Source organism: Phaseolus vulgaris, chromosome 1 (genome assembly GCF_051622355.1).
Source record: "Phaseolus vulgaris cultivar YP4 chromosome 1, ASM5162235v1, whole genome shotgun sequence".
Classification (NCBI taxonomy): domain Eukaryota; kingdom Viridiplantae; phylum Streptophyta; class Magnoliopsida; order Fabales; family Fabaceae; genus Phaseolus; species Phaseolus vulgaris.
The window spans coordinates 10031855-10103943 of record NC_143498.1 but is presented as its reverse complement, the minus strand read 5'-3'; the positions used below and the strand labels follow the sequence as shown (position 1 = coordinate 10103943).

The 72089-nt window shown below is 32.4% G+C and overlaps 2 protein-coding genes and 1 non-coding gene across 3 annotated transcripts; 1 reads left to right on the top strand and 2 right to left on the bottom strand.

Moving 5' to 3' along the window:
- Positions 1-6271: 6271 nt before the first annotated feature.
- LOC137813492 (uncharacterized) lies at positions 6272-10065 on the bottom strand. Its single transcript, XR_016519416.1, has 3 exons — positions 9276-10065; positions 8265-8306; positions 6272-6453 (listed from the first exon to the last, which is right to left on the bottom strand). It is a non-coding gene; the product is annotated as an uncharacterized LOC137813492 (transcript).
- Positions 10066-38872: 28807 nt separating this feature from the next.
- LOC137813489 (rust resistance kinase Lr10) lies at positions 38873-63040 on the bottom strand. The gene is made up of 5 exons (XM_090300061.1): positions 62267-63040; positions 61563-61595; positions 52173-52217; positions 47262-47285; positions 38873-40244 (listed from the first exon to the last, which is right to left on the bottom strand). Exons 1-5 carry the CDS (start codon positions 63018-63020, stop codon positions 39007-39009), a joined length of 2094 nt encoding a protein of 697 aa, XP_090156187.1. The 5' UTR covers positions 63021-63040; the 3' UTR covers positions 38873-39006.
- A 3445-nt stretch (positions 63041-66485) lies between these two features.
- LOC137813488 (rust resistance kinase Lr10) lies at positions 66486-68783 on the top strand. The gene is made up of 2 exons (XM_068615779.2): positions 66486-67367; positions 67561-68783. The coding sequence occupies exons 1-2, from the start codon at positions 66620-66622 to the stop codon at positions 68649-68651; spliced, it is 1839 nt and encodes a 612-aa protein (XP_068471880.1). The 5' UTR covers positions 66486-66619; the 3' UTR covers positions 68652-68783.
- The last annotated feature ends 3306 nt before the right edge of the window (positions 68784-72089 follow it).

The following is a 72089-nucleotide window of genomic DNA, read 5'->3' as shown; positions in this document are numbered from 1 at the left end:
CTTGAGGAAATACATGATTTCCTGTTTATCTTTGGTACTGTCAAGAGTTATACAATATGAGCATGACACAGAGAAATAATAGATATTCCAACTATGTTTACTATAGAAAACTTTGAAGAAAGGATGGACAATCATTTAGAGGAGATGATACATGATGTTGGCGAACAACAGTTGTAAAGAGAAAATGTATATGATTGTTTGAAGTTTGATTTGGAGAAACAATTATACCATAATGCAATAACTTTACAAGAGTGTCAGTAAAACTTTAAGACTATTCAGTTTAAAAGAAAGAAATGGATGAACCGATAAGAGTTTCATTATTGAAGGATATGTTTTGAGAAGGTCACATGTTACTTAATAGTAATTATAGAGAGAGGGATATATTGTGTTCGATGGGTGTGGAGTATAAGAAGATACGTGCATGCCCTGATGAATATATATTATGCATAAATGAGTTTGCTACCTTGAGGGTATTTTCGACATGTTGGTTATCACAGTTTAAAAAGAAACCTGATGCAAGTAGTGGTGAGGAAGATACCTAGGGTTATGTACTAGCCAATAATACCTAGGGTTAAAAGATTTTTTGCCAACAAAAAGGATGCAAAAAACTTGACATGACATGAAAATGGTTGAAAATGTGATAACTTTTTTTTTAAATCCAACTGATTCTACACAATAGAATAGGATTGATGAAACATTTAGAATTTGGTGTGAAGTTAATAAACCTCAGACTTGGACTAGCTATAGATGGTATGAATATTTATGTGAACTTAAGTATTAAACACAGTTCATGGCCAATTTTATTGGTCATTTACAATGTGCCTCCTTGGTTGTGCATGGAGAGAAAATATATTATGTTGTTTATGATTATTTCATGACATAATAGACTAGGAAATTACATATATGTGTATCTTAGGCCCTTGATTTATGATTTGAATATGTTGTGGAAAACAAGAGTGGATGTCTTTGATGCATATTGTGAAGATAATTTTAGGTTGAGTGCAATGTTTAAGAGTCATAAGCTCCCTGTTTAAGAGTCTTAAATATTTTACACATTTCCAGCTAACAAGTATTCTACACCTCTTTAGGTACATAAGTATTCTCCACCTCTTCAAGTATACAAGTATTCTACACCTCTTCAGGTACACAAGTATTCAATACCTCTCTAGGCAACAAATCTTAATCTCCCCTTGAGACTAAGACCTCTCAACAAGTGAGAAAAACACTCTTGACAAGAGAACAAATAATGAAAGTTCAGAGTAAACTTCACATAGTGAATGATTTACAATACAAGGTTCACTCCCAAACTGTAAGTGCTCTAAATAGCATATGTGAAATATACTCTCAGAACATTAATACAAGGAAACCTAAATAGTATGCAATGATCTTTGTATGCTCGTATGCTTCATTTTTGTGTTCTTCATCTTCAAGGTCTTTATATAGTGTTTCAGATTGTGACAGTTGAAGCTTTAGTTAATCTCTTTGTTCACATAGTCGTTAGACGCTGGATTAGAAAATCACTGCTCTTGATTTATTCAACTATGTCTTGTTCTTCAATTGTATTTGAAAAGTTTCTTCATTTAGTCCCAATGTAAATGTTGATTCATTAATGAGGTGAGCTTAGGGTTTCTTTAATTTCGCGCATTGTTCATCATTGGATGCTAAATATGACAACTTATGCTTAGATTATATTCTTTGTGTCTTTAATGATTAGAAACAATTTGAATTGATTCCTTTATGATATTATTATGTGAACATTAATCCTTTAAATCTTGTGACTTGAATCTTCAATCATATCTTTTTTACAGATGCTTTCACAGTAATTTCTTTCAACGCTGAGTATAGAAGTATTTGCTTTGCGTCTCAAGTTTTTACAATTTCTTTCTCTTTTGGGAACATTGATCTAATTTATCTTATGTTTCTTGAATCTCGTTCTCCATAGCATAAATTACGCTCTTCACTTAGTCACGTACTTGTTCTTCGCAAATCTTCTTAAATGAGCTCTTTCTTGAATGTTGTGATGACTCTTGAACATATCAGATGCTGAATAATGAAAGTTATGGCTTGCATATTTAATGCTCATTCTCACTTGTTGTCTTCTCAATTTAATCTCTTTCGAGATTCTCTTTCTCCTTTTATGAGCAACAACTTGAATAATTGTATTCCACAAATCTCGCTATGCAATAACTTTGTTGTATCCATTGGATGCTTGAAAAGGAAACTTGTTCTCATTCTCCTCTGCGTCTTGAAGATTCTTAAAATCATATTAGGAAACCTTTGTGATTATCAGTGATTTAATATTTGCAATATCTTAGAGCAAATATGTCACAAAATAAAAATTTCTTAATATCTTGGAATATCAGATGAATTATCAATACATTCCATTCTTAGATATTAATTCAAAACACATAATCAATATATTGAAGTTAATCATCCAGATTAAATTTCTTTCATTATCAACCATAATTTCTCTTGAATATATTCCACAAAACCTTTTCAAACACAAATTTAAATCTCAATTAAGTAACTTTGTGTTTTTAAAAAATATATTTTGTATAGATACATCAATTAAGCTTATAATTTTTTCAATATATTGGACAAATTAGTCACAAGATATATTCGTTGAAACTCATTTGAAAACATTCTAGGGTTTTAATTAAAACATTGCGTTCTGACTAAATATGATTTGTATAACTTAATATAATCAAAACATATTTAGAACATTTGAAGAGCTCATGTAAAAGTGAAAGGATTAAGTATGGAAACTTCCTTAAAACTTGTTCATCTAGCACATGATCTTCTTTTCCTATGTTCATTTGATCAACGTCTGGTCTTTGTAACACTTATGTTTTCTTGCGTGTAGCATAACGCGTTTAGCAACATCATCTTATGCATTTATCTTTAAGCTCTATGGTGTTCGAACTTCGTCTAACACGTTGTATATGACTCTTGGTCGATTGAGTTCTTTGTAGACTTCGCCTACTACTTTTTGTAGAGTCCTTTATTCTGTTTGTCTTGCTAACCATGAATAATTCTTTCTATGCTCATTTTATAGTACACTTTTGTACTATCATTATTTTATGCTCTTAGTTTTATCTTGTAATCTCATGAGCACATTATTCGTTTAATGACTTCGTCTTGACGTTTCCAATTGATGTTGTAGTTATTCTTGTGCTTGTATGATAAGGTCTTTCTCATCCTTCTAGATTATCATATAATGCGAGCTTTTGAAGTGTTCTTTTAACACTCATTTAGTTTGACATTTGTGTTTATAACTCCATCTTCTAGTGTGTCTCTATATCTATGTATTTCCTGCAATGTTTCATCTCATGTATGGTTTGATGTATTGTTTCTTTTATGTTGTACATGAGTGAGCTTGGTTAAACATATAACACACCTTAAAGTGTATTGTGATCATCAAAACTCTAAGACTCTCATTCTAATGGGTGATAGATCGCCTGATACTTTACATTTGTCAATAGGCTATGCAATATGAACTTTCTACTTTGTATAAGATTGCTCTTAGTGTTTCTCATAATCCAAAAGTGATGTGTAAGTTAAGAAAGGATTTTTATGGTCTCAAACAAGCTCCTACACTAAGTTTAAGAAGTTCTTCATAGTTATTACACTACAAGAAAAACACGAATTATATACGGAATATTACATACGGATTTCCGTATGTAAAACATTACATACGGATTTTTCCGTATGTAACTTTTGGCGCCAAAATATAAAATTTGCTGTGAATGGGATTCAAAGTTAGGTTCTTTCAGATAACTCAGAAAATTTAACCACTACCCAAGCAAATGCTTTAGTATTATTATGATTTTTATTATATTTATTGTTATTAACAATATTAATATTAATAATATGAATATAATATTAATAATATGAATATTAATACTAATAATATTATTAATATTTATAATAATATTAATAATATTTATACCTATATATAAAGGGGATTCCCCTCTTAACTGCTCTTAATTTTTTTTCTTATTTTATTCTTATATTAATATTTAATTTTATTATTGTATTATGGTCATTGTGTCATTTCTTATTCCCCTCTTAATTGCTCTTAATTTTTTTCCATTTTATCCTTACTTAATAATTTATTGTATTAATTTATTTTGGTTATTTGGACATTTTATAATTTCAAAAATTAATAAAATAATTTTTTAATTTTAAAATTTATTTTATTTGTTATTATTTAAGTGGAGAGTGGAGAGAGTGATTAGTTACTTTTCTGTTTTAAAGATCTTCTTCTCTATTAAATAAAAAATTAAAGATATTTGTAATATTTTGTGCACGAGCAGAGAGTGGTACCTACTTCCCACTTTCTCTCTCCACTACACATAACACATTCTTTTTTTACCATACTTCTCACTTTCTTTTCTCTTTCCTTTTCACTTTGATGTAAAATCATACTTCATTTCTTTGATTAATCTTTGTGGAACCCTAATTTGACATTTGTTTCATGAAATTGTAATTGAAGTTTGTGACTAGAGGAACGAAAAGAAAGTTGCGCACTTCATCACAACAATAGGTAATTCTCTTTATATTCATTTCAATTTGTAAAACACTAATTTGTCTTCTGAAATTATGATTGAAACATGTGACTAGCGGGATAAGAAGGACTCAACAAGAGGAGGCAATAAGACCCTTTTTGGTAACAATTTTATGGATTTAAATGAAATCATACAGATCATTAACTAAACTATATTCTCATTTCCTCATATTTTACGGAAAAGTTACTTCTAATTTGATTTTTAAGTTTTCTATCATCACCATTTTTTTTATCTTTGCTCTTCCTCTATATTTTCTTCTTTTAGGTTTTGATTTTTGAAATTATCTTAACTTTTCATAAAGTTATGATTTTAGAGACCACCTTCAAAATATGTTTGCTCAACATAGAGCATTATGCAGAGAAGGTATGTCATTGTGTTCTTAAATCTATGTTTTACATGTTATACTAATATTTTGTTTGTTTTTTATTTGTTAATTGTAGAGAGTTAATATTCATAGCAAAATAGAGGAATCAGAGAAGCAAAAAGGAAAAACTGAGTTTCGTTGTCGCGCTCACTCTCCCAATCGTAAGATTCTAACACGAAGGAACATTAGATTTGGGTGCGAAAGATGGGAACAATTTAAATGAGTCTCTATACAGGTCCAAGGGTCTAAGGTGAAGAAAAGAGAAGCAAATTTCATTGCATTTTCTTCTTTTGTATATAATATTTTTCAAACAATTGAGGATGAATTTTTTGTTTATTGTTTGTTTAATGGTGTCATATGTATTGTAATAATTGTCATATATTATTGGTTGTTTATAGACCTAATGAAAAATATTGGTTTAATTCCTACAATTGATAAAATATTAAAAAGTTATTAAAAAAAATATGAAACTCAAATTCTATTTAATTATTTTTTCGGTTGAGTTTGTAGTTTTAAATAAATTTTAACTATTACCAAATACATATATTTTTACCCATAATTAATAAAATATTAAAAATTATAAAAAAATGTGAAACTCAAATTCTATTTAATTATTTTCTATCTTGAGAGACGGTTTTGAATTCAAATAGCAATTTTGAATTTTAAATTTTGAAAATTCATTCATTCTCTTTACCGTATGTAACTTTTAATTACCGCTCTCCACTATTTTATTAACCTACTCTTTAACTGTATACTCTTTAACTTCTCATTTTAATGTTATTAAGAGAAATTGATGCGGATACACACTACTCTTTAACTGTATACTCTTTAACTTCTCATTTTAATGTTATTAAGAGAAATTATTTTTGAAAAATAAAAAAAATTGATAATAATATTAATAATATTTATAATAATAAGTATAGTAAAAATGATCAAAGAACTTGTCTGGTCTAGTGGTTAACTCTTCTCCTTCCTGGAAGGACTTGGGTTCGAGTCCTGGCAATATTGATTTGGGGCTTGGGTTTGAGTTCTTTCATGTTTTCATCTATATATATATATAATACATATATTAGTTAAGAATAATTTAATTTTTATGCTATTTTCATAATTATATATTTATGAATTCATATTAGAAACTCTACTACTCTTTCTTTCATATGTCTTATTTTTTGTTTTATTGTCAATTATCATTCTTAAAATCTTTCACAAGTAATATTTTTTAACTATAATAGCAGTTAAATTTTTTTATTAGAAAGCATTAAAATTCATATTTTATAAATAGTTAGAAAACACAATATGACTCACATCAATTAAGTATTTGACAGTACACTGACCAACATAAAAAAAAATCAAATTTAAATTAAGATATTAAAACTATATTTAAACATGAAAAAATGTACATTAGGTAACATGACAGTTATGTAGAATCAAAATTAGTTTTTGGTTACCAATTCAAACATAGGCAATCCAAAGAGGTAGAATTCTTACCCAAAAATTTCATCAGCCACCTCGGAGGTCTCCCTATTCATCAGAAAAGGAATAAAGCACCAATATCAGAGGTTATTTGCATAATTTCACAAATGTTATCTTCATAATCTGTCTAAATGATTTTATTTCTTTTTGAAACCAGAAAATATTTTACATGAGTTAATGCATAATGCAGGTAAAATATAAAAAAGAACTGATAATTAATTTTTGTTTTAAAAAATATTTAATTAATAGAGTGATACTTTATCGATAATATGGAATGGAAATTTATGACAATAAGTGTACACTTTTGAAACTTAGTTTTACAAAATGTCAAAATATAGTTTTTAGCAGTCCAATTATGTTTTAATAGATAAAAGATGGTTTCACTCATAATCAGTCAATATCTAATTTATATATGGAGTTAATTGAATAAATATTGATATTTATTAAAGAAGTCAATGGAGATAAATAAAAGTCCCCTTTAGTCAGTGATTAATTGAAGAAAAATATCAATTTCTTTCAAGATAAAATACACAATTAATTAGAAAGACACTCGTTGATACAAAAATTATGGATTGGGAAAAGATTATTGTTATAAAGTTTGAAATTTTGAATCCAAACGAGTGAAATGACCATGACTATATCAATAAATATATAGCATTATTGACATGTTAAAAGGAATTTAATAAATCATTTAAATATTGCTAAAGATCAGTTACTATAACTATCCAAAACACTTACCATAACCTTAACCAGAATAAAAAAAATAGTTATCAAAACGTTATTATAACATAGATAAAATTGTATATACCAAAATCTATTACAAAAATTTGATACGGTATGTACATTTCTTACTATATAAACACTTACGTAATTAAAAATTTAGTTAGAATTTCTAGAAGTTTTTGTATTTCTAGGAGATTCTCTTATTGTTTTCGAAAAACAATAAATAAGATACTTTTTCTCGTTCATCTACTATCGTGTCTTGGCTTTAGTCACCCACCAGTGATGTAATTTGATTGCCTTGGCTTCTCTTTGACATATATGTTTCTTTTTCTACATCAACTCATATATTGTAACAATATATATTATTTTATTCAAAATTCTTTGTAATTTAACCTTTATTCAGTGCATAAAATATATTGAAATTAATTCTCATTTTACTCGTTATCAACTTTAACATGAAACTATTATGTTGCCTTTCATCTGTTCGTTTATGCCTATTGTTGATTTATTTACAAAACCACACTTTGTTAAACGTTTTCTTATTTTACTGATAAACTTTTAATGTTTCGTACCAATGCATCATAAATTTTAAAAAATGCTAAATAATATATATATATATATATATATATATATTATTAAGAATAATTTAGTCTTGATGTTATTTTCATATTTATATATTTTTGTCTCTTTCTGACTTGAATCTTTAGACTTCATAATGTGACCAATATTAGAAACATTATTACTCTTTCTTTTCATATATTTTTATCTTTTGTTTAATTCTTCTCAATTACTACTGTTAAAACCCTTCACAAATAATTTTTTTTTTTAACTATAATACGATTTTAATTTTTTATTAAAATTCATATTTTATAAGTAGTTAGAAAACATAACATTAATCACATCAGTATTTAACGGTGTACATAGAGAGATTAAAAAATTCATTTTCAAAATGGAGGAGAAAATAATTTTAATTTAGAAAACCAACATAAAAAATTCAAATTTAAATTAAGAGATTAAAACTATATTTGAACATGAAAAAATGAAAAAAAATTATAATAAGTACGTAGAATCGAAATTAGCTTTTGGTAGTACACACTACTTCAAACATAGGCAATCCAAAGAGATAGAATTCTTACTAAAAATATACAGGTTGAGGTTGGATGAATGTCCCCTCCTCTCTGTTCACCCAAAGAAGAAACAGAGTATCAATACCAGAGGAGCACAACGCAACAAGGAAGACTATCTAGTTAAATTTGCTAGGGTATGTACATTTCTTATAATATAATAAAAACTTACACATTTAAAAATTTAGTTATTATAATAATTAATAATAAAGAATAGTTTCCCAAACATTAAGGTAAGATTTATAATAAAATATATAAAAATGTACAAAATAATCATTTATTAATCATTAAAGATTATATCATTACTATTTTTATTATTATAATAGATAATTATAGAAATTATTTAATAATTAAACGGTTTTAGAGGGTTTTGAAATTTTTTATGGAAATAGATGGATTGAAACCAAACTATTTTTATAAAATGATTTAGTTTGGTTTGATTTTTTAAAATATCTAGATACATTTATCTATAATTTATAAAATTATTTAATAAGAATTTATGATTTTGTATATACAATTTTTTTCTATTTTATCTTTAATAATATTTTTAAATTACAATACAAATTTACAAAAATAAAAAATACAGTGGAAAAAAACTAATTGTGAAAAAATAACTATTTGCATTTTACATGTAATTAAATTATAAATACTTAAAATATTTTATTCTTTATAATTTTTTTATTATAATATAAATTCAATATAATAAATTATATATTTTATTATTTTATTTTCATAAAAGAAAAAGCTCGCATAAAATAAAAAATAATATATATGTATTTATAAAAATTTTATAAGAGAATATAATAACAAAATCGTATCCATAGAGTGTTTAGCCAGTAAATATAAAAAGTAATAAAAAAATATTATTATATTATTATAAATTGGTTTTCAAATGTAATTATGTGGTTTTCTTTTTGAGTGTGAAATAAACATTTTTGTCAAAGAAACACAAATTTAACAGAACAAGTAGGTTTAGTTTTTCTTGAAAAAAAAAAACATTAAAGAAAGCCTTCACTGCCCTACTTTCGTTGTAGCATTGAAGCGTGTGGCTGGAAGAACTGAAATAGCAGTCAATATCTGAACAACGATCCTCACAGGCGAGAGGAATCCATGAAAGCTCAAATCCATAGAGTAGCGCTGTGTGCATCATGTCATAGGAATATGTATTTGTGTCCAAACCCCTCCAAGATGTGGGAGAAACCAGCTTCACTTCACAACCAACTTCAATGTCCTCTGCAATTAGGTCACCAGCCACAGCGTATATGTAGCCTTTCCACTTCCAGTTCAGGCATCCACGGGTATCCACATACTTAGGGTTCCCAGTCACTGGATGGCTACAATTCCAAAACACTATATGCTCGTCAACAAGCCGCTCGGGATAATTCCACACAGAAGAACCATGTTTGGGGTGAATATATAGGGGATACGGAATCATTGTTAGATAAGAATGAGTGAAATTGGATGGAGAGAAGAAATAGCGAGGAAGAGAAGAGCAGTTTGATTGTTGAAGTCCAGGATCCACCACTCGGATTGTAAAATTATTGTAGTTGATGGCCTGCACATGAAATGTTCCCAAGTACAAAGAGACCAGCGCGTTATATTGTTTTCACAAGATAGCTCATACATGGTGAGACCGCATCCTTGTGGATCTCCTTTCAATCGGAATGGATAAGATATGTTGCTGATTTTCCCACAGGAAGAGGGGGGGCAAGCATCTTCTCCATGAATTTGGAAGAGCAGAAACAGCAAGACTATCAAACCTCTCTCTCTCCACATGCTCACGCCCAAATTCTTTTCTGTTTAAACTTCTACTGCCAACTGAATCCAAGCTTATATTTAAAGGCAAATTTCACATACACAAGAACAGTAAGTAAACCAGTACAAAAATATCCAAATTTGAGATATAATTCTTTTTTTGCAACAACTATCGAATAAGTTTTTTTACTAGAATCAACTGGTACTGATTCATGACTGCTTGTAGTAAATCCAGCAAATTGTCAATTATAAAATAAATAAATAAACAAGTTTTATTATATAAAACATTTATATATTTAATTTAAAATTATATTTTATATAATTATAATTTTAAACCTTTAAAAAGTCATTAATTTTTTATTACAAAATTTATCATTTGTATTTATTTTTAAAAATTAGATATGTTTTTTATTTTACTTAGACAAGTCATTTTATTTAAGCTAGTTGATTAATTAGATTTAATTTTTATTTTTTTTATTTCTCAATTTCAACTAGGGTTATATCTATTTCTTTTACAATTTTTATTATGGGTAATAAAATATTAACTATGTTCAATTAATTATGTAATAAAATATGAGTTATTTCATGTTGAATATTTTTTCTTTAATTTGAACTACATAACAAATGAAAAAGTAACTCAATAAATAATAAAAATAAAAATAGTATAATGATTAGAATAATATTTGATACATCAAAGTTCATATCCTTTAAATGTATTTTTTATTTGTAGTTTATTAGTATTAATTTTTTACATACGCGCATTTTTTGGTTATCTAGTTTGTCTTATTGAATATATACAACTATGCATGCTTCATTTAAACCAAGACACAATGGCTTTGGTTGTACACTTCCCTATGATAATTTCTTATTTAGACAAATAAAGTTGATACAAAGTGTAAGCATTCATAGTACACATCAAAAACTTATAAATGACTATAATTTGTGTGCAAAGAATGTTTGTTTATTTATTTCTGGAAAGAGGATTTTTTTTTAAAGTGTTAAAATCAAATCTCTTAAAGAATATGCTTAAAGCTACTCCATACAAACAATTTTTTTGAAAAAATTGAATGACAGTCTTGTGAAGTTAGTAATTTGTCTCAGGTTCTATGCATTACGCGGCCAAAAACGGACACTTATGTACTGTAGTGGGCAAGACTCAAACTCAAGTCCTCTCAATGACAAAGAAGTTTTAACTACTACACCGACAAGTTTTTTTGTGATATAATGATTTTTATTATACTTATTATTAATATTTTTAATGTGGGGCACCTGAAAATTTTCTTAAATATGTACATTAAATATAATTTAATAAAAATTATATTAAAACTTTCAAAAATTCAATTCATTTTATTTTAAATTTATACAACAAATAAATAAATTTAATGTATAAAAAACTGTATATAATTTATAAAAAAAATTCTTTAATTAATACAAAACAATTAAATTCAATTTATACAACAAAAATAATTCATTTCATTTATACAACAAAATTTATTTTAAAATATATAACAAATAATAATCTATATTGTTTAATTTATATATGACAATATAGAAATAAAATAAATTTAAAATAAATAATCTTTAAAATAATAAAATATTTTATATAACATTTAAATAATTTAAATACATCTTTTCTTTTACTCAATTAATTTTAAATCAAACACTTAATTAATTTAATAATTTAATTTAACTAATTTATATTAAAAATTGATAAATTAAATAATTTATTATAATATTAAAGAAATAATTTTAAAATAAATACAATAAAGAATTAAATATTAAAATATTTCTTATAATGTTATACATTAAATAAATTTAAATAAATAATTTTAAAATCTTAAAATATAAACATGAGTGGGCCGTGGCCGACGCAAGCCGACACGCAAGCCGACGCATATGCGTGGGCCGCAACTGCAAACTGGATTTTTTAAAAAAAATAAAAATTAAATCCATAAGTGCATCCATTTTGTGTCATGCTATTTTGTGTGGGTTTTGCGCCATTTTGTCCGACGATATTAGCGTCCGTTGTTGGCCCACGCAAGTATTTGGAAGCTAATAACTTGTTTTCTTGTAGTGGACGAACATTATTTATGTTTATAACAATCTAGAAAAGAGTACTCAATCTTGTATTCGTCCTAAGACGCTATTCTCTTTTGATTTGCGAATATCTGCGATCGTTTAAATTACAAACTTTTTTTTATCGAAGTGTTTTAGTCAGAAGTGGTTGGGTCCAAACACTATTCATACTTAGCTAGAAGTAATTGTGTTTAAAAAATACTTGTGTTTTTTTAACTAGAAGTGGTTGTGTCCAAACTATATTTGTAGTTTAACAAAAAATGACTAGGTTTAAATAATAAGTACCTTGTATTTTTGTAGTGATAATTTACATTAGTGGAACATGTTGATTAAGAAGTGGGTGTAGTCTAGATATTTCAAATGAAGTAGTATAAAGTAGTTTTGACAAACTATTTAAAAGATATTTGATTTTGACATTTCTCGAGAGATCCCTTAGTGGCCAAACAAGAGAACATTATAAATTTAACATAAAATATGGTTTAAGTTAACAAAATCAACAAGTTACCTTAAAATGTAACCAATACTGCTCCTTATGAGATTTAAGTATCATTTCCATGTTGTTAAAGGTTTAAGAAATTGTAGCTTAATTGATAGCATTTTCATGAAGTTCTTCTTGAATCAAAGTAGAGCAAAGGGGCGGAAGCAATGGATGAGGTGAGCAAGATCCTCCTAAGAGTGGTGTTGATCTTGTAGGTGCATGTTAAGTGTGGGTATTGGGTGGTTCGGCCAGCCCAAGGGAAAAGATGAAGGAATTGAAGTTTAGAGCCTAGGATTCTAGGGAGAAGCAAAGCTTGGCACAAAATGGCAGCATAACTTTACTCACAATAAACTTGCCAAATACAAGGTGTAGGCTCCTCCTTTTATAGGCTAAGGAGGACCATAATGCAACCCTAATGCTAGCCAAATGAAATGTAAATGTGAAGCACATGGGTGCACATGGCACATGGGTGCACAAATGAGCACATGGGGAGGGGTGTGTCTAGTTTTTATGCTCACCCCCTCCATGGTCTTTCTAGAATGTTCACACAAATATGCTTTCTACACTACTCTAATTACTAAGCACCCCTAATGGGCCTTTATGTAACAATTACAAAGGTCTTCTCTTCCCAAAAACGTAGCTTTGACCCATGTGTATGTGAAGCTAGACGGTCTAGAAGGAATCCTCATCATGGCCTAGACGCTCCTTATGTAGCCGCTCCTCATCATGGCCTAGACGCTCCTCTTCATGGGCTAGACGCTCCTTTTTGAGTCTAGACGCTCCCCATCATAGGCTAGACCGTCTAGTCTTTGAGGCTTGGCTTTCATCGTGTGGTGAGCTTGGGCCCTCCTCCATCATCCCCTCCCTCTTGAAAAGGATTTGTCCTCAAATCCAAAGCTTTTGCTTTTGAGGGGGCTTGTTGTGGCTGGATGGTGTCCATCATCTCCTCCTTCGGGAAAAGATCTATCCTCAGATTTGCTAACTTGATCTCGGATAGCAGCCTCTTGCTTCGTCAAGGTGTGTCCCCCGGATCAAATATCAACCTATGAGAATCTTGAAACAAAGCAAAGGAGTTAGAGTGAGTATTTGGAGAACAATTAATTGTGTGAAGTTGCCATCTTTGTTTTTCTCTTGTTTTGGTCAACTTCTCACAATGCTTCCCTTTTGATGGTTGTAGGTGCCTTCTAATCCTCTTATGTTTTCTAAAATTTCCAAAAGTAGTTACTTTTTCCTTAGGCATAATCCCTTTAGGAAATGGTGACAACTTTAAAAAGGCAAGAGGACTATGTTCACATACAACTTCAAATGGAGAGATATGAGTAATCTTGTGGACTACTCCATTGTATGCATGCATAAAAGGAAAAGGATTCTTATCCCAAGAATTGTGGGTGTCCCTCATGATTTCGTGAAGCATAGAAGGGAGAGCTATGTTTTCAAATTTTGGAGCTCTATCCCTTATTTTTGAAAATAAATCATGGAGGCTTGTCACTTTTCTTAAGAAGAGTTTATCCACTTCCATGAAGAAAGAATCAAGACCTTTTGTCGTCCTAGGAAGCTCTAATTTGAAATGTGTGTCTTCCCATGGATCTTTTACAAAAGGTGAAGGAGTATAGAGTTCTTGGGACGTTGCCTTAGGTGTAGTTTGAAAACAAGAGTTATACCTAAAGTAATGTCTTTGAACTTCTTTTCTCATGGGTGACAAAAGTTTTCCTCTTAAAAGCTCTAGAGTTTTATCAACTCTAATTTGACCCATGAGTTCTCCTTCATGAAGAATTTCTCTTTTATGTGTGAAGGTAGTCTCGTTGATACAACTTTTGTTCATGGAAATTTCAATTCTTTGCAAAGGTTGTCTCATAAGACATGACAAGTTTCTTTAGGCACTACTTCACATAAAAAATTGTCTTTGTAGATGCCTATAGATGACTTGACCTTCACTTGGTGATATCTTGGCATGTATGTAAAATAATCTACTATATTTTTATCTATGCAAACCTTTTTTAAGGATTCTTCTTTTTTTTTCTAGGCTTGCAAGTGTTCCTTTACAAAAGGTAAGGCTAGGTTGTTCAACAAGAGGTATATTTTCAAATGTATTTTCAACTTTTCCTTCTTGTTGAATGACCGTGTGGGAAGGAACACTTTTCTCCCACGCCTTTTGTTTCCCAAGGTTTTTCTCTTGCTTTTCTATTTTTACATTTTCTTCACTCTCACTAGCTTCTTTTTCTTGGCTACTATTCTCATCTTTGTCCCTTAAGATCATAGATCTTTCATTGAAACATTGAGATGCTAATTGATCATTGCCAAGGTATTCTAAACATGGAATTTCTCTAGCTGGAGTGTGAGAGATATGCTTGGTTAGGTTTTCTTGTCTCTCTTTCCTAGCTCTCCTAGGGAATTGTTGATGATATTCATTTTTCCGAAGACTTTCTTCCCCAAGATAATCATGATGTTTAGAGCTAGATGCATGAGAATGTAATTTTTTTGAAAATTGAGACTTCTCATTCTTTGCTTTAGTCAAAACATTAAGTTTAGTCTCACTCTCCAATTGTCTATAAGCAATTGATTGCACAGTTTGTGAAACTTCTTTCAAAAGAGTTTTTAAAGATTTTAATTCACTTCCAATAGACTTTGTAGAATGAGAAGAAGAAGGCATGGCTAAAGCTTTGTGTATACAAGTATTTTACCTTGAGAAAACTTAGGAAAGTCAAAGAAGGTAGTTTTCCAGGTAAGGGAGGTGAGTCACAAAGGACTACTTAAATACCAAGCCTTTGCCTTAGCCAAAAACTATCCCTCAATGTCTTCACACAAAACTTTCTCTTAGTAAACCACTTAGAACACAATTAAGTTGAGAAATCAAATTTTCAATGAAAGAAAACAATGCAAGCTACTAATCAACAAAGCTAGTCGGTTTAACACAAACTTAACAAAATAACCATGCAAAGCGTCACTAACTAAGCAAAAGAAAAGGCAATTACAAACAATTAACAATTACTAATCAAGAATGCTATACTATTCGGCCCTAGGTGAGGCTTCTTGGACACTTGGAGCCCTTGAAGACACACTCACCGTCTAAAACGTAATTAAAAAGGTAATTAACAATAAACCAAGTTGCAAAGAAAATAAGAGAACTCCCTTTGTTGATCCTCTTTTTGGTTAGTGCACTTCCTTGTTGTCTTTGCTTGTTGATCTTCCAAGTGTTTGTAGAGTTTTCCAAGAATGCTTGTTTCGGCTTTGGCCTTGTCTTCTCCTTAGAATGATGGTCTTTAATCCTCCAATTTCCAGCACCTAGCAAAGGGCTAAACCTTAACCAAATCAAGTTCCCATTCACATAAGCACCAAAGAAGGATTAAATTCCAGCACCCAATTTAGAGGTCAAAGAACAAAAGCAATAAACAAATTTAATTGAATAAAACAGTACCACCAAAAGGATTTAGATTGTGACAACTAGAAAGAGAGTCAAGTAAGTAAAGAAAACAAATAAAGGTACTCAATTAAAGGTTGGCACACAAAAGAATTCCTAAAGAAAAGCACTAGATTAGATGACCAAATAAAAAAAAAACAGCACCACTGGAAAATGTTGTGGGCCAGAAAACGTGTTTGTTCCCCGATTTATTCTGAGCTGTATTTTTAGAATTTGGCTCTGAAATTTGTTATGCAAGATACTCAGGATCTTATCTAAAATCTGGCTTTGGATTCACTCAAAACGGATGCACCATTTTTTTTTAATAAATTTTGCAAATTTGGTGTTCGGTTAGGCCAGCTGGAGCGCTTCAGATTTGCACTCTGATTTTAAAAGATTTATCATTTTTTTTCTGTTGCTTCTTTTGACCTAATTCTTTTTTTGTCCTTTCTATAACACTTTAAACTTGCATTTTCCAGAGAATCAAAATTTTCCTATGGGTGGAAATATTTTTCTTGGTTAAAACAACCAAAACAGAGAAGGTGAAAACAGGGGAATCTGAAAACTGGAAACAAAAACAGCAAGATACCAAAGTTTAGACACAATGGAAATTTGTGAAAAAGAATTGTGTATGATCTAAACACAATATGAACTCAAACTAAAAATTAAAAAGGCACCAAAGGAGCAAAGAACAGCAGGTTCAAGCAAATAAAGAGACCCAAAATCAAGAAACAATTAAGCCAAATAAAAGGACTACTATGAATTGTTGACAATATGGATGAACATGACTTGACAAAACATGTATAGATTCAGAAAATTAAAGACTCAAAGCATAATATGAACCAAATAAGGAAAGCAATAAAGACTCAAAAACCTAAAAGAAAATAGCAACACAAAGGTGTATGGAATCCTATCACAAATTGCACAAGAAATTGTTCAAGATCAATTGAACAAGAGTGCTTCGGTTGGATCTTCCACAAAGCACACCAAGAACAAATTAAAATGTAAAAAACAGCAAGACAAGTAAGGAAAGTAAATGACAATATGAAATAAAGAAAAACTAAAATTGAAAAGACAAGGAGCTACTCATCTTGAAGAACCAAAGCTCATGATACCAAATGATGGCATTTTCATGAAGTTCTTCTTGAATCAAAGTAGAGCAAAGGGGCGAAAGCAATGGATGAGGTGAGCAAGATCCTCCTAAGAGTGGTGTTGATCTTGTAGGTGCATGTTAAGTGTGGGTATTGGGTGGTTCGGCCAGCCCAAGGGAAAAGATGAAGGAATTGAAGTTTAGAGCCTAGGATTCTAGGGAGAAGCAAAGCTTGGCACAAAATGGCAGCATAACTTTACTCACAATAAACTTGCCAAATACAAGGTGTAGGCTCATCCTTTTATAGGCTAAGGAGGACCATAATGCAACCCTAATGCTAGCCAAATGAAATGTAAATGTGAAGCACATGGGTGCACATGGCACATGGGTGCACAAATGAGCACATGGGGAGGGGTGTGTCTAGTTTTTATGCTCACCCCCTCCATGGTCTTTCTAGAATGTTCACACAAATATGCTTTCTACACTACTCTAATTACTAAGCACCCCCAATAGGCCTTTATGTAACAATTACAAAGGTCTTCTCTTCCCAAAACCGTAGCTTTGACCCATGTGTATGTGAAGCTAGACGGTCTAGAAGGAATCCTCATCATGGCCTAGACGCTCCTTATGTAGCCGCTCCTCATCATGGGCTAGACGCTCCTTTTTGAGTCTAGACGCTCCCCATCATAGGCTAGACCGTCTAGTCTTGGAGGCTTGGCTTTCATTGTGTGGTGAGCTTGGGCTCTCGTCCATCATTAATACACTTTGGAACAAATATAATTACAAATTTTTGAAACAAATCTAATTACAAAATAAAAATGCAAATTTATGAGGAAAGGAAGGAAGCTAGTTATATAAAATAAAATAAAAATAATAAAATTGAAATTCTTTCTAGAACTAGTTTGTTACTTACGGGGTTCAGGTCTTTCTACATCTTTTAGAGATTCAATTGGTGAAATTGGTGAGTTTATTGATGCTTTTTCTATTTTTAATAATGTTCCTTGCTAAGTTTAACATTATTATGATCGCTAATGAAATTTTCCATGAAATCATAATGTAATTCATTATTGTTGAAATGACACTCACATACTCTGGTTCAAGCTTTTTATTCTAACTTTGAGGTTCCTTGGAAAATTAGAAGTAGGTGGAATACATGCAAGTCTATAAGTCAATTTTTGGATTTTAAAAATTCTTATATTTACACGAAAAGGAAATAAATATGTTGATATTTTAGCTACTCTGCCTAAACCAAATCTGATTTTTGGTGAAATTATTTACTCTTGTTTTGGTGTTTTTCTAAGAATATATGACTTTTTGAAATATTATTTTTTGTAATTTGTTTCATGATTTTTGCCTAGTACCCTTATAAATGTTTTTTTTTCTTCTTTTTATTGATTTAACGTGGTGTAAAATATTTGTGAGGGTTGATATGTCAATTTAGTTAGAATATCACGTTCATTGACTTAGATTTTTCTTTTTATTTTATTTTATGATTTTTTTCAAACTTGTAGTTTTAACTACTATATAACTTCTTCATATATCGAATTCAATTACTACATAAAAAAATTATTAAATAAAAATTATTTTCAAAAATAAAAAATAATTAATCATTAATTAAATTAGATACTATTTTATAAATTAAAAAATTATTAATATTTAAAGTAATTTTTGTTGTTAATAAATTTATAAATTAGTCTTTAAATTAGTCATCAAAATTTTAACTATTAATTTTAGAATTTATATTAAAAAAATGTACTTACTTTTAAAGATAACTGTAGTTTAGGATGTTGAAATTTGCTTATACTTAAGCTCCTTAGTTTTTTTTTAAAAAAAAAGATTGAAAGTAAAGAGAGAGTACTTATTAATCTTTATGTGTTTCTTGGAACAAACTCCAGTTATTTCTTGGAAGAAACTTTTGTTATTGTCACATGGACTATTCATTAGTCATTGGCTTGACTTTTCTGCAGTATTAGGCGTGGAAGATATAGGACAATGTGAATAGAAGGAATTTCAGACACTATACCTGTGAATTTCGAAGAATTTGATAAGGTGGTCTTGTATACGATTGTGACTCTCACTACATTATTGCTTTGGGGAGTCAATTCTTGGCACTTAATATGCACCTACCTTGACATTAATAGAATTAAATGTACGATAATAGTTATCGATAAATTATGACACTGGCCTAATTAAGGGATTTCATTTTTCCATAACGCAGACTTTGACTAATGAAAAATCACAAATCCTTTTTTTATCTTTTCTATGTGGTTCCTGCAACTGATTGCAAAAATAAAAAACAAACAAATTATTATAGGGAGAACCCAGTTTTATTTAAAAAATTGTTGAACAACATTGCGAACATCTGTCCCAATAATTTTCCAGCAAGAATGATAGAAAATACCACCAAAACTATCAGGACCAGGAGCACTATTATCATAAAAATTAAAAACAACATTCTTGATTTCTAAAAATTCAGGACATTTAATCAATATCATATTCTCATCGGAGGAAACTAGTTCAAGAATATAAGTAATAATAAAATCTTTCATATTTCTTGTATCTTGAACATTAGAAATAGACTCAGCATAAAGATTTGTATAAAAGTCCAAAATATGATCCTCAATGAGTTTAGAATCCTCAATAACTTCATTATCAATCCGTAGACGATGAATCCCACTAGAATTATTTCTCCTCCTGACCACAACATGTAAAAAACTAGTATTTCTATCTCCATCTTTAAACCAAAGCATCTTGGCCCTTTCTTTCCAAAATAAATATTGACAGTGAAGAACATGATCAAGTTCCTCTTAGCAATCTTTTCTTGACAGAGAAACCCATCAATATCAGACAAACTAACAGTCTCTAAGGTTTGTTGAATACCAAGGAGGAGGCCCTGCTTAAGAAGAACTGCATTTTGAACATTACCAAAAGAATTTGTATTCCAGTTTCAGAGCTCAATTTTCAACCTTTTAAACTTATGTTGCAAAATAAACATAGGACAACCAACAACCTTATTAGCCCAAGAATCATGAATAAGCTTCATAATGAAGTTTCCTGAAGTTACATAGAAAAGAAACGAAAATTGCTAACCTTCATTAAACAATTACTAGTAAGACTAGCAAGACTAGCAAGAACATGGGAATGGTCAAAACAATTTTTAATAAGAACCTGATAAGTACAAGAATCACATTCATCCAGACACACTCCATTACATAAAGCCCTATCCAGTCTTCTATAACTTCTATGCAACCCTCTCCTTCCATTACACCAAGTATAACAAGGTCTAGTAAAAGATCTACAAGAAATATCATTAGTATTAATCCAATCAAGGAATTAGTTGCGATAAACCTCGTTAGGAGCCACCCCTCTTTGCAGTCATTCGTCGAGAGCACAACATTAAAATCTCCCAAAATACACCAAGGCCCTGTGAAGAAACTAAAATCCCTCCACAAAAACCATCTAACTAAGTATGTGTTGGCACCATAAACACCTGCAAAGCTAAAACATTTATCATACAAAAGGAAAGTTACAGAAATAAATTGATCATTGACCAAGAAATTTTGGACAAGATTTGGAATCAACAAACACCAAAGCTTAGAAACTTTATTAACAATAGGAGACGTATTCACCAAATGCATATTAACAGATTTGAAAAGGACATCGAAAGCATCAATGTATGGCATCATAGGTTCAACAAGAAAAACAAGAAGGGGTTTATGTAGTTTAAGTAAACTAATCAACATCTCCACAGTTTTGTGGTTTCTCAGTCCTATAACATTCCAGAGAAATGAAGAGACCTTCATTGCGACGTTTTAGAGAGAACTGCCTTAGCAGTTTTTTTTTTTGGATTTACCAGTCCCCTTAGGTGATCTCTCTGGTTTTCTTTTAGTGCAAACAATTTCCTCCCCAGTATCGCTGGCATGCTCCTCCATCTCATTAGGATCTGCCCAAAATTTGGAGACTACCTGATTTTCAACAGTTATATGTTCAAAATTAAATTCAATAATGGCAGTCAGAATAATTGGTGTACCAATAAAAGGATCATCTCCCGCATTTGTAGTTTCCAAACCATAAGAGAGGAAAAGTGATTTTGCAAGACCAACGTATCATTATATGAGAGTAGTGTTTTAGCATCCCCAAGTGATTTAGCCTTCCAAGGAGAGGTATGACATGACGGAGATGGTACAACCATAATAGTAGATACTTCCACATGATGACCATCAATAGAAGTCGTAACTGGTGCTTTAGCATCCCCAAGTGATTTAGGCTTCTGAGGAAAGGTATGACGCGTTGAAGATGGTACAACCATAGTAACAGAGATCTCCACATGATGACCATCAATAGGAGTCGTAACTGAATCTACTACGAGTTGTGACTCTGAGCCCTTGACTTGCATAACAACCGGTGAATTCCTTACCATCCCAGGTTCTAAAACCCTAATTGTATCAGAAGTTGGAGTGAACAACCCCTGCCTGGGTGAGGACCTATCATGATCCAAGACATCCTCGAGAGGAGGCATATATGAAAAATCATCCTCCCCTCCATTTGTTTTATCATAAGAAAGGTGACCCAAGAGTGACCCTGCATTAGCCTCGCCAGGAGCATTGGTAGTCAAATTACCAATAGGGCCCTCCACGAGCTTCGACTGCGAATCTTTCTTCCGATACTCTTTATGTTGTTTAGAAACCGCGACCTTCCTTTATTCCTATTCATCAGGGTTGTCTTCTGAGAAGGTTTATGTTGTGGTCGAACACGACCCTGATCATGAATCACGCAACAGTGAGCAAGCTCATTGATGTCAGTTGAATTGGAAAAAGACAAGGTGCAATACATTAAGGAGGCTTAAGGAAACATCAATGGAGTTCACTGTCTTCCAAATGATGAACCAAACTCATGAACATGAGTTTCATTTCCTTATACCACAAATGAATAGTCAAAAACACAAACTATCAACAATAGAACAAGATTAGGATGCGGAAACTTAAAGAAGATAAGAACAAGTCATTAAAATGAATAGAAAACACATTATACAACAAATGAACCGATTGAAATGGAGAATTAAAATGCAGAATTGAAAGGAAACACAAGATGAACAAGATTAACCGATTGAAATGAAAGAACAAGACAAAGAACACAAAACTATTGATTGGAATTACTAAAACATGATTCAGAAATGGAAATGGAGATGGAATAAGAAAGACTTATGTGGTTGAAGCCATGGAAAGGAAGAACATGTCACTTGGATGGTGATTGATCCAAGATAAGTGCAAGATGCTGCCACTTGGAGCTCCCAAAACTCACAAGATAAGACTAGTTGAAGGAGAAAAAGTCTCACACAAATCTCTCTCAATTTGAGTAGAGTAACTTTACTTCAATTTTCCAATCTGCATTTACATGAGCATGGCACCTCTATTTATAGTGTGAGAGGGATGAATTTGAAGAGGCAAAATTACAAACACAAACCATTCAAATTCGGCGCCAAAACAAGCCACATGGGAGGTGTGACTTGCTTTCTTACTTTGGCACCTCCTAAAACTATATCTACACTTACTTTTATGTCACATGGAAGGTGTGACTTACCTTTGTACATTAGCACCCCTTATATCTATATCTACACCTTCCTTTTATGTTCTACCAAAAAAACTACTCAAAAGAAATTACAAAAAGAGACATCCAATGATGCTCTTCTCCCAAAGCCTTGGCCTTGCTCCTAGTAATCCTTTGAGGCATGAAGGATGTTGAGCTCATAGGTTGGGCTTGGGTTTCCACTTGGGCTTGGGCTTCTTGGGCTTGGGCCTCAGGCGCCTCCTTTACTCGTACTGGTAAAGTTCTTCGTCCTCTTCTTGTTAGATGGGAGTTCCCTTCACCAAGATGGATTAAAATTAACATTGATGGGGATATTCTAGTCTTGCTACTTGTGGAGGATTTTTCCATGGGAGTATGGGGAGTTTATTGGTTCTTTCTCTGGTTTCTTGAAGTTCAGACTGTTATGGTTACTAAGTTTTATGGAATTATACATGCTATGGAGGAAGCTCAAAAGACGGGCTTACTAATGTATGGCTTGAATGTGATTCTACCTTGGTTTGTGCTACATTTACTACTAGAACTAATGTTGTGTGGATGCTTCGTAATCGATGGAATACTTGTCTTAATTATTGTGGGAAAATCAGGTTTAGAATTACTCATATTTTTTCGTTAAGGGAATGTGTGTGCTGATAAGTTGGCTAATTTAGGATTTATTCATAGGGAATCATTTCATTTGTTTAATAGCCTTCCATCTAGTCTGTTCTTAGAATTCTTTATGAATTGATATAGTTTACCAATGTATTATTTTTGGTAACATATGGGTTTTGGTCTAGTTTCCCCATTTTTTTTATATTTTCTTTCTTTTTTCTTTTTTTTAATAATACTTTTTTCATGTAATGGCATATGATTGTTATTACTTGATGTGTCAGCCTAACTGAGATGTCAAGTTGTATAGTGATGCCTAACATGAAAGCTTTTATAAAAAAAAATGTAATTCATTATGGTTGGAATGCCACTCACTACTGTGGTTCAAGCTTTTTATACCAATTTTGAGGTCCCTAGAAGTAGATGGAGTAAATACAAGTCTATAAGTAAAATTTTAGATTTTAAAAGCTAATTTGGCTATTAATACCAAGTATGGTTTTCTTTGGTGAAATTATTCTCTTATATTCGACAACTTTTTTAACGAATAGATTTGACTTTTTGAAATATAGTTATTTATAATTTTTTTCATAAATTTGGCCTAATTATCTTAGAAACTGAAGAGGAAAACCAGTTTGTTGTGCCTCCTAATCCATTTCAATCAACAACTTCCACTATAGCTAAGGGACTCAGTTCTACTAGACGACCTTTGCAGTTGGAAGTGATTCAAGAATTATTTACACCGGACAAAATTAATGTTTAACTTTTAGAAAAATTATGGTCCATTATTTTATGAAATATGATGACGAAATCTATAACATCTAGTCTATAAACGTATTTTGTAGTGTTAGAAACAATAATGAAATAAATGAATAAATTAGTTTGTTAAGTATTTTCGTCTGATTCAAGGTTCATTTGGTAATCAAGAAAACTTGTTGGTCATGAAGAAAACTTGAAGCCACAAGTGAAAATGTTTGGATGATGATGACCCAAGATGAAGGTGTTGTAGACATCTTATAATGTTTTTATTTTCTCTTTAATTTTAATTGCAATATTGTTGTTTGAATCCTTATTGGATTTCGTTATCATTCCCATGTTCTCCAATACTTAAGGAATTGTAACTTAATACACTTTATATGATAGCTTGGAAACATTTCTAGTAGATGGAACAAATCTAATTACAAAATAAAAGTTCAAATTTATTAGACAACCAAGGAAGCTAGTTATATAAAATAGAAAAGCATAATAAAATTGAAATCCTTTCTAGAGCTAGTTTGTTACTTCTTTAGGGGTTGTTGAGGTTTTTCTAGTTGGTACGTTTAGAGGTTCAACTGATAAGTTTACTGGTATTTTTACTATTTTTAACACTATTTCTAATTTAATTTTTGCTAAGTTTTGCATGATTAGGATCGCTATTGAATTTGTCCATTTCAAAGTAGATTGTATATTCGGAATGCTAGCACCAACAAATAATCCTGGAATATTTGTTAAAGAAGTAGTAGAACACCATTTATCATATTTCAGAAATTAATAAAACTACCTGTACCAATAGTCCAAGAAATATTATCAAGTATAGTAGAGTAAAACTGCTTAATTCTAGGTCAAGGAGACGAGGATCAATAAACCATTCTAAACTCGTATTTAAGAACCCTGACTTTCAGGAGAAAAGACCAAGGCATGTTGCTATAAGCAAAGTTCGAAGCAAGCTTAAGAAGATACACATTATTTTCATGATGAAGGCTAAAAATCTTCAAACCTCTATTCTCAAGAGGTGAACAAATCGTCACTCAATTAACGGTAGCTATGCCTTTTTTCAGAATATTACCAGTCTAAATAAAATTTCGACACCACTGCTCAACTTGCTTAAGAAGTGAAACAGGTCATTTATACATATTAAAGCTATAAGATAAAAATCTAGTAATCATCCTATTGACCAACTGAATCTGACCCATCATGCTAAGAGATTTACCTTTCCAATCTAGATTCAATTTGACTTTATCAGCCAAAGGTTGAAGAAATCGACACTTTGGAGCACAAACTAAGATAGACACTCCTAAATAAGTGAAATGAAAACAACCATGACTACAAAAAAGAATACGTTGAATTATGGTGACAAAATCTTGCAGAATATCCATGGTGAAAAAACTACTCTTAGAATTATTAACATATATTATTGACCCAAAAAATCACCATATATTTTAAGAAAAATACTCAAATTTCTAAGAGACTTATTATTTGCCTTACAGAAAACAAATATGTCATCAACATATAAAATATGAGAGGGAGTGAGATAACCTTACGGACTAGTCATGTGTAGAATCTTCTTATCATTCATAAGCTTAGAGATACCTCTACTAAGAACTTCCTCTGCAAGACAAAAATGTAAAGGAGACAAAGAAACACCTTGTCTAACACCTCTACTATAAAGAAAAAAACCCACCAAACTGCCATTTATTTTGATAGAAAGCATAGATGAACGAAGAATTGTACTAATCCAACTGACAAACGATGGGTGAAAACCAAAGCGTGTCAAAACTAATAATAAGAACTTCCAACTCATAGTGGTAAAGGCTTTATGAATATCAACTTTGTAAGGCACATTACCTCCTCTTACCTTTTTAGAAAACATGTTAATAACTTCAGAAGCAATATCAATACAATTATGAATATGTCTACCCTGCACAAACCCATATTGATTAGGAGAAATGACTCTAGCAGCCACAAGTGCAAGCCTATCCACCAGTATCTTGGAAATAATCTTAAATTTGAAATTAGCAACAACAATTGACTTGTAATCTTTAATGGATTCAACACCCTGAATCTTAGGAATAAGAGATACCACATTTTTGTTCATTACAGGGAGAACCCAATTTTGTTTAAAAACTGTTGAACAACATTGCAAACACCTATCCCAATAATTTCCCAACAAGAATGATAGAAAACACCACCAAAACCATCAGGACTAGGAGCACTATTACCATTAAGATTAAAAAGAACATTTTTGATTTCCAAAAACTCAGGACATTTAATCAACATCATATTCTCCTCACAGGAAACTAGTTTGGGAATATAAGTACCAATAAAATCTTCCAAATTTCTTGTATCTTGAACATTAGAAATAAACTCAGCATAAAGATTTGTATAAAAGTTCAAAATATGATCCTCAATGAGTTTAGGTTCCTCAATAACCTCATTATCAATCTGTAGACGATGAATCCCACTAGAATTATTTCTCCTCTTGACCACAACATGGAAAAAAGCAGTATTTCTATCCCCATCTTTAAACCAAAACATCTCGGCCCTTTCTTTCCAAAACAAATATTGATAGTGAAAAGCATGATCAAGTTCCTCCTTAGCAATCTTTTCTTGACAGAGAAACCCATCAATATCAGACAAACTAGTAGTCTCTAATGTTTGTTGAATACCAAGGAAGAGACCCTACTTAAGAAGAACTGCATTTTGAACATTACCAAAAGAATTTTTATTCCAGTTTCAGAGCTCAATTTTCAACCTTTTTAACTTATGTTGCAAAATAAACATATGACAACCAACAACCTTATTAGCCTAAGAATCATGAATAAGCTTCATACATGAAGTGTCCTGAAGTCACATAGAAAAAGAAACAAAAATTGCTAACCTTCCTTAAACAATTACTAGCAAGACTAGCAAGAACATGTGAATGGTTAAAACAATTTTTAACAAGAACCTAATAAGTACAAGAATCTTATTCATTTAGACACACTCCATTACATAAAGCCCTATCCAGTATTCTATAACTTCTATGCAAAACTCTCCTTCCATTACACCAAGTATAACAAGGTCTAGTAAAAGGTCTACAAGAAAGATCATTAGTATTAATCCGATCAAGGAATTCATTACGAGAAATCTGATTAGGAGCCACCCCCCTTTGCAGTCATCCGCCGAGAGCACAACATTAAAATCTCCCAGAATACACCAAGGCCCTATGAAGAAACTAAAATCCCTCCAAAAAAAACATCTAACTAAGTATGTGTTGGCACCATAAACACCTGTAAAGCTAAAGCATTTATCATACAGAAGGCAAGTTACAAAAATAAATTGATCATTGACCAAGAAATTTTGGACAAGATTTGGAACCGACAAACACCAAAGCTTAAAAACTTTATTAACAATAGGAGACGTAGTCACCAAATGCATATTAACAGATTTGAAAAGGACATCGAAAGCATCAGTGTATGACATCATAGGTCCAACAAGAAAAACAAGAAGGAGTTTATGTAAGCTAATCAACATCTTCACAATTTTGTGGTTTCTCAGTCCTATAACATTCCAAAGAAATGAAAAGACCTCTATTGCGACGTTTTAGAGAGAACTGCCTTAGCAGTTTTTTTTTGGATTTACCAGTCTCCTTATGTGGTCTCCCTGGTTTTCTTTTCGTGCAAACAATTTCCTCCCCAATATCGCTAGCATGCTCCTCCATCTCATTAGGATTTGCCCAAAATTTGGAGACTACCTGATTTTCAACAGTTATATGTTCAAAATTAAATTCAATAACGACAGTCGGAGTAATTGGCGTACCATTATGAGGATCACCTCCCGCATCTGTAGTTTCCAAACCATCAAGAGAGGAAAAGTGATTTTGCAAGACCAACATATCGTTATCTGAGAGTAGTGCTTTAACATTCGCTAGTGATTTAGCCTTCCGAGGAGAGGTATGACGCGACGGAGATGGTACAACCATAATAGTAGAGACTTGCACATGATGACCATTAATAGAAGTTGTAACTAGTGCTTTAGCATCCCCAAGTGATTTAGGCTTCTGAGGAAAGATATGACGTGACGGAAATGGTACAACCATAGTAGTTGAGACCTCCTCATGATGACCATCAATAGGAATCGTAACTGAATCTACTACAAGTTGTGACTCTGAGCCCTTGACTTGCATAACAACCGGTGAATTCCTTACCATCCCCGGTTTTGAAACTTTAACTGTATTAGAAGTGGAGTGAACAACCTGTGCCTGGGTGAGGACCTATCATGATCTGAGACATCCTCGAGATGAGGCATATCTACAATATCATCCTCCCCTCCATTTGTTTTATCATAAGAAAGGTGACCCAAGAGTGACCCCGCATTAGCCCCTCCAGGAGCATCAGTTGTCAAATTACCAATAGGGCCTTCCAAGAGCTTCGACTGCGAATCTTTCTTCCGATACTCTTTATGTTGTTTAGGAACTGCGACCTTTCTCTATTCCTGTTCATCAGGAGTTGTCTTCTGAGAAGGTTTATGTTGTGGTCCAAAAACATGACCCTGATCATGAATCACGTGGCACTGAGCAAGCTCATGCCCAATCATCTTAGAGTAAGAGCACAATGGAGGGAGCCATTCATATTCCACTTCGGTTACAAAAGAAAAGTCTGAACGTTCAACCAAGAGCTGATCGGGAAAAGGGGACAACAGATCAATATCCACAAACACTCTAGCAAACAAACACCTATTCTTTCTCATGGTATGATCATCCAAAGACAAAGGAATTCCAATGCCTCTGGTGATGGAAAATATCGCCCTTGGTCTCCAATATTTCAAAGGCAAATGGTAGATTCTAACCCAAGTCTGGGTTTTGAGTACTCTTCATAGTAGATGGAACAAAGTTTTTTTTTCTTCAGGCAAACAATCCCCTAGCAACCCCATCTCGAGAGCCCACCGTATGTCTTCTAAAGAAGAGAACTCAAACTCATAAAAACCCTTCCCAAGAAAGATTGCTTTCCACGATCTAATAACCTTCCACACAAGTTGCAACTTTTTAGTAAAATCAAGGTGTGTGAGATGTTTATCCCCCTTAGATAGAATAATCCAACCATGTAGATGGGTCTTGCAATCCTCAAGACCAGCGAAGTAATCTTCCTCATCAACCCGGACAACAACCATGTCTCCCATAATACAAGGAGTTGGTAACTGGGAAAAAGGAATGTCACATGTATTTCCCAAAGCCTGAGCAAAAGTCTTCCTTTGGCCTGGAATAAAAAACACTTTCTTAATAGGAAACACTTCTTGATCCATCAAACAACCCATGGGATATACATACTCGTACTGGTAAAGTTCTTTGTCCTTTTCTTGTTAGATGGGAGTTCCCTTCACTAGGCTAGGTTAAAATTAACATTGATGGGGTTGCTAGGGGATATCCTGGTCTTGCTACTTGTGGAGGAATTTTCCATGGGAGTATGGGGGAGTTTATTGGTGCTTTCTCTGGTTTCTTGAAGTTCAAACTGCTATGGTTGCTAAGTTTTATGGAGTTAAACATGCTATGGAGGAAGCTCAAAAGATGGAGCTTACTAATGTATGACTTGAATGTGATTCTACCTTGGTTTGTGTTGCGTTTACTTCTAGAACTGATGTCCTGTGGATGCTTCGTATTCAATGGAATACTTGTCTTAATTATTGTGAGAAAATTAGGTTTAGGATTACTCATATTTTTCGTGAAGGGAATGCGTATGCTAATAAGTTGGCTAATTTAGGATTTATTCACAAAGAATAATTTCATTTGTATAATAGGCTTCCATCTAGTTTGTTCTTATAATTCTTTATGAATAGGTATAGTCTACCTATCATTTTTGTTAACATATGAGTTTTGGTCTAGTTTCCCCATATTTTATTTTTAAATTTTCTTTCTTTTTCCTTTTTTTTAAAAATATTTTTTTCATGTAATGGCATATGATTGTTGTTACTTGAGGTGTTAACCTAACTGAGATGTCAAGTTGCATAGTGATGCCTAACATGAAAGCTTTTATATATATAAAAAAATGTAATTCATTATGGTTGGAATGTCACTCACTGTTGCGGTTCAAGCTTTTTATACAAACTTTGAGGTCCCTAGAAGTAGATGGAGTAAATGCAAGCGGTTCAAGCTTTTTATACCAACTTTGAGGTCCCTAGAAGTAGATGGAGTAAATGCAAGTTTATAAGTGAAATTTTAGATTTTAAAAGCTAATTTGACTATTAATACCAAATATGGTTTTCTTTGGTGAAATTATTCTCTTATATTCGACATCTTTTTTAACGAATAGATTTGACTTTTTGAAATATAGTTATTTATAAATTTTTTTCATAAATTTGGCCTAATTATCTTATATTTGTTTTTTTATTGGTTTAACATCTCGTAAACTATTAATGTTGATGTCAATTTCGTTAGAATATCACATTCATTGTGAATGCATTTTTGTTTATATAAAATAGAATAAAGAAAAGTATACTTGATGAAAATAAATTCACATTTTTAAACAAGTAATTCTAAAGTAGAGGAACTATAGATAACCTAAAAAACATGAACAAACTCAAAATGAAGTTAATTAATAAAGACATACACTAACACATAAAAGGTCAAAGACAGTACGTAGTTCTTTTAGCAATTAGACAGCGATTTCAAAATTGTTGTCTATCAACACATAGTCTATTCTATTGAGGTAGAACCGCCATCTATAAGCCACATATAGACTAAAAAAATATTAAATAAAAAGTAAAAAGAACACCAACCTCAAGGTGATGGCAGCGGTGGAGGGCAACGGTGAAGGACAGCGACGACAACAGTGACAACAGTGGAAGAAAAGTGGTGCACGGTGGTGGAACAATGAACAAGAACTTAATTTAAAATTGAACCAATGAAAAAGATTTGAAACTCAATTCACCCCTTCTTGAGTTAAAACAAGTCATTTATCCTTTTATAACAATTGGCATTAAAGCTATTTTTTGAGAAATATTCAAAACAGAGATCCTAAATTTTTTTAAATGACTTTACAAAATCAAAACCTTTTTGGAATGTGGTATTATGCATAACATTTATCTATCTGCAATATTCCAATAATTTCTAAAAGAGTCTTACTTAAAGGATGTAAAATGGATCTTTTATTATCTTTTAGGATCAAATAATTTATGCTTGTGTTATAAGAAAAATGTAAGTTTCATATTAGAAGGTTTCTACCACACAAACTATATTATGTGGATAAAAAGAGGTCGAGTACATGTCAATTGTGAGCTACTGCTCACAACTTCTATGGATAAATTATCAAGTGATAAATTACTCTAGTTTTGAAAACAATATTTCAATATTTTTTTAAAACAATAAAAATACGAGGGAAAATTGAATTGTGTCTTTAAAATTTCTTTGTTTTTCATAAGTATAGTGTGATAGTCAGATGATAATTTTAGTTTTCCAACAGATGAAAACTTTTAAGTTTTGTAACCTTAGTTTAAACATTTCACCCTCCTTAGGTTAGTTATTTAGATAACATGCAATATACAGAGAGACAAAGGAGACAAGTGATTTTATACTAGTTTATCTACCTCAAAAAACTACATTCAATTCTTGATCGACCAGTCAAGTTCTAGTAAGCAGACTATTGTTGCAAAGCATGCTCAACTATTCTTTAAAAAATTCATTGATGGATTAACCTAAGTATTCTCACAATCCACTTTTGACTCCTAACTACTTCTGTCTGACCCTGTTCAAGTATACTTTCAACAAGTCAATTTTAGCTTAAATAAGTATTTTTTTATGAGCCACTTTTGACTTATACAAACACAAAGTTTGAGTGATAAATATATCACAATTTTAACTCATTAAAAAGGGTAAAGTCTTATGACATATACAATGCTGAGAACCTGGATGGTCTGTACTCTACTAGATAGTTTGATTATCAATGCATCGTATGTGAAGTTTGAGTTTTGATGATAATAGAAATAAACTAAACGTTTTATTTGTGATATGAACATTCTAACAGTGTTTTGTGAAACTGCAATTATAATAGACAATCTGAATGTCTATAGAGGTTGTTCAGTAGTTTGATAGATCAGTTGAATGCTAAACACATTTGGTTAAAATAGTTTATTAGTTCTGGTTAATAGTAAATTTCATTTGTATAAATAAAACTTATTTCAAGTAAAAATAAATAAATAAATAAATATAACAGAAAGAAATTGATTCATTTGTTCTCTTGGCAAAATCATCAAATTTGTGATGTTCCAAAAATAGCAAATAAGGACTAAAAACAAAAAATAAATAAAAAGGATAATAATGACAAATGTGTGTCATGCTTTTTCGTGGTATAATGTTTTAACAACCAACCAACCTTTTCTTTTGAAGCATTCATACGCATGTCACTTGAAATCCTATGGTAGGTTCCATCATTGTCTGAATTAGAAAAACAAGAATATCTTATGTTGTGGCAGATTTGTTGAGTTTTGTCTCGTCTGGCTAAGGGGTTTATCTTTATTGTTTTAGAGTTAATCTTTCTGAAAAAAGGGAATAACTAGGATTTGAAATAATTTGTGACCATGTTTCTTTATCAAAAAAAAAAATATTTTTTTCACCCTTTTTGGGAAAAAAAATATAGTAATGCATTCTTTCAAATTATTGAAACAACATTGGTCGCTAAAAATGAATGAAAAGGAAAAGATAAAGGGAGAAAAACTGTGTAAATGATATGATGATTGAAATGCCTTAGAAGAGGGGGACATTTCTTTTTCAACCAAAAGGACAAGTAGAAGAAAGTCACATTGAGGCAATCTTTTTTTGTCCTATATCCTTTCTACCATACAAATAAACTAATACTCATCCATACCTCATCCTACCCTTATACATAAAAATTGGGAAAGCCTTCATTTGTTATATTTGTGCCTCACACATGTTCTTCCCTTTAAAGGATATAACATTATTTATAAGATGTTGTACCAGCCCAGTTGTATGGACAACTGGGCTTCAGAAGTAAACATTAAATTTTAGATGTAGTGTTTGTAATATCCAACTTGTAAACATTATGAATTTTTACCTACTAGAAAGACTTTTCTTGAACCTACTTCGAAAATTAGGCACGAATGTGGCTTAAAGATGACTTGGTAACCTTTCCACAAAGTTGGCTAATGCTCAACAAGTTGTGCTTATGTTCTTTTACATACAACACATCTTTGATAAGTATTCAATTATGATCACCAATATCACCTCTGCCAAGAATCCTTCTATCATTATTGTCACCACAAGTGACATATTCCTCATGTTTTAGTTGCAAATCAATCAATTATGAAGTGTCTCAAGACATGTTCTTTGAGTAGTCACTATCAAGATACCATAGATGGTTTTTGGTTGTCAATGAATCCTGCAAAATAGATTGAAGGAACAGGTTTTGGCCTCTTATTAACTTAGGTCTAGAACTATTAATTTTACTTTTTGGTACCCACCTAATTAAGCCATTTGGAATTTCAAATTTTCTTATGTTGTAGTTTCTAGTGGTATGACCTCTTAAATAACCTAAACAGGTGACAAGAGGTGAGGATTGTGTTTTACTAAATTTTTAAAAAAAATTCTATTATTTTGTCTTATTTTGAAATTCAGGTTTATACCTTAAACTAGCTTTATAAAAAAAATAAAAAATTGAGAACCTAGTAGAGCTTCCAAATTTCCTTTTCCTATAAAAAAATACTTAAATTTTTTATAAGATAATGAACTTTTTTTTTTAAACTTCACAATTTTCACAGTTCTTCACTGATTTACTAGATTCAACACATTTACAAGAAGAGTTTTTGTACATGATCTCTAAATTTTTAAAATCATACTTGGTATTCTTTAACTTTTCTTCCAAAGTGTTGACCTTGTTTTTGAAATAGTTGTTTAGGCCTTTTAATCTATTCATTGAAAGAGCCAATTTATTTCCTTCCTCATTAGTTTCCTTAAATGAATCTAACAATTGACTATAGTTTTCATCATTTTAAGAAGAGTTCAATCTTACATTACTAGTTCAAGATTCATATCCAACCATCAAGCATATGTTAACTTCTTCTTATCTAAATGTGGAGTTGGATGATGACTCATCATTGTCTTACCAAGCTATGTATGCTCTTTTGGACTTTCCTCCTTTTTCATGTTTCCTTTCATAACCTTTTTCTTTGATTGAAACATTTGGACATTGTATTGCCACAACCAAAACAGGTGTAGTTAGATGAACCAAATTCAATAGGATTTTCTAAATTTATACCTTTTTGTTCACTGCACCTTATTCTTGCCTTTCTTTTTTGAGAATTTACTGAACTTTCTAGTCAACATGTTAAGTGTTTTTGTATCACTACATTCATTGGATTCTTCCTCACTTTTGTGAAGACAAGATTTTCGAGTAATTCCTTTGGTCTTCTTAACTTCACTTTTCTGCTCATTCAGTTTGTTCATTTCAATCTCATGCTTTCTCATTTTTACAAATAGGAAGCTATTGTTTGGGTGGTCAAATCTCTTAATTCTGAAATAGTCGTGACCTTGGGTTGCCATATTCTATCTAAGCACTTCAGAACCTTGATATTCAACTATTCTCTATCAAAGATCTTTCCTAAACAAATGAGATGATTTACAACATATGTAAACCATTTCTACACATATGTAATTCCCTCTCCCTATTACATTTTGAAGAGTTCATACTTGTGTATCAGAGCATGTTTTTCGGCTCTCTTTATATTTGAAGTTCCTTTATGAGTTACTTCCAAAATCTCCCACATTTCCTTAGCCGGAGAAGATTGTGATACCCTAAAAACTTAATTCATATTCAACGTAGAGGTTATAATATTCTTTGGAGTGCACTCATATTGAGATTTCTTTATTTTCGATTTCAAACCAGTCAACCCATGGATTTTCAAGAAGTTCATCATCTATGACATGCTTAGGCACAAAATAACCATTAGCAATTGTTTCATCATCTATGACATGCTTAGGCACAAAATAACCATTAGCAACTGTTGAAGATGGATGAAGTCTCTTCTCTACTTAGTGTTAGTTTGTGTTTGATGTAGAAAATAGCTAGTTTGTTGTAAAGTTTGTAATAGGTTTAGATGATCTTGTATGTAGGCTGGTGTATGTGTAAGGTTGCCTTTTGCTACATGATCTATTCTAGATGCCTAACCAAGCCTAGAATAAGCACATGAAGTGGTTAAAAGCTTTTTGGAGTTTTCTCCTAAAATCAGGATACTGCACAAAAATGAATCTGTTTCTCTGTAAAAGAACAGGTTTATTCTTTGGTCTGCTGAAAGGATTTTCGAAAGTTAGTTAGGGCACCAAAGGTACAACTCAGACAGTTATTTCAGTTAGCTGAGTTGGCAGTTTTCACAAAATAAATCTGTTAAGTTCAAAACTGAATCTGTTGTTTTCATAACAGCTTTTCAACTGTTTTTTGAAAAGAAGTTAGAAACTGTTTTCTATATAAAGAAAAGCCTCTCTCACATGAAAGGATGCTGAGCAATTACGTTTTTGACAGAGATCAAACACTTTCAATGTGAGAAGAAGGATTGAAAAGATTTTTGAAAGGTTTTCCAAAGGGATTCTCAAGTGTGCTTGTTCTAGGAAACCTTTGATCTTGGTGAAGGTGTTGGTGCAGTTCTGCAGCAAATTGAACTACTGGTTTTGAGTTCTTGCATCTTCTTTTCAGGTGTAACCTTTCCTTTATTCTGGTTTGTAAAGGTGTAAGTGTTAGTCACTCCTTGATAGGGTTTCTTGGAGTGCAAGGTGTGCTGAAATAGAGTTTTTCAGCATTGGTTGTATTATTCTTGTAGTGTTCAAGAACTGCTGTGTTTGTAAGTGATTGGTACTATTTTTAGTGGATTCCACCTTGGGGTAAGGTGAAACTGGATGTAGCTCTGTATGAGTGAACCAGTATAAAAACCTGCTTGCCTTTTTCCTCTCATCCCTGCACTCGTTTCTGGTTTTGCTTAATTCTGTCAAGAACTAAATCTGTTCTTTTGAAATTGAATCTGTTAATTCTGGGTTTAATAAAAACTGTTCTTCCTGATTTGTTAAAGCTCTCTGATCACAAACAAGGCAGTTGTATATGATGTTTTAATTGATCTGTGAACAAATAGTCTATTCATTAAAATCAGAGAAAGAGTCATTCTCCTTAAAACCTTGTGTTGAATGAATTTGATTGATTTATGAGCATAGCTGTATTCTTCATACTCATAATATCCAACTAATCTGATTCTGTTATAACCCTCTGTTGATCACAATTTTAATTTGAACAAATTCAAATTGTGCTAGACTGCTCTGAAGAATCAATCTGTTTCATGTAAAAACAATCTGTTCTTTTGCCTCTGATATACTGAAAATTGTGTGTTCTTGCGAAAATTTTATAAGCTCAATTCACCCCTCCCCTCTTGAACTTAGACACTAATAGATCCAACAACAACTGCATCCCAAATACCCTGATCAATTGATTGTATAAAGATCTTCATTTTAACTTTCCGAAATTGATAATTAACAACTCCAAACTTGGATGACTTGTTAATAGAGACACCCTCAGCATAAGAAATTTATTCTCAACCATTTTCATAAAACAAGGACTGAAACTTTAATAAATTTAAATAACTAGCTTTGAAATTGTTAGAATGATAGGTCGAGTTCGGGGGGGCTATGTGAATTGAACTTAAAAACAATTTCTTGAAAATATAGTTTAGAATGGAGTTCTTAAAAAATCAACAGATTAAATTATTTGCAGATAACAAATTAAAATTTTAGTTCACTGGTAAAAAATTTAAAATTCAATCGGTTAAATTAGATCTAATCAGAATATCAATTTGTTAATTTTTTCTAAAACATAAGAATCAATTCAAGAACTAAATGCAAAAACGTAAATAGAGAGAGAAAAAGGATCACAAAAGAACTTTTATACTAGTTTCACTCTTTTATTAGAGTTACATCTAGTTTTCCAACCATACTATTTGAGATTTCACTATGGAAAAAATCTTTACAACACAAAGAATACCAAAAACAGAACTCTTGAACCCTACAAGAGTGTTATACCCAACAAGAACTACAAGAAAAAAGGGTTTTAACTCTTGAACTCTTTTGTTGTTTGGATATGTGGATAAAAAAATTTTATTAGTAACTTTTATCGTAAATAGTACCAGTGAATAATATATATATATATATATATATAAAGTGAAAGTTTGTAATTTATTTCTTATATTCATTTCTTATAGTTGTGTTTGAAGAAGCACATGAATGTTTTAACGATAAAATGAGTAAAAAAACAAATGTTTTTAGTTTCAAAACCTCTGGTATTTTATGTGGGTTTTAAAACCCATGATATTTTACAGGAATTTTGAAAACCATGGTATTTTACAGAGGTTTAAAAATCTATGGTATTTTATAGAGGTTTTGAAACCCATGGTATTTTATGGATGTATTAAAATCCATGTTATTTTACGGGGGGTTCTAAAACACATGGTATTTTACGAATGTTTCAAAACTTGTGGGATTTTATGGAGGTCCTAAAACCCATGGTATTTTACGGAGGTTCTTAAACCCATGGTATTTAACAGGAGTTTTGAAAGACTTTTCTTGGGGTTTTAAAAAACGTCGGGGAACACCTTCCTCAGGGATGGTTGGGAAACTACAATCTTGGGTAAGTGACTTAATGAAGGTTTTAACCCTTGGTGATGTAAAAATAAACCCCTGTTAAAATCATTTTTTTCTTGTAGTGAAACAACACCTTGTTGTTATTATAAAAATTAGAAATACTATCTAATTTCAATTCACCTACACATAAAAAAAAGAATCAAGGAAGAACTACACATTAATACAAGTAGGACCAGCTAAGTTCTAAAAATTCAGCCAAGAATAAAAACTTTTGCTCAGAGTAAAATCCTCTCTTAAAAACCTAAGTTCTCTATCTTCAAAGTTTTTCAAAAGATGTTTTTTAAAAAAAAAATACTTTTCAAAAATTGATTTGTAAAGTTTAATGGATTAAAAATTCCAATCAATTTGTTGATTTTTAATTTGAGTTTTCAATCTATTAAAACAAAATAGATAAGACATCCTAAAATTTTAAAAGATTTAAATTTGTTAAACATATAAAATAATAATATCCTTAAAACCAAGAGTTTTGAATATGTCAAACAACTGTTTTTAACAAATTAAATATCTGTATAGAACTTTTTGAGGTTGTAAGTAATTTTAACATATTAAAACATAATTTCAATTAATTGAAATTGCCTTAATACCTAAGTTTTAAACAATTTAAAAAAATTTGAATCATTATCCTTGGATCATTTCTTATGATTCATTTATGTTGATAGTTATAAGCATACGAACCATACAATGAAATAGACTAAAATACACACATACACACAAATGTTATATGAAATAAAGTTTTCTTCATTAAACAAAGTCTTCGATCGTCATGAGGGTTGAATTCATGAAATATAATTTGGCTCAATCTTCGACTCCAACAATAGGTGCATAAGTGTAAAACCAATTTTGGTGCAGGGTAAGGTGCCAAGTTGCACTTAAATCCATTATCCACATAACATTGTTTTCCACCACTAGAGCTAATTATTGTTACTCTCGTCAAAATATGTTTGTCTTATAAAGTACTTGCAATAGAATCTTGTGAGGTTGATCCTTCAAAGTTCTTTCCTCCAGTCTTTCTATGCCAATAATCTAGCTTACAATAAAGTACTATTATCTAGCTTACAAAATCCCAATTATTGTAGAATTTAGTACATGCACTTATCAGAAAATATACCTATTTAATTTATTATTTTAACTAAATTTACTTGTATATTTGATTAAGTTTTAAATAACAATTAAAAAAAACTTAGGATGCTACAACTACTTTAGTATAATTAACATATCGAAAATCTTTAAACAAATGTTTAAATTTGGTAAACCATCATTTTAAACTTTGAAGTATAAAACAATAGGAAATAACTTAGACAATGTAAATATTATAGATGAATAATGTTTAAGTCGTCACTAAGTTTGAGGTAAATAAACAACTAATATGCATTATTAAATACTTTCATCTAGTGGATCATTAGTGACAATCCCCATGGAATAGCTTGAAGAACTAATGAACTCAGACATTGTTGTTTGGTCAAAGCAGATTCTTTCCAAAGTTTCACGTGGATACAGAGAAGGCTTGGGAGGTATTTTAAGGTTCTCAATATCTCCTTCAAGCATTTCGACTACTTTATTCATGGAAGGACGATCATTTGGTTTTAATTGTATGCACCAAAGTGAAACTATCATAATTTTTTTTGCAATTTTCTTCTCATCCTCTATGACATCTTCCATTTCTATATCTTTCTCTTTGTCAAGTTGATCATAAATCCAAAAGGGAAAATAAAGTTGGCTTGAACGCTCTGCATGGGGGTTTAAGTTTTTCCTCTTGCTTGCTAACTCCATCAGAAGCATTCCAAAACTATAAACATCAGACTTATCTGATATTTTTCCAATATTTGTATAAAACAATTCTGGAGCCATGTATCCAATTGTCCCTCTTGCTGCTGTCATAGTCACAACACTCTTGTCTATTGGATATAGTTTTGCCAATCCAAAGTCAGAGATTTTTGGGGTGAATTTTTCATCAAGTAGGATGTTGTGGGGTTTGATGTCAAAATGCAAAATCTGCATCTCACAACCATGGTGTAAATATGTAATCCCATGTGCTACTCCCATTGCTATATTATATATTGTGTCATAAGTTAAATGCATATTTCCTTCACTTGAAAATATAAATTTGTCAAGAGATCCATTGGGCATGAACTCACAAACAAGGGCACGTTTTGAGCTTTCAGCACAATATCCAATTAACTGCACTACATTTTGATGATGTATTCTTCCAATGGTTGCAACTTCATTGATAAAGTCTTGTCCATTACCTTTTGATTTTCGTAACACTTTTATAGCAACAGAAGGTCCACTACGCAACTTTCCCTTGAATACAGAGCCATAACCTCCTTCACCTAATTTTTCATTGAAACCTGTGGCCATCTTCTTAATCTCCTTGTATGTGTATCGAATAGACATCAAGCTATTTTGCTCTAAATAACTTTCAATATTTTCGTATTCGGACGAATGCCTTCTTCTCCACTTATACGTCAAAAGAGCAATAAACAATATGGTGCCAACAACATATCTAACTATGAAGTATGGTATAACATACTGTCCCAACTTAATTAATACTAATTGATTTGCACCGTAATATTCAATATTTTTGTTTTGTCCATTTATTGTTCTAACCAAGCCTGTGAATTAAAATCGCAAATGTCATCATGTTATAATAAAGAAAAAAAAATCACACTTCCTTAAAATGAAATAAAAATCACTTATCAACTTCTTTTTATTAATATAATAATAATAAAATCCTTAAACTTTTAAAGTTATTTATACTTATTATTATTTTCATCATTTATGGTATTATATAGTGCCAATACATTTTTTATAATTATTTTTTATGTTATGTTTTAATTAAAAATAATTATTCTTTAATAGATAAAAATATATATTTTATTTAATAAAACAAGTAATTGAATAATTTACTTCTACTAAAAATAATATATATCATTAAATAAAAAGAATAGATATTTTGATAACTATCTTTAACGTCATTTTTAATTAGATAATTTTATCTTTTAATAATTTTTTATTTATTTAATTAATAAAACAATAATTAAATAATATATTTCTACCAAAACAATAACTTTTTTTACTTAAAAAGTAGTAGAATCCAGTAGTTCTCGCGCTTATGTTCAAACTAACGAAAACACATTTTTCTCACATGTGTATTCACATCTTTATTATATTCAAATAGATAAAATTATAATTTTAATACTTTTATAGTCTTTTATTTTATTTTTATGAATATTTAATTAAAAAATATAAATTAATATATATTATTTTGTAAAAATAGTATTGTAAAATTATATAGCTGTTATTTTTTAAAAAAGAAGTTCTTTAATTTTGTTAAAATAAAGAAGATTTATCCAATTATTTATTTTATTAAATAAATAAAAAATATAAATTTTATTTATTAAAAGGTAAACTGTCCAATTAAAAATAAATATAAATAACTTTTATGGTTTTTTGACCATGATGGGGTTATTTTTTTTTATTTTTACCAAAATGGGTCCGTTGAAAAAAACATTACAAATTTAGGCAAGTCGTGCCAATTCGGCACGACTTCATATGTAGAAATCGTTCCAATTAGACACGACTTCTGCCATGTCATAATGAAGTCGTGCCAACTTGGCACGACTTCTGCCCCGTCATATTGAAGCCGTGCCAACTTAGCACGACTTCTGCCACGTCATTTTTTTTTTAATTTTATTGTTTATATATTGGATAGTAAGTTATGTAATGTTAAAAATTAATTTGATACATAATTTTCTAAGAGTGTTAGTTTTAAGGAACAAAAAATTGGATAATCGTGTATGGATCATGTTTGACGGTAATGTAATACAATAACTTGATTAATTAAAAAATGAAGAAAATTGTTATTGAATTTGGAAATAAATAGATAAATGAAAAATTATTATATTTGGAAAATAAATAGAGAATTATTGTTGTGAATTTGCAAAAATAAATAGTTTGAGAAGTAATGATTTTACAAAACACGTAATGATGAGAAGAAATTAATTTGTAACATTACATAACTTACTATCCAATATATAAACAATAAAATTAAAATAAAATAAAAAATTATGAGGTGGCAGAAGTCGTGCTAAGTTGGCACGACTTCAATATGACAGGGCAGAAGTCGTGCCAACTTGGCACGACTTCAGTATGACAGGGCAGAAGTCGTGCCTAATTGGGACAACTTCTGCATATGAAGTCGTCCCAATTAGGCACGACTTGCCTAAATTTGTAATTTTTTTTAAACGGACCCCATTTTGGTAAAAACCAAAAAACAATAACCCCATCATAGTAAAAAAAACCAACTTTTATAAGTTTTTAGATAAATTATTTTCTGATTTCATAGGTAGTTTATTTATATACATAGTTATTTTGGCTTTAAAAAATCGCTACTCAAAGGATAAAAATAGGATTAAAAAATTATATAAACATTATTTTTTAATAGATAAGTTCTTTAGTTATTTTAAAATAAATAAATAAATTTATTTTATTATTTATTTTATTAAATAAATAAATAAATTATTTTTATTAATAAAGGATAAAATTGTCCAATTAAAAATAATTTTTATAATTTTGTAAACAATAATTTCTTATTTTGTAGGTAATGTGTTATATAAGTAGTTATTTTAGTTTTAAAAAATATCAAAGGATAAGACAGTGAGAATTTATGTACCAAAGAGAATATTATCTTTATTAATGTTATTGCAGATAATAAAATTTTAAAAAGTATTTCTAAAAGAATGATTTAAAAGTTAAAAGAAAATGTATATTTATGTTATTTTAAATGGGAAAGTTAGACCATTACAACAACAGGATTCCTCTTTTTACTAAAGAATAAAATTATAAAATGATAAAATTATCAATTAAAAAGATGAAATTAAAGATAAATTTTTTATTGAGATGACAAAACTATATCCTTGAAAATTAGAGTTCGGTGGTTAAGCAAAGGTTTGTCGGCGCTTCTCTTCTAAGCGGTTAGGTTATTTTTCTCTCTAATGTTGTGGGATTGGGACAAATTCTTGTAATTTTTAAATTTTTTAGGGGTGTCTCAAGGACTAAGGTTGTTCTTCGCAAATCAAGTTATCTTATAGGACTTAAACACAAAAGATGAATTTTGCAAAACCTTGAATAATGTTGGTGATATCCCTCTTTCACTGTTATCTTCTTCTTGCATTAATCACTAGTGCAAAAAGAAGAAAAGGATACGCTTTATTTAGTGCGGCTTTTGCGCTACCCGCTTTCAATAAAAACGCGGTGGCATTTTTGAAATTATTTTGATTTACGAATGCGGTTATTTGAATAACCGCATTCGTAAATCAAAGCGCTTGATTTACGAATGCGGTTATTTGAATAACCGCACTTGTAAATCAAAGCGCTTGATTTACAAATGCGGTTATTTGAATAACCGCATTCGTAAATCAAAATTCTTTGATTTACGAATGCGGTTTTACCTTTAACCGCATTCGTAAATCCTTTTTTACCTTAAATTTTGAAGCGCGCCACACACAATTTCAAACTTTATTTCTCGTCTTTGCCTTCGTTTCGCGTTTGCACTCTGAGTTCGTCTCCTTCTACTACATTTGCATTCCATTTGTGCAATGTAAGTTTCTTGAACTCTCTTTTTTCCTCTTCATCTTCACAAATATATGCATAAATGTTTTTCGTTTTTCTTATATATGTTTTTTTCCTTGCATTAGTGGTCTCGAAGCACTCTTTCATTGTCTTCGTGGTTTCTTGTGGATTTTTTGGTTTGCTTCGTTGCTGCTTCCCTGTCCGTCGTCCCTTCTGCTGCCGCCACCGTTGTTCGCTCCCGTGACTCTTCATCAATCTTGGCTTCACACAAGATTGACGATGTTTTAAAATTTTTAATGATTCGGCATATACAAGTGCGGTTAAGCAAATAACCGCACTTGTAAATGGTATTTATAAATGCGGCTATATAGCCGCATTTATATTTCTTGATTTACAAGTGCGTGTTGATCAAATGCGGTTATAAAGCCGCATTTATAAATTCAAAACAACCGCATTTGTTTTATGTTTCTGCACTAGTGAATGGAGATTTGATATCTATTCAAATTGATGTAGATGTGTATCTCGTAAGTCTTGAAGAAGGTAAAATCACCTTCATGGAAGAATAGTACTATCCAAAGGTGACAAACCTCTTACTCATATGAACATGAGCAAAAAGTTGGATCTTACATGAAAGTCTCAAGGATTTTGGAAAGTTATTCCTTTGGGAAAAGGGTTTTATGAATTTGTTTTTTCTTCTCTTGAAGACATTAGAAGAGTCCTAGCAATGAGGTTATGGAATCTCAATTTGGGTATCTTGATAGTCTTTGCTTGAACCAGACTTTGTGCCATCTTAAATGAAACTCACCAAAGCTCCATGTTGAGTGAAAATCCAGTCTTCCTATGGAATATTGGAAACCAAAAACAATTTTCTCTATAGAGAAATGGATTAGTACTCCTTTTTCCCTTGATGACCGCACCTGAATAAATTTAGAGGTTTTTTTGCTTATTTGATATGTTATATGCTTTCCCTAATCAAATTTTGGTGGAAATACCTGGTTTTGCTTTTTTGCAGATATTGAATTTGAGAAGTTGTCTCCATTTTTCTCTTTGTGTAAAATGACAGGGTATGATATTTCTAAATGTAGACGACATCCTTATTGAACAAGGTTGCTTTGATGATTTCCAAATCCAGCTTGAAGAATTTGCTGTTGTGTGTAGTTAGGTAGATTTTGAGTTGTTAATTTGCACTTAGTTATGATCCAAGTTCGTATGATTTGAAATCTTTTTTGAAAGTTTTGTTTTTCAAATTTGTGTTAATTTTAGTTAGTTGTTTCGTGTTTTAAATCGTTGAAAAAGCTTTTGTTCTAATTTGGTGACTACAACAAGTTTTTCAAATGGTTAATTTATCGCGACAACCAATTGAATTACACTTACGGTTTTTAAAAGGATTTAAAAATGATTTGTTTTCTTTTGTCTTTTTTGTAAAGAAAAAATAGTTAGTTATTTCGATAAATGAACAAACTTTTTATGTTGAGTTTCTAACCGAAAGTGAAAACAATCAGTTTGTTTTAAAAATCAATTAAGTGATTTTAACAAAATTTTGTTATGATTTTCAAATGTTTTTAAATGTTTGTAATAGATTTCATTTAATGATCAAACTGTTTTACCCATCTTTTAAAGTCTATATAAAGACTGTTTTCTCATCATTTCAAAAAGAAAAAGAGAGTTTATTGAACATGTTTTTCAAGAGAGAAGACTAAAGAGCTTTTAATCATTCTTGAAGTCTTGGATCATTGCTTTTGTGTGAAATATGATTATGAGTTTTATGTTCTATTGTTTTTCAACTGTATAAAGCTTAGGTGTATTCTAATTCATTCTTTTAATTTGTATTGTGTGTAAAACAATTTCATATTGTGTTTCTAGAAACTGTGTTTTTGTTAAGTGTTGTGTGTTCTTGAAGGATTCAAGATCAACACTCTTGGTTGTGGTGTAATCTATTTTTTGATTACTTAGTGAATTCCAAGTGGTTTGCGGGGGATTGGATGTAGCTCTTTGTTTATAGTGAACCAATATAAACTTCTTTGTGTGAATCTCTCTTCCCTACTCTGATAAACTATTTTAAATACTTCTCTGTGTGTTCTGCATTAAACAATTAGTTGATTTGTAAAAAACAATAGGTTTATATTTTTCACATAACTGTAATCTATTGAGTAACCAGTTGAAAAAATAAATCAATTGATTGATTTAACTGATCTTTTCAATCTACTAATCTACTTCCAGCCTTTTTGAAAATCTTGCGAAAACATTTCACCCCCTCTTGTTTCAGCCCTATATTCTAACAATCCTAATAACCTTAATGACATAATCAAACCGTCTACTATTTTATCCAAACTTGTTGCAGAGTATAAACCTGTGACTATCCATACCAAAAGAAATTAAAGATGCCCCTCACAAGGAAGTGGTTAGTGTCATAGAGAATCAAAATTTTGCAGTAGAGATATAGAAATATGATGTACTTGTTCATAAGACAGGGGTGGTGGAAGTTGAGGGAGTTGCTATTGATCTTGATACGCTTAGTTGAAGTTGTTGTTGGCCAAGTGGAGGTTGGATCTCTTGTTGGTCAAAAGTTTAAGAAATCTACAAAAGAATTATTTGTTGTTGATAATGTTTCTTTGTTTTAATTGTTGATATAAGGTCTGGTTCACGATCTCAGGATGATATTTTTGTTGATATACTCTCTTTGGAGAATGTCCACGAATCAAGTGATTTGCTACAAAAAAAAAAGACTCCTTGCCTCTTGAAAAATTTAGTCTTTTTGAAGGATTTTTTCATCTCGAATCTACAACTAATGCAAAAGTCCTAAATTTGCAGTTGCCAAATGAGTTACTTTTAAATTTATTTCTCAAAATTTGGCCTTGCAAATTGTTTTGAATCTCGTTTAGATGGTGAATAAGAGACTCAGAGACATGTTCGACCATCTTGGTAATGAGTATAGTTGAATCTACGTTGGCTGACATTTTCTTAGAAGAAGTCAATTTGGTTTCTAAGTTCGGAGCTGAAAAGATGGATAAGGAGAAATCATTAAGTGAAGACAATGAACCAGTTCAAACTTTCAGGAGATTGGGACGTCCTATAAAGTCGGAGTGAAAGCCAATAATAAAACCTCCAAAGCAAGTCAACCCAACAAAAGTAATGGTCTGGATGTGCATTAATATCATAGGATTTTGGAATTCAATTGTTTATCCGTGCTATCTTTATGGGAGCTACATATTAGAAAATCTTCTTTTATTTTTCTTTTTATCTTTATTTAATTTTTTTATTTTTTGGTTTAAACTCTCAATGTAAATGCTTAAGTTACTCTTAAGTGTTTTTTTTTGTTTTTTTACGTCAGTCTAATATAGTCTCTCTTTCATATAATAACATGTGTTGTGTAACATTAGTTTTATTTTTAAAAGATGACATTGAGGATCCTCTATATATAGTTGTATAACCATATATATTATTTTAATCTTACTTTTACAAAATTATATAAATATAAATTTTATAATTTTAATATATTTTTAATATTTTGTTTGCAAAATTATATTATTTTAATGAAATAAAAATGTGGATATGAGTTTTCTTAGTATTAATAAAGGATGCTGTTCAGTTAACATATAATAGTCAATAAAAATGAAAACAATTACTCTCCTAGAACCTGTACACAAATTCTTATCTTTAAAAGTATGTCATTGGAAGAGTTAAAAATCAAAGTGATAGATCTCATCATAATAAAAAATTATTATAGGACTGTTTTGGCAAAAATAGTTTATAAATAATATTAGTTATATTTGTACAATTTTTTATAAGTATTTTTATAAAAGAAAAATAAAAATTTAAAAATTAAATCAAATTGTTTATAAATTGGAAATTGAAAAGGTTATATTAAAGAATGTGTAAAAAATAGTTTAAATATAAATTAGTTTTAACTTTTAAATAATTTATTTAATGTTTTTATATTTTTATTCAAATAAATATATTTATAAAGAAACTTGTTCCATCAACTTATTACTTATAACATATATAAATAGAGGAATAAATTTTTACCTAAAAAAAAATATACAAATAGAGGAACTCACCTTCTTTGATACTATAAATAGTCCCTGTAAAATAAAAAAACAATCTTTGAGTTAATAAATAATCTGACACAATTAAAAGTAAAATATTCTTTTATGTAAAGGGTCAAAATAAAAAGTAATGTAAAATCTAGGGAACAAGTTGGTGTTTTAAATACTCATTTGTTGCATTATGTTATATCTTATTGTGAAATCTTTGTTTAAATTTGTTACGTGAGTAATCCACGCTTGTCTGAATTAACTAATATCTTTAAGGAGGAACATGCATGATGCCACTCGAGGAACTGTTGTACTACATGACTGCTGAATTTGAATTTACTTATATTTTAAACTTAATAAAAAAGTTTAAATATGTTTTTCCCTCAAATCTAACTCACTTTTTTATGCATTACATTAAAAAAATATTTTGTAGTTACATAACTTAGAAAATGTTATTTTTATCTTCTTCTAGACACGTAAGGTGGTTTTGGATTTCCAATTTACTGCGATTTTTAACTGTCTAAAAGGGGTGTTGGGAAGTCTTACATGGCCTGCATCAAGTATGGGAGTGCAGTTTATATATGTATAAACAACTTCACATAATGTCAATTGGTTTTAAGTTAAAATATAATATAGTATTAAAGGTCATAGCTGGTTTGATAATCATTTACTATTAAACTCATCTGGTTCGATAAATAATGTGAGATTTCCACATCTCCTTTCATATTGTTTGAACTATTGTAGGACAATGGAGTTTTAAGGGGTTCAAGGTCCTATTTGCAATCTAATTTGTGTCCTGTGTCATCTTTGTTTTGTTATTTTTTTCTTTATTATTCTTAAATATTTTATTGTTTAATTAAATATTGTAGGTGAAAATGAGGGTTCTTTGAATTTCATCAGTGTATTTGATATTGCAGAAGAATTTCAAAAGTTTCTTACTACTTCGTCACAAGTCATAATTCTTAAAATTTTTATTCTAATTCATCAAATATGTCTCATTTCTTATGGATCCTTGATTTTGATGTCTCACATCACATGTCATATGATCTTATGTTTTTTAGTCCTCAATTTTCGTTTCACCTATATCTATTTGGACTACTCGTGGTTCCTCAATGCCATTAGCAGATATTGGATTTGTCTCCACATTTATTTTCTCACTTTAAATCTTGTTTGTGTCGCTCAACTATGTGACTTTACTTACTCGCTTTCTTTTTTCTTTTACTAATTTTTATGTGAAGGATCCTCAATTCAGGAGGTTGATTCGGACAAGTTGTAGATATGGGGATTTTATATAATAGATGAGCTAAAGAATCCAATTATTGAAACCTCCATTTTGATTTATCATTTTTATGTATTGGACATGTTTCTTTCACTAAGTTAAATTACTTGGTCTCCACTGGAGTTTTAGGCAAGCTACAGACCAATGATATCTCTAATTATTGTGGTTGTAAACTTGTCAAATTTACTACTTTACCTTTTATCAAGTGTGTTTTTAGGTCTCATACACCTTTTTGAATTGGCTCATTATCATGCACAGGGTCCATCTTTGGTTCCTAACAAAGGTGAATCTCACTATTATGTATCCTTATATTGATGAACATATTTGTTATTATTAGGTTTATCTTATGAAACATTGTTTTGAGTTTTTTTTTTTGTTTTTATGTATATCTTATGTTTCATATTATGATTAAAACCAAATATAATGTTTTTATTAAATGTTTTCAATGGGATTTGGGTGGTGAATACACTTCTAATAATTTTTTGTGAATTACTTATCATCAGTGGAACTCTTCATCAAACTTGTATTGATACTCCTCAACAGAAGGGAGTTGCTGAAAGAAATCTTGAATATACCAATTTCTTTTATTGTATGATTTAGGTATGTCTTATTTTGTTCATGTTATTATTCAAATTTCATCTTCTGTTATCTCAGGTATGTCTTAATGAAAACCATCCGACCTCGAAACTTTCAGCTGAGAAGATAGAAAAAGATTGAGACTTATTGAAGATATTGTAAAGTGTTTTTCTTCTTCTTAGCCTTGTAAAAATTGTATAAAGTAGTTAGGAAGGTTTGGGTCTTGTATTTTGGGCCAAAGTAGAGAAGGATGTAAATAGAAAAGAAAGTTGAATGTATAATAGTAAAAGAGAGGTGTAAATAGAAATGTAGGCAAGGAAGGCATGAGGCTCCACATGCCTTCTCCTCAATGGAGAGGATTTGCACCAATAAGGTGTGACACTTGTCACACTCTCATTTGAGAGGTTTTGCGAGACTTTCTCCTATAAATAGGAGTCTCTTGTACATGATTTTTAACTCTAATTTGAGTAATGAAATGTTGTCCAATTAAGACACTTTTACTTGTTCAAAATTCTCTCTAGAGTTGTCTTCTTGTTATACAAATTTCTAGACTCCTCCTAGTAGTCTTGGCTTAACCTCACTATAGAAACTAAGTGTTCACCTAACCCCACTTAGATTCACTAACATAATTTTCATTTCTTCCAAAAATTTTACAATTCTTCATGCTTCTGCAATAGTTTTCATCATTCGTAGAAGATATTCAAATCAAAACAATGAAGAAAAAGATCCACAAAAGAAGATGCAAGCTTAGATTGAATCATGTCTCCATTTCAAAAGTTGTATGGTTGTGTTTCTAATTAATCTTCCTTGAAAGGTTTTGGTTCTACATTTTTTTCTTCATCCACAAGAACATAATAAATTGTCCTCTAGTTTTGTAATATGCACTTTTCTTAGTTATGGGATTGTCAAAAGAATTATCATCGCCATGATCCTACCAACCACAAACTCTATATTTCTTGTTAAGTTGTCTTCCTTGAACACATTCCATTATATTAATTTTCTTTTAACTCCCAAAACTCCCTGAAATCTCTTGTGATTATTGATCCTTCACGTCCTTGGTATCCTCCATGTGTTCATAAGTCCACCCAATCACCAAATTTTGTTTATTCTTTTTATTCTTCTTCCTTTGCTTTCCTCTTAACCATAATTCATAAATTTATGAGTCCTCTTCTTATAAAAAAATTGTCCTTGATTCACTTTGGCAATAGGCTATGTAAGAGAAACTTTCTACTTTATATGAGACTGCTACTTGAGACTTGATATCCTCCAAGAAAAAATGGCTTTTTGTAAAATTAAAACAAAGTTGGATGGGTTTGTTGAGCATTACAAAACTAGTTTAGTTGCTAAAGGATTCTCTTAGGAATATGTTATAGATCATGCATAAATCTTTGTCCCGGTTTCTAAGATGACTACCATTTGTATAGTTGTACTCTTATTATTGTTGTCTCTATTCGTCAATAGGATATTTTTTAGTTGGATATTAAAAATGATTTCTTAAATGAAGATATATAAAATGAGGTATACACGATACCTCCTCTAGGTGTTTCTCAAACAAGCTCTTAAACTTGGTTTGAAAAGTTCTCCATAGTTATTGCATCTCTTGGATTTTGTTCTAGTGATTGTGAATCTGGTTTGTTTTGAAATACTTCTTCTCATGACCGTATTATTATCTCTTTATATGTTGACGACATGATAATCATCAGAGATGATGTAGATCGGATTATAGTTGAAATTGTAGTTGAAAAAATAGTTTAAAATGAAAGGATTTGTGTTCTTTTCATTATTTGTTGGATATTGAAGGTACATATTCTCCTAAATGTTATCTTCTCTCTCAATCTAAGTATATTGTCACTTTAGCACATGCTCGTCTTTCTGATACGCATACAATTGATACCTCTATTGAACTTAATGTGAAATATACTTCTTCTGATGGTGTTTCTCTTATGATCTCACCATGTATCATACTATTGTTGATATTCTATTATATCCACCCATTACTCATCTTGATATTGCTTATGTTGTTCATGTTGTGAGTTAGTTTCTTGTTTTTCCTACTAGTGCTTTGCATAGTTGTTTTCTGCATTCTTAGATATCTTCGTAGTACTTAATTTCAGAGCTTTCTTTTTCCCTCATCATCTTCCTTGAAGTTGTGTGCTTATTCTAATGTTGATTGGATTCATGACCTTACTCATCATAAGTCTACTACATGTTTTTTTGCATTTTTCTAAAAAGATTCCCTTATGTTTTGAAAGAGCAAGAAACAAGATAATGTTTATGGTTCCTCTAATGAAGTTGAATATGGTGTCATGACTCTAGCCATTACTGAGATAGTTTGGTTGCATTGACTTCTTTCTAACATGGATGTTTCTCTTTATAGATCAACTCCTATGTATAATGACAACAAGAAAAATGTTATTCAAATTACTCATAACTCAGTCTTTCACGAGTATAATTTTTTTTTAAATTGATTGTCATTTTACTCTTCATCAACTTCAACATAAAACCATTACATTTTATTTCATTTCTTCATCTAGGTAGATTGTTAAAATATTTACAAAATCTCACTTTATCAAACGTTTTCAATTTTTGAATGACAACTTTTTATGTTTCATACTAATGCATGCTGATTTTAAGAGAGATGTTATATTATATATATTAATTAAAGAAATTTACTTTATCTATTGTAATATTTATATATTTATGTGATTTTTATGTCTTAAAAACTTCTTAAAATTAATATTAAAAATTCTATTACTCTTCTTTTTCATATGTTCTTAGTTATGACTGCTAAAAATATCTATAAATAATATTATATCACTAATTTAAATTTTCAATTAAAAAATGTTAAAACTCATATTTTAGAAATTTAAAATGGAAGGGAAAGAAGTTTTAATTTAGAAGAACAACATAAAAAAAATTCAAATTTAAATTAGGAGATTAAAAAACTATATTTAAACATGAAAAAAAAGGGAAAAAAAGAATGTATAATAGGTAATATGATAGTTATGTAGAATCAAAATTAGTTGTTGGTATTACGTTACCATTCAAACCTAGGTAATCCAAAGAGGTATAATTCTTACCAAAAACATACTTCATCCACCGAGGCCTCAAACGTGCATATTCAACTATTCGCCCCCCAAAAAAAGGAAAAGAGTAAGCACAACTCATAAAGAAGATTTACATAAATTTAATAGGGTATGTATGTTTCTTACTATAACAAACACTTGTCCAATTAAAAATTCTAATTTTTTATTTTATTTTTTCTAGGAGATTCTCTTATCTATGAAAAAGGAAGAAACAGTTTCTACCTCATCCGGTTAAAGTTGAATATCCTGATATGATTTTAATTATTATTAAAATAGTTTGGTTGCATTAGTCTCATTCCTAGTTTTTATCTTTCTAGACCAACTCATATGTATTATGACTTTTGTTATTCAAATTGCTTAAAATTAAGTCTTTCATCATCACACAAAACATTATGAAATTAACTATGTTACTTTTTATCAACTTCAACCAACCATGGCTTTTCATTTATGCATATTGTTCATTTATTTATAAAACCCCACTTCGTTAAGCATTTTCATGTTTTACAGATAAACATTTGAGAATTTAAGAAAAATGTTATAATATATATATTACTTAATACAGATTTATCTCTTTTTTGGGTGCAATATATAAGATTATATATAAAATTCTAGCCAATAGATTGAAAAATATCCTTTCTAAAATTATAGACAACTAACAATCTACTTTCTTGAGAGATAGGTGTCTAGTGGAAAACATTGTTGTAACAAATGAAGTGGTGGAGGAGTTAAGGAAGGGCAATAAGCTAGTAGTAACCATAAAAGTTGACTATGAAAAAGTTTATGACTCCATTAGGTGAGATTTTTTGTATTACATGCTAAATAGATTAGGGTTTTGTGCTAATCATTGGTAGTCCTACTCAGGAATTTAAACCAACAAGGGGTCTAAGACAAGGCGACCTTATAACTCCTTTTCGTTTTTTGGTGGTTGTGGAGGGTTTGGTGGGTCTCGTAAGAAGTAGCCTAGTTGATTAATTAGAATAACTTGGGATTAATGGATAACTAAACACTATTAAGAATTATTGGGCCTAAGCCAACGTAATTAAGACAGAAGGCCCAATATAAGGCTATAAATAAGACAAGACTCACATGATAAAAGGTAATGACTTTTCTAGTTCCAAACTCACTAAACACTCATGTACCCAAACTGACTTGAGCGTTAGAGTGTCTTTGCAGCTACCCCACCCATTAGACAAACTTGATGGCAAGCAGAAGGAGAAAAGGCAAAAGAAATTTGGTAGGGCACATTCAGTCTCAGATTGTAAGAACATTTTGGCGCCCACCGTGGGGCCGAAAGAAAAACATATCGAGTAGCCACATGGTAGCAATGAGAAATATGACAAGAAACGACCGACAGCACGAAGGAACATCAGTGGACCCAATTGCCATGATGATGGAAATGAAGAGAGAGTTTGAAAATATGAAGCAAAAGAACGTGAGAGAGATAAAGGCTTTGAAGGTCGAGAACTTATTAATGAAGAAAAGTTTAGAGATTGGACAAACACCATTGATAGAAAGGAACACAGCCTGTCCGAAAACAAAACTCAGACACACCTGAAGGAGAAAATAGTTATTGACCCTATTATACTAGCTATACGGCTTCTAGAGCAACTGTAGGGTTGTCGTCACGTCGGCACCCCTTCACAGAAAACTTCATGGAAGTATCATTACCACCTATATGGAAGAGCCCGTCCATTGATAAATACGAGGGGAGCACCGATCCGGACGAACATGTTGATGCATACATAACATAAACAAGCTTGTACACTGTTGACAACGCCTTATTAGGTCGCGTGTTTCCCATTTCGTTAAAAGGAGCCGCACTGAATTGGTTCACCCGCCTACCTTCACATTCGATTGACTGCTTCAATACCTTAGTATTCAAGTTCTCGACTCAATTCGCTACAAGCACACCCCACCACCTAACCTCTCTCACTCTCATAAACATTCAACAAGAAAGGACTGAAACACTAAAGTCCTTTATGGATAGATACAAAAGAGTAGCCCTTTCCATGAGAGACTTGAGTCTAATGCTGGCGCTCCACCACCTGGTGACTGCCTTCAAACTAGGACCATTCTTTGACAGCCTATGCAAAAAGCTGACAAACAACCTAGACGAGCTGAGGCAAAGGGCTGCAAAATTCATGCAACTGGAAGAAATGTGAGAATTTAAAACAAAGTTCACAGACGAAGCTGAGAATCGAAGAGCGAAGAGAGAGGCACCCAAGGGAATGCGCGCGCTGAGGAGGCCCAAAGAATTCCCCAAACCGTTTAGATTCCTGCACTATACCTCCTTCACGATCGAACAATCCCAGATTCTAGAAAAGGCCCTGAACGCGGATCTGATACCGCCGCAAAAGAGGACCCTTACACCACCCAATGTCGATTAGATCAAGCATTGCAGATGTCACCGAAACTTCGATCACACTACTGAAGAATGTGCCACACTAAAAGAGAAGATAAAGGAGCTCATACCGACCGACCAACTGAGGCAATTCGTGCAAAAGAAAAGAAGGTTTGACCGACGCAAACTGAGGACAGGTCGTGGAGACTACCGCCCATCGTCCCTTTCAACGAACAAATTGTAGGTTTTTTGAAGAATTGGGTGGACACAATAGGGTATGTCGATATGTATACCAAGTTTGGAGAGGATAAGAGGCAAAAAACTGTCAATATTAAGTATGTGATCGTCGACACTGATACCTCATACAACATGTTGTTGGGAAGACCCTCTCTGAAATGGATTGGGGCCATCGTTTCACCCCCACATTTAACCATGAAGTTTTCGACCGAAAGTGGAAAATTGCAAGGGTAAGAATAAATTAGAAAACTGCCCAGGAAGGCTACGCGACCAGCTTGAAAATTTCGCCCAGGAAGGCTACGCGAACAGCTTGAAAATTCTGCCAAGGTACAGACTGCAAAAAAAGAGGAGATAAACACCATTGTAGGAAATGGTGACTTCGACCCAAGGCCACACGACGAATTGAGGGTAGAACCGAGATGCGAAACTGTTCCATGGCAAACTGGCAACCTAGGGCAGGACATGTAGATCAATTCGAACCTGCACGAAGAAGAAAAAACGAAAGATTGTATAGATCTTAACTGACAATAAATATCTTTTTGCCTAGACAGCGGACGACATCCCGGGCATTGACCCTAAAATCATGTTCCACAGGTTAGCCATTTGCCAAGAGGCTAGGCTGGTAGGTTAGAGAAAGATGAGGTTGGGAGAAGAGAGAAGGTTAATAGCGCAGGCGGGGGTGGGTAAGTTACTTGAGACCAGGTTCATTCGAGAAATCCAGTACTCTATGTGGTTGGCCAACATTGTACTCGTAAAAAAGAGCAACGGTCAATGACGTATGTGCACCGACTACACGGACCTGAACAAAGCATGTCTGAAAGACGCTTACCTGCTTCCTAGCATTTACAAGTTGGTTGATGGTGTCGCGGGGCACAACGTGATGAGTTTTTTGGACACCTACTCTGGGTATAACCAAATACCCATGCATGAAGCAGATAAATCGAAGACTGTGTTCATGACCGATAAGATTGTAAAGTCAAAGAACTCGGAGCAACACGCTAAAGATCTAGAAGAAATATTTTCCCAGCTTCGAAAGTTTGATATGCGGCTTAACCCGACCAAATGTGTGTTCGGAGTCGAAGGCGGAAAATTCCTAGGCAAGAGGGTAAAGACTGGTAGGCCGAATATCCTGAATGTTAAAGTTTTTCCCAAAGTTAGCCGAGAAAATAAGGCCCATTCTTAAACTAATGCGAAAGGCGAACATCTTCAATTGGAACGACATGTGTGAAGCCGCATTCACCGAGGTCAAGAAAAGGTTGACTACACCGCTAGTTCTCAGAAAACTGAAAGATGGAGAACCACTACTAGTGTACTTAGATGTGACAAATGAAGCCATTAGCGCCACTATCGCCCAAGGAACGACTGACCAAAAGCATGTATACTTTGTCAGTCGCGTGTTGCAAGGCCCAGAGACCCATTACCAAACGATCGAAAAAGTGGCGTTGGTGCATACCTCCTGGAGTCTTGGGCATTATTTTCAAAGTTATCAAATGATTGTTAAAACTGACTTCCCGATAAGCAAGGTACTCTAAAAAGTAGAATTGATGGGAAGAATGATAGCATGGTCTGTGGAGTTGTCCGAGTTTGGCATCAAGTACGAACCTCGATGACTTATGAAATCCGAGCGTTTGGCGTATTTTGTTTCAGAGCTACAGGACAATCAAGTGAGTGACAAATGGTGGACACTGTATGTGGATGACTCGTCAAATAAAATGGGAAGCAGAGCCAGGATAGTCCTAAAGGTACCGTGACACATCAGGATCGAGCAGTCCTTGCATTTTGGATTCAGAGCATTAAATAACCGGGCCAAGTATGAAGCGCTAATTCTAGACCTGCTCCTAGCCAGGGATATGGGAGCACGAAAGGTGACGTGTCGTAGCAACTCCCAATTGACGGTCAACCAAGTAAAGAAGGAATACCAATTCAAGGATCCTTTGCTACTTAAATACTTCCACTGAGTATCCGCCCTGATGACCGACTTCAAAGAGGTGGAAGTGAATCATATAAGGAGGGAGGAAAATACTCGAGCTGACGTACTGTCCAAGCTCGCTAGTGGTAAAAACAAGAAAGGATTGAGTACAATCATTCAACAAAGTATTCTCGGACCGACGATGTCAGTAAAGGAATGCCTAAACACGAATTCCGGGCCCCAAGGTTGGTTATCCATCATGGAAAAGGGAGTCCAAGACCGAGATGCATGCAAAGAGATAGCTGACTCTGCATTACACTGTAAGGCATCACATTTCCTATTAATCAGACAAGATCTATATAAGCGAGGCTTTTCGACACCTTTGCTTAAATGCTTAGGCAAAACGGAAGCGGAGTATGTAATGAATGAGACACATAACGGGGTGTGTGGAACTCATTCGAGAGGAAGTAATATGGCAAGTCGTGTCCTCAAGGCAGGATATTACTAGCCTGAACTAAGGGCCGATTGCACCGAGTTCAGCAAAAAATGCAAAAGTTTCCAGGAACACAGACCTCGTATCCTTCTGCCCGTCCAAAACCTTTAGAGTATCAACTCCCCGTGGTCGTTCGCTATGTGGGGAATGAACATCATTGGTCCCTTTTCCCAGACATTTGAGGAAAGGAAATTCCTCCTTGTGGCAATCAATTACTTCACTAAATGGATCGAGGCCGAGCCGCTAGCTTCGATAACAACGACACAAGTACAACAATTCGTATGGAAAAACGTTATATGTCGTTTCAGCATACCCCATACGATGGTTACCAAAAATTTACTGACAAAAAGCTGAAAAAAGTACTTCGAAGACTTCGCCATAACACACAGAGTAATGTCAGTCAAACACCCTCAGACGAATGGACAAGCCGAGGCGGCTAACAAGGTTATCTTAAACGAATTGAAGAAAAGGCTAGGAGTAGTGAAAGGGCGTTGGGCTGAAGAGCTACTAAAGGTACTATGGGCATATCGGTGCACCCCTCAATCCTCAACCGGTGAAACACTATATAACTTAACATATGACACTTGTTACGAGTCGAGGTTGGGGAGCTAACAATTCAAAGACAACTGGCTGACTTAACAGTCAATGAAGAATGAATTATAACGGAGCTAGATCTACTGCAAGAGCTCTGAGACAAAGAAAAAATACAAGAGGAAGCCTGCAAAATACGAGCAACTCGAAGATATAATGCGAAGACGAAACCCAAAGATTTTAATCCCGAAGATCTAGTGTGAAGAATGAAGGGCGATGATCAGAAGGACAAAACCGAAGAAAAGTTAGCATCAAACTGGGAAGGCCCGTTCCATGTAAACGAAAGCTTTTTACAACGGAGCATACCGCCTAGAATGCCTCGATTGACAACCAATACCAAGAACGTGAAATGTTAGCCACCTTAAATTTTATTTTAGTTAAGAATGTAATGCACTCTCGTCCCGAAAGCATATTGCACGGCCAACTGGAAATGTTGTACAAGGCATGAGAATGCAATCAGTTTCCTCCACACAACCATCTCGGTTAAGGAAGAATCCTAAAAATGGATCACTACCGACAAAGTAAAAGAAAAACCAAAGAAGAATCCAAAAATGGATTTGTAAAAGAAAGTCGAAACGTCGAAAAACACAACAACCAAGTAAACAAGCACGAAAAAATAAACGAAAAGGCGAATAATAAAAAAAACGAATAAAGGAGCAAGCTGTAAAAACGAGAAAATTGTTCGTAATTAAATATAGTAAATCAATACAATGTCCAAGATAGAAAACTACCAACGGTGACCAATCGTTTACATTAGTGATGTCAAAATAAGCACGAGCTCATCTCGACCAAACAAAAGTAAAGTTCAAAACGAAAAACCATCAAGACTTGCCGGCATCATCATCAAGATCGGAAGTGGCAAGTCATCCATACTCCTCTTCACCACCCTCATCTAGGATATCGGTAATAGGCACCAACTCCCCCTTGTAAAAATCCTTATTTACGTAAAATCTTCCCTTCATCAAGGGGGATGCCATAAAAGAACGCAGCTTGTTCCAGCCCCTTGTTGAAACGTGACTCGTGTGGGTGGAGGACGAAGTCTTGAGTGCGTTGGAGATCCTCACCCACCTTGTGCGGAGCCGGCTGGAATTGGTCAGCCCTCTCCCTCTTGGCCGAAGAAGACACAACCAGCTTCTCCTGCTCGACCAACACTTCCTTCTCCTTCTCTTTGGCCGATAAGCAGCGTGCCAAGAGCCTATCATTTTCCAACTTCAACCGAGCTAGCTCGGCAGCGAGGTCTTTGTTTTTACCAAGTAGAACGCTGTTGGAATCATGTGCACTTTGGAGGGAAGCAGCAGACTCGGCTAGTTCGGTTTTTAGGCCCTCTACTTTGGTGCTATCTTGCTCCTTTAGAACTGAGCCCATGCGTTTCCCGAGGATGAGAGTACAGGTACCCAGTTCAAAGAATTACACGGCCATTTCTGAAGGGGAAGCAACAATGAATTCCTCCTTCTCGACAAGCTAAGAGAAATAGAAACTTTTTCGCTAAGATACATATCTCGGCCAAGAAAATCTGGAGTTGAGCTCGAGCCCAACTTCAACATGAGGCCTCTTATAAGACCAACTCGAAGATGACTTGTCAGAATGTCGTTGTAAAGTCTTCTTGTGCTCCCGACAAGCTTTCTTCGAGCTGGGATCTTTAGGAGGAAGTTTCTTGGCAACAGGAATGGTTCATAAAGGGTCCCGGCTTGCCTTTGTTTCAACAATTCTTTATAGAAGAGTTTCCCGTCTCCCGACGTGGTGGCAACCATGATAGATGAAAAAGAAGAAAGTAAAAAAACATCAAAAGACAAAATCAAAACACAAATCACAAAAACAAAGCGTACCCTCGATGTCTTGAAGTCGAGTAGCCGAAAGGAAAACTCGCAACAACTATCGGGTAGGGAGTTTTCGAGGGAGTTTGTCTAAAATAGACAAAGTATCGAAGTCTTCCCAGGTCAGAGATGGCCTTGCCCATACACAAAAATGCGCGGGGTTACGAGTCCAGCAAAAGGGAAAACGTGGAAAGTTGTCGTCATAAAAAAAGGGACGACCCTCTTCCCTGATCACAACCTTAAAAAACCTCCCTTTAAAATTCTTATGAGAAGAAGTAAAGGGGGCTAGCAAACAAAAACTTAGCTGACTTATTAAGGATAACCACCCTACTCGGTTACCCGGCCTCATACTATACATTTGCAGGAAGACCTCGGAGTTTGTTTTACATTAAGAAATAAACAAAGAAGCTGGAAAGCTTGGACATACACCCAGCTATTCGGGTGGAGCTGTGATGGCGCCACATTCACCAATGGAAAAATCATCAAGGAGAAACCAACATGAGCGTCAGTTAATAGGCAAGAGTAAAAGAAAAAAATAATTGGAAGACTCAGGGACCAAACAAATTGAGTCGGATGGCGAGCACCTTCGAAGGGAAACGACCCCATCCGGTGAAGTCGGGTCCACCATGTCGATACTTGCACTAAAAGCTTTCAGGGAAGCAGTAATTCCAAACTGAGAAGGATACCCAAAAACATTTGAGTCAACCCATTTGTAGCTAGAAGTCCAAGGGCGGGGTGTATCCAACTCGGCAGTACCACCAACAGGGTCAATTGAGAGACGAATGTCTTCGACAACCCCTTCCACACTAGTCCTTTTAGTGACCAATGGAAACATTAACCACTCGCCTAGACAAGTTCTTTGGTCATATCACGATTTTTATTATACTTATTATTATTATTAATAATTATTATTATATTAATAATAATAATATAAATTATATTAATAATAATATAAATTATATTAATAATAACAATAATTATATTAACAATAATAATAATAATAAAAATTATATTAATAATAAAAAAATTATATTAATAATTATAAAAATTATATTAATAATAATAAAAATTATATTAATAATAATATAAATTATATTAATGATAATAATAACATAAATTATATTAATGATAATAATAATATAAAATATATTAATGATAATAATAATATAAATTATATTATTAATAATAATAATAATATAAACCACCCCACCTATGAGACATACTTGACGGCAAGTAGAAGAAGAAAAGGCAGAATATATTCTATAGGTACATTCGGTCTCAGAAGATTATAAGAATAAGGATAGTTTAGTCTCTAAATTTCATATTTATATTTTTGTCGTTTTATGACGTGAATCTTTAGACATCATCACATATTAGAAACTTCATTTCTCATGATTTTTTAACTATAATACGACTTTAATTATTTTAACAAAAATCATTAAAATTCATATTTTATAAATAGTTAGAAAACACAATATTAATCACATCATATTTGATACTGTACGCATAGAGATAAGAAAACCATTTTCAAAATGAAGGAAAAAAATTTAATTTAGCAAACCAATATAAAAGAAATCCAAATTTAAATTAAGAGATTACAACTATATTTAAACATGAAAATTTGAAAAAAAAAATATATAATAAGTAACATGATAATTCACTACAAGAAAATAATGAAATAAAAACTAAATTTAGATAAAAATAATAATTAGTTGTTATAGTGACTAAATTAGAGACTATTTTAGAAATAAAAAAAAAATTGGTTTATAAATTAGTTTTTATTATTGTCAAATGATTTCTAAATTGGTATCTAGTTAGTTACCAAGGTTTTTCTACCAAATTTAAAATCTAAATAATTTATTTGGTGGCTAAATTTGGTAACTAATTAGATACTAATTTAGAAACTATTTAACTAATAGAAACTAATTTAAAAACTAATTAGATACTAATTTAAAAACTATATAATTCAAACGTAGGCAATAAGAGATAGAATCCTTACCCAAATTATACGGCTGCCACCAATATCTCCTCCCTATTCACCCAAAAAAGGAACAGAGTATCAATATCAAATATGCACAGAAATTACTCAATAATGTTTACATTATTTACTTACTATATAAAGAAAAAACTAAATTAAAGGGTTCAGATGGTTTTGAAATTTTTTAAGAAAATAGGTGGATTGAAACCCAACTATTTTTATAAAATGATGATTTAGTATGATTTGATTTTTAAAAATATATAGATATATTTATCTATAATTTATAATAATATTAATAATATTTTATCGTTTTGTATATACAATTTTTTTTCTATTTTATCTTTAATAATATTTTTAAACTACGATACAAATTTACAAAATAAAAAAAATACAGTGAAAAAAAACTAATTGTAACAAAAAATGACTATGAACATTTTACATATAAATAAATCATAAATATTTAAAATATTTGATTCCTTATATTTTTTTATTATAATATCAATTAAATATAATATATAATATATTTAATTATTTTATTTTGATATAATAAAAAGCTCACATAAAATAAAAAATTATATGTATGTATTTATAAAAAATTATAAGAGGATATAATATAACAAATCATACCGATGGAGTGTTCAGCTAGTAAATATAAAAAAAATAAAAATTAAACAAACTCAATTTAACAGAAACATTAAAAACAGAAAACCTGCACTGCCCTATACCTTCCTTTTCGCATTCAAGGGTCTGGCTGAAAGAATTGAAATAGCAGTAAGTAGGTCCACAACGATCCTCACAGATCATAGAAAGCCATGAAAGGTCAAATCCATAGAGTAGCGCTGTGTGCATCATGTCATAGGAATATGTATTTGTGTCCAAACCCCACCACGATGTGAGAGCAACCAGCTTCACATGACATCCTACTTCAAAGTCCTCTGCAATTAGGTCACCAGCCATAGCATATATGTAGCCTTTCCACTCCCAATTCATGCATCCACCGGTATCCACATACGTGCGCTTCCCAGTCACTCGATGGCTACAATTCAAAAGCACTATATGCTGTGGCTCGGTATAATGATCACTGCCGTAAATCCAAGGAATAGTTAGGTAAGAACCATGATTGGGAGTTTCATACAGGAGATACGACCGGTAAGAAGTTGTGAAATTGGATGGAGAGAAGAAATAGCAAGGAAGAGAAGAGCGATTTGATTGTTGAAGTGTAGGATTCACCAGTCGGATTGTGAAATTATGGTAGTTGATGGCCTGCACATGAAATGTTCCCGAGACCAAAGAGAAGAGCGTTATATTGTTTTCACAAGATAGCTCATATATGCTGCGACCGCACCCTTGGTCTCCTTTCAATCGGAATGGATAAGATATGTTGCTGATTTTCCCACAGGAAGAAGGAGGGCAAGCATTTTCTCCATGAATTAGGTGGAGCAGAAACACCAAAACTATCAAAGCTCTCTCTCTCCACATGCTCACGCCCAAAGACTTTTCTGTTTAAACTTCTACTGCCAACACAATCCAAGCTGACATTTAAAGCCAAATTTCACGTACACAAGAACAGTAAATAAACCAGTCAAAAAAACCAAATTTGAGATATAATTATTATTTTTTGCAACAACTATAGTATAAGTTTTTACTAGAGTCAACTTGTTCTAATTCATGACTGCTTGTAGTAAATCCTTGTCAATTATAAAATGATATATGTTCTCGAATGGGTTTGGGCCTAGAGAACGATTCCTCCTGCCTCTACCTTTGGTCGGTCACTGATGCTCTAAGCTTCCTGCTTCACCTTCCTTCTCTCGGTCGTCTAACTCCACCGGCAGGGGTGATACGTGTAGAAGACACTCCAACGCTCAAGTCAGTCGGGTGGTAACACTCGGGTGTCACCGTACCTTTCTCCTTGGAATGAATGCTATTTATATTACCTTAATGGACCTTCATTGGTGGGCCGGATTAGAAGGTTGGTTCATGTTTAGGGTTGCGCTAAACAACACTTAACTATGAATTAATCCTGCTGACTTAGTCAACCCATGACTCATCGCCAAGAGTCGGTCGGTCACGTGTCGTCATGTGACCTTTTCACCATGGTCGTACCGGTATAATATAAAATAAATAAATAAACAAGTTTTATTATATAAATAAAATTTATATATTTAAAAGTATATTTTATATAATTATAATTTTAAACCTTTTAAAAAGTCATTAATTTTTTTATTACAAAATTTATCATTTGTATTTATTTTTAAAAATTAGATATGTTTTTATTTTATTTTATTTAGACAAGTCAGTTTATTTATTGATTAATTAGATTTAAATTTTATTTTTTTTAGATTTTTTTTATTTCTCAACTTCAACTATGGTTATATCTATTTTTTTACAATATTTATTATGTTTAATAAAATATTAGTTATGTGTAATAAATTATGTAATAAAATATTAGTTATTTCGTGTTGAATATGTTTTCTTTAATTTGAACTACATAATGAAAAAGTTACTCAATAAATAATAAAAAGTGTGATGATGAGAATAAATATTTGATACATCAAAGTTGATATCTTTTAAATTTGTTTTTATTTGTAGTTTATTAATATTAATTCTTGAAATATCCAAGCATTTTTAGTTATCTGTTTTGTCTTATTGAATATATGCAACTATGCATGCTTAGTTTGACCCAAAAGACACCAACACGGTTGTACACTTCTTCTAATAAGTTTTTATTTGGACAAATAAAAGTTGATACAAAGTCTAAGCATTCATAATACACATCGAAAACTTATAAATGATTATTCTGTCTGCAAAGAATGTTGGTCTATTTATTTCTCTTAAGAGGATCTCTCTTTAAAGTGTTAAATTCAAAATCTCTTAAAAGAACATGCTTAAAGCTACTCCACGCAAACAATTTTTTTGAAAATAGAATGACAGTCTTGTGAAGTCAACTACTTGTCTAGGCTTGATAAGTCGTATCACGTAGACAAATACTTTTAATGTTGCACGAATCATTTAATGGATCTACCTACTTGAAGGTGGTCAAACATAAGATTAAAAAAATTAAGGGTGTAGAGTCTCGTCACGACTCCAAAAAAGACATGTAATAACTCTTTTATTTTTAGCTCTATGTAAAGAAGATCTCTATAAAGAAGAAATGTTGACAACGATGACACTTATAAAGAAACTCTTATCACTCTCCAACTTTAAAGCAATCTTTAGCCTTTTTTGTTTTTTAGGAAGAACATTATTTATGTTTATAACAACCAAGAAAAGAGTACTCAATCTTGTTTTCGTCCTAAGACGCTATTATCTTTTGGACATCGAATATTCGTGATCGTTTAAATTACAAACTTTGTTTATCAAAGTGTTTTAGTCAAGAGTAGTTGGGTCCAAACACTACTCATACTTAGCTAGAAGTAATTGTGTTCAAAGAATACTTGTGTTTTTAATTAGAAGTGGTCGTGTCCAAATTATATTTGTAGTTTAACAAAAAGTGACTAGGTTCAAATAATAAGTAACTTGTATTTTAGTAGCAATAATTTACATTAGTGGAACATGTTAATTAAGAAGTGGGCGTAGTCTAGGTGTTTCAAATGAAGTAGTATAAAAATATCATACCTAAATCTCTTTAGTCTTTTATCTTTAACCTAAGGAGGAGTTTGACAAAAAGTAGCTTAAACATACTCTTCAACATATTCGACATTTCTCGAGAAATCCTCTTGGTGGTCAAACAAGAGAACATTCTTGGTAAAACAAAGTAAAAGCATTTATAAGTCTTTAAGTTTCACTTTGTAATGCTAACAACTACATATCATTTGTCTAAGAGCGAGCTTATTAGATGAAGATATATTGCAAGCCATTTTGTGTTTGTGATTAATCAAATGAAAAAACTCCTCAAATATTTTAAAATCTAATACTTATAAACAAATATACCTTCACGTTTTATACTCTTTTTTTTTACCTAGCATTTAATCAAAATCACTTAAATTAATGATATATTCGTTGATATTTTCTCCAACACTTTTGAATGTGAGTTTGTTGAAAGACCACGTCAACAAACACAAATTGTCCAAGCTTTTGTTCCTACAATAAATTTGAATATATAATTAATTTATAAAACTTTTAAACTTGTACAATATATACATATATATGTGAGTGTTTTGGTGTTGAAAATTTTCTTAATTTGATGCTCATGCTTTAGTATCCACTAAACGTTCATTTGTAAAAGTATAATACACTTCGTGATAACCTTGGAAGCAATTTTATATGAACAAATTTAATTACAAATAAAAATGCAAATTTATGAGAAAAGGAAGGAAGCAAGTTATATAAAATAGAAATAATTAATAAAATTAAAATCTTTTTATAACTTCATTAGGGGCTCTTCAGGTCTTTCTTTTAGAGATTCAATTGGTGAGTTTATTGGTGTTTTGCTAAGTTTAGCATAAGGATGATTGCTATTGAACTTTTCCATGAAATCATGATGGAATTCATTATTGTTGAAATGATACTCACATACTCTAAGCTTTTTATTCCAACTTTGAGGTTCTTGGAAGATTAGAAGTAGGTGGAATACATGCAAGTCTATAAGTCAATTTTTGGATTTTAAAATTCTTATATTTACACGAAAGGAAATAATTAATATGTTGATATTATTACGCGTGAAAGATACAGGACAATGTGAATAGAAGAAATTTCAGACACTATACCCAAACTTCCATCACACAATTGGACTTGTGTGGCTGTGAATTTCGAAGATAAGGTGGTATTATTGTATACGAGTGTGACTCTCACTGCATGATTGTTGTTTGGGGGAGTCAATTCTTGGCACTTAATATGCATCTACCTTGACATTCATAGAATTAAATGTATGATAATAATAGTTATCGCTAAATTATGACACTGGACTGGATTTCATTTTTTCATAACGCGGACTTTGACTAATGAGAAATCACAAGTCTTTTTTATCTTTTCTATATGGTTTCTGCAACTCATTGCAAAAGTAACAAATTAGAAGTGTTAGCATAAACTAAAAGAGGCACTGAGCTCGGTTAACAGCTGTTTTCCCGTAAGAAAACAAAATGGCAAGTGTGTTGCTCCTCCAACGTGATTCTGCATTGATGATGCTACTGCTAATGCTTCTTCTTATCAGAACTGGCAGCGCTCATAACGAGTGCGATGAGGAATTCTCTTGTGGGCCGAACCAACCCCCTATCAGATTTCCCTTCCAACTCACAGAGGAGATGAACGAGCCTTGCGGTTATCCCCGTATTTGTCTTTCTTGCACTGAAAATAATGAGACCATGCTTGCGCTTCCTACGATGAAACTCCTAGTCACTTACATAGACTACGAAAGTCAGGAAATTGACTTAATTGACCCCGAAAACTGCTTTTCCAACAAGTTTAACCAAACCATCAATTTTATTCGAACTTACCAATTTGAATCACCATATGATGGACCACACTATAACTTGAGCTTCTTCAACTGCACTTCAGCTGAGCATCCACACCTCATAAACTACTACGACGATGGCTCAGATTCAACACAAGACATGATCTCCTGTCCGATTTACATTTCTAATTCTTTTGATAGTGTCCTCCGATTGGGTCTAACATCCTGTACCAAGATGTTCGACCTCTCTGCGCCAATCCCATTCATCCAATCGAATGATTTGGTTTTGATATGGTCCAAACCAAACTGTGCTGAGTGCAAAGGAAAAGGCAAGAGATGTACATGGAAGACCAACACCACCACAGGTGACACCGAATGTTTTAAATGCAAACCGAAGAGAATTCACGTTCCTATATCTTTTATTTTTGCTACTACAGGTGACACCAGAGGCTCTTACACATTCGCTTTTAATTTAGTTCAATTCCTTATTCCTACAATTTAGGATGTCAACAATTGAATGGCGTTAAAAAGTATAGACTAGGAGTTGAAACAAGTAATGTTTAAGTGTAAAGACTGAAACAAGTACATAAATCTTTCTTTTTCTAATGAAGTCTCCCACTGCTATTCTAGGTACGATCCTTTTGGGGCTGCTGGTCATTACTGTCTTCAAGACCATCCTCTATTTTAGGAAAAAGCAAGAAGACCAAGCAAGAGTGGGCAAGTTTTTAGAGGACTACAGGGCAGAAAAGCCTGCAAGATTCACCTATGCTGACCTGAAAAGAATCACCAATGGCTTCAAGGAAAAGCTAGGAGAAGGAGCTCATGGGGCTGTGTTCAGAGGAAAACTTTCGAGTGAGATTGCGGTGGCTGTGAAGATCCTCAACAGTACGGAGGGAGAGGGGAATGAGTTCATCAACGAAGTCGGAATTATGGGCAAAATCCATCACATCAACGTGGTGCGTTTGCTTGGTTTCTGTGCAGATGGACCCCATCGTGCTCTTGTCTACAATTTCTTTCCAAACGGTTCCTTACAAAGCTTCATATTTCCACCAGAAGACAAGGACCATTTCCTTGGATGGGAGAAGCTTCAACACGTTGCTCTTGGTATAGCTAAAGGGATTGAGTATCTTCATCAAGGTTGCAATCGTCCCATAATTCACTTTGACATAAATCCTCACAACGTGTTACTTGATCACAACTTCACTCCAAAAATCTCTGATTTTGGCTTAGCCAAATTGTGTTCCAAGAATCCCAGTTTGGTGTCCATGACAGCTGCTAGAGGAACTTTGGGATACATTGCACCTGAAGTCTTCTCCAGAAACTTTGGGAACGTGTCTTACAAGTCTGATATTTACAGTTATGGAATGTTGTTGTTAGAAACGGTTGGTGGGAGAAAGAATGTGGACATGTCTTCTCCACAAAATTTCCATGTTCTATACCCGGATTGGATCCATAACCTGGTTGATGGAGATGTACATATCCATGTTGAGGATGAAGGTGATGTTAAGATTGCAAAGAAACTAGCAATTATTGGTCTTTGGTGCATTCAGTGGGAGCCAGTGAACCGTCCATCCATAAAATCTGTGATACACATGCTAGAAACTGAAGAGGAAAACCAGTTGGTTGTGCCTCCTAATCCATTTCACTCAACAACTTCCACTACAGCTAAGGGACTCAGTTCCACAAGACGACCTTTGCAGTTGGAAGTGATTCAGGAATGATTTACCGGCAAAAAATAATGTTTAACTTAGAAAATTATAGTCTATTATTTTATGAAATATGATGAACATCTAGTCTATAAACTTAATTTGTAATGTTAGAAACAATAATGAAATAAAGAAAATTCTTAAACTAAAGGTAAAGTATTGTTAAGTATTGTCATAACTACATGAAAAAAGTTTTATCGTAGAGATTAATATAATTTTTTTTTTATCAGCAAAGAATAAATAAAATAAAATGAGACACTTTAGGGGTGTCCCAACCCTTATACAAAACCCTAAAACCAAGTTTCCTAGTACCCTGCCAACTTGGAATCCAACAAACATTACACTCCATATCAAAGATAAATTCCAGACAAGATACATAAACCCAACAAACACAATTACCTCACCCCACCAAATATGTCACACCCTTAATCAAGGACAAACATCAAACAACTAAATACATTTAACAACTAAAACAAAATCTTTGGCAACATGTTGGAGTACCATACCCAAGTGAAAAGCACAACAAAACCAATACAAGACATAACATCTAAACAACTAATCCATATCTTTGTAGCAGGCTGAGAAATACCAAAGAACCAAATACTAACATCAACAACCCGATCCTACGAAGAGGATGCGTACGCCAGGAAAACCTGCAAAAAACACTTAACAACTCCCCAATCTGGCCACACCAGTAACCAAAAAGGGTCACATATCCATCTGTCTCAGCTCAAACATCATAAAGAATCCAATACCAAACTGATAACCATACATATAGTCACTTCCTTTATCGCAGTTCAGAACAACAATCCTACCCTGTCAAAAAGACAAGACCAAGGCAACCTGCACAAACATACAATACCTTCCTAACCTCAATCCAACCATGGCAGACAAGATTTACCGATGAAGCCTGCATAAAAAACCACACCACGACTACCAGGACGGGAAACAAAACATTAGTTAAATAAAACAAGGAATCAGTCTTTCAAATACCTCATACAACAGAGAGGTTCCAGACACCAGTCGGAATAAGAGAAGACAGCCAATTTTTCTTTTACTGTGACCCAAGACCAAGTCTTCCTTTGTGCCACGGTAAAAACCTCCACTAGATCCACCCGCCCGTTCTCAAACACAACCCTATTCCTATGGTTCCAAATTTCACTCACGATACCTACCCAAATACCCCCCCAACACCTGGTAACTGCATGGTTCAAGCCTATAGGTTTGAACAACCTAAAGTTCATTTGTGGGTCACGATGTAGCACCGAGATGAACCCCAACCACTCTAAACACATACCCCAAATTCTCCAAGAGATTCTACATTCAAAAAATAAATGTCTTACCGATTCTTCTTCCACACCACACAAAGGGCACCGATCACTCATCAACGTTATGCCACGTCTCGAGAGATTGTCCTTCGTGGAAATGGCATTACATATCACCCTCCAAGCCAACAATTGTGCCGAGGGTAATGTCTTTAGATTCCAAAAATTCACGAATAAAACCTCATCCACTACAGACGTCTCCCCCATGAGACACTTATAAGCTGCTTTCACAGAGAAATCCATGTTATCTACGTCCCTCCAGATCCATTTATCAGGTTTAACTCCACCCTCTCTTGTTAACCTTTTGTTATCCAACAACTGCATCAGAAGAACAACCAAGTTGGATTCCCACTCAAAAAGATTCCTTCTCCACCGCAACTTCCACGACCAAATATTATTATTCCAAAGCCCCACTTGAGAAAGAGTACAATCAGTATCTAAGGAGATTGAAAAGAGCCTAGGGAACTTATGTAGTAGAGGAATGTTTTCCAACCATTTATCCTCCCAAAACCTGATTTCTTTCCCATCCCCTACTTCCCACCGACCTCTGCCTTCAAAATCATTACCCCACCCCTCTAAGTACCATACCTTCCTAAGGTCTCTCCACCACAACGACTCCTTACAAAACTGATCTTGAGATTTTAATCCCCTCCACCCACCATACTTAGACACTAGAATATCCTTCCAAAAACTTCTCTCTTCAGACTTAAGTCTCCAAATCCATTTCCCTAGAAGAGCCAAGTTAAACTTTTCTATGTCAATGACCCCTAAACCGCCTTTATCTTTCGATTGACATATCTTATCCCACGCCACCCAAGCAATTTTCCTGTTCTCTGACCCCCAATCCCACAAAAAGTTTTTTTGTATCCTTTTCACTTCCCTCATCACAGTCATCGGCATACAAAATAGGGAGACATAGAAAAGTGGTAAGGACGTAAGTACCGATTTGATAAGGCATACTCTTCCAGCCAAAGAGAGAGATTTCCCTTTCCACGCGCTCAACCTATGTCGTAACTTATTAAGCATACCTTCCCAAAAAGCACACCTCTTATGATTCCCACCTACCATCACCCCCAAATAACTGAAAGGTGCCTTCATAATGTCACAATTAAGGATCGAGGCAAAAATCATCATCTGATTCGTATTCACTCCCACTCCGCCAACCTTACTCTTGGAATAGTTAAACTTAAGGCCAGATGCTAGTTCAAAACACTTCAGAATAGCCTTTAAAGTCAGAACACTTTGGATTGAGGCTTTACAGAAAAATAGAGTATCGTCTGCATATTGCAGCATGCTCACCTTTACTTGCTTTTCCCCGACCTCAATACTTTCTACTAACTTCTTTTCTTCCGCCTGTCTAACTACCCCTGCAAGACCTTCAGCCGCAATTAGGAAAAGGAAAGGTGCTAAAGGATCCCCTTGTATTAGTCCCTTCATAGGTTTGAACTCATTTGTTGGGCTTCCATTTACTAACACAAATAACGAGGATGACTCTAAGCAGTATTTGATCCATTTACCACCGAAGCCCAATCTTCCCAACATGTAGTAAATAAACTCCCAGCTTACTGAGTCATATGCCTTTTCATAATCCACCTTAAATACCACGCACTCTTTCTTTTTCCTTTTTACCTCCTCAAGTGTCTCGTTAGCCACTAGCACACTATCCAACAAACCTCTACCTTCCAAAAAAGCAGACTGCCTGGGATCAATAACCTTGTTTAAAACCCTTTTTAACCTTGAAGAGAGGATTTTAGAAATAATTTTATACACACAGCCCACCAAAGAAATCGGTCTAAACTCATTCAAAAGTTGTGGATTTGCAACCTTTGGAACTAGAGTAATAAAGGAAGCATTAGTGCCTTTCGGCCAACTTCCACCCTCTGCAAAACTTTGTACCGCATTCACCACATCTCCTTTTAAAATGTCCCAACAGAATTTTATAAATCCAAAATTAAAACCATCTGGTCCAGGACTTTTGGAACTATCACAATTCCAGACTGCCGCTTTAACTTCCTCTTCAGTTATAATACCAACCAACATTTCATTGTCCTCCCTAGATATGCCTTTAAACCGAACATTATCCAATCTAACCAAATGACTTCCCCCCTACTGAACCTGCTTTCAAAAT

What these genes read in the sequence shown, in the direction of transcription:
- LOC137813489 (XM_090300061.1), bottom strand. Translation starts at nt 63,020, where the DNA reads ATGTGGAGAGAGAGAGCTTTGATAGTTTTGGTGTTTCTGCTCCACCTA. An exon ending in CCTTGAATGCGAAAAGGAAG is followed by an intron (nt 61,596 to 62,266) that starts GTATAGGGCAGT and finishes TTGGGTGAATAG; the next exon opens with GGAGGAGATATTGGTGGCAG. An exon ending in GTGGCAGCCGTATAATTTGG is followed by an intron (nt 52,218 to 61,562) that starts GTAAGGATTCTA and finishes GGGGGCGAATAG; the next exon opens with TTGAATATGCACGTTTGAGG.
- LOC137813488 (XM_068615779.2), top strand. Translation starts at nt 66,620, where the DNA reads ATGGCAAGTGTGTTGCTCCTCCAACGTGATTCTGCATTGATGATGCTA. An exon ending in TTTTATTTTTGCTACTACAG is followed by an intron (nt 67,368 to 67,560) that starts GTGACACCAGAG and finishes CTGCTATTCTAG; the next exon opens with GTACGATCCTTTTGGGGCTG.